This window comes from Pongo pygmaeus, chromosome 19 (genome assembly GCF_028885625.2).
Source record: "Pongo pygmaeus isolate AG05252 chromosome 19, NHGRI_mPonPyg2-v2.0_pri, whole genome shotgun sequence".
NCBI lineage: Eukaryota > Metazoa > Chordata > Mammalia > Primates > Hominidae > Pongo > Pongo pygmaeus.
In genome coordinates this window covers 77,338,200-77,408,107 of record NC_072392.2, presented here as the reverse complement: position 1 = coordinate 77,408,107, position 69,908 = coordinate 77,338,200, and the positions used below count along the sequence as shown (strand labels likewise).

The 69,908-nt window shown below is 52.1% G+C and overlaps 2 protein-coding genes and 1 pseudogene across 13 annotated transcripts in view; all 3 read left to right on the top strand.

The window, feature by feature from the left end:
- Nucleotides 1-32,090: 32,090 nt before the first annotated feature.
- SLC4A1 (solute carrier family 4 member 1 (Diego blood group)) lies at nt 32,091-46,593 on the top strand. Of its 7 annotated transcripts, none has more exons than XM_054459050.2 (19): nt 32,091-32,173; nt 32,299-32,389; nt 33,397-33,458; nt 34,217-34,397; nt 34,493-34,628; nt 35,100-35,223; nt 35,444-35,528; nt 35,681-35,862; nt 36,411-36,621; nt 36,854-37,066; nt 37,245-37,393; nt 37,508-37,702; nt 39,172-39,345; nt 39,720-39,809; nt 40,355-40,521; nt 41,644-41,897; nt 43,403-43,572; nt 43,659-43,832; nt 44,453-46,593. In XM_054459050.2, the coding sequence occupies exons 1-19, from the start codon at nt 32,159-32,161 to the stop codon at nt 44,531-44,533; spliced, it is 2,754 nt and encodes a 917-aa protein (XP_054315025.2). In that variant the 5' UTR covers nt 32,091-32,158; the 3' UTR covers nt 44,534-46,593. The 7 variants fall into 7 exon arrangements, with proteins under 7 accessions (XP_054315025.2, XP_054315024.2, XP_054315023.2 ...); XM_054459049.2 differs by having other exon boundaries at nt 32,118-32,173; nt 34,208-34,397; nt 44,453-45,502; XM_054459048.2 differs by having other exon boundaries at nt 32,118-32,173; nt 34,202-34,397; nt 44,453-45,502.
- A 16,198-nt stretch (nt 46,594-62,791) lies between these two features.
- LOC129017608 (SHC-transforming protein 1-like) lies at nt 62,792-67,174 on the top strand (annotated as a pseudogene).
- Nucleotides 65,700-69,908, top strand: part of UBTF (upstream binding transcription factor) — a 17,120-nt gene continuing 12,911 nt past the window's right edge. Inside the window, exon 1 of one of the 6 annotated variants that reach the window (XM_054456235.2) lies at nt 65,700-68,226. The gene's annotated coding sequence lies outside the window, so the exon portion shown is untranslated. Of the gene's footprint in view, nt 68,227-68,489; nt 68,705-69,707 lie in introns of those variants that run through there. The other 5 variants (XM_054456240.2, XM_054456234.2, XM_054456238.2 and 2 more) reach the window with 5 other exon arrangements.

Below are 69,908 nucleotides of genomic sequence, written 5' to 3'. Positions count from 1 at the left end.
CAACAGAGCGAGACTCAGTCTCAAAAAAAAAAAAAAAAAAAGCAGATTCCTTTCCCTGGGGACAGACAAAGGTGCACGTCCACAGTCTTACCCCAGGGCTATGTTAACTGTCCTGCTTTCTGTCATAATAGAGCAGAAACCTTGATCATCTTGGCGTTCCACACAACATCACACAATCCATTGTACTGATGACATTGAGCTAATGGAACCTGGTGAACAGAAAGTGGCAAGGCACGTGCTTGCCAGAGGTTGGAGGATAAATCCTACAAAGACTCAAGGATCTTTGCAAAATTTGTCAGAGTCCAGTGGGCTGGCACCACCATGTGTCTCCTATCCCTAGGAAAGATGCGCAAAGCCTGGCAGGCCCCTTCAGATATGGGAGATGGCACATGCCACACTTGGAAATACTGCTCCAACTAATTTTCAGGGAACTCAGAAGGATGCTGGTTTTGAGTGGGGCCCACAACAAGAGAGGTTTTTTTCAGTCCAGGCCAAAATGCAAAGTTCCCTGCCACTTGGGCTCATATAGCCTAGCAGATGCCATCTATCTGTGATTCATAGGATACTTTGGGGAGTCTCTGGCAAGCCCAGAAGGTTCTGGAGCAAGGCCATGCCATCTACAGCAGGGGACTGTTCCAGTTTTAAAAAATAATCTTCTGGCTGGGTGCAGCAGTTCACGCCTGTAATCCCAGCACTTTGGGAGATCAAGGGGGTGGCATATCACCTGAGGTCAGGAGTTTGAGACCAGCCTGGCCAACATGGTGAAACCCTGTCTCTACTAAAAATACAAAAATTAGTCAGGTGTGGTGGTGCACGCTTGTAGTCCCAGCTACTTGGGAGGCTGAGGCACGAGAATGGCGTGAACCCGGGAAGTGGAGGTTGCAGTGAGCCGAGATTGTGCCACTGCACTCCAGCCTGGGTAACAGAGCAAGACTCTGTCTCAAAAAAAAGTCTTCGGTTGTGCTGCAGAGACCTGACCATTGGACAAGTATGGTGATGTGATCAGAGCTGCCCATTGCGAAGCGGGAACTGTCAGATACACCAAGTTACACAGTTGAGCTGGCGCAGCAATAATCCATCCTACCATGGAAATGGTGCATTCCAGATGAGGACTACTCAGCCTAAAGGGCACAAGTAAGTTACATGAACAGGCAGCCAGACCCCCAGGGCACGTACCCCTGTTGCACCTATGCCTCTCCCTCAACTCACACCTTTGGTCTCATGGAGAGTTCTTTATCACCAGTTGACAGAGGAGGGAAAAAAGCCCCAGATCTAATTTACAGACAAATGGCTTCCTAGGTTGGTGTGGACTGAAAATGAACTGCAGCCACATCACAGCCGCAGTCAAGGGTGGCCCTGACAGGCAGTGGTGAGGGGAAACCCCCTTGATGACAGAGCTGCTGGCATTCGCACCTGCTCAGCGGCATAAGGTGGAAGGAAAAGGGCTCTGAGCTAAGGATATACACAGATGACTAGGTAGAGGCCAGAGTCTTGTCTGATAGGTCAGAGACCTAGAAGGAGCAAGGCTGGAAGATCTGAGACGGGTTTTTGTGAGGGGAGGGCAAATGGATGGATTTGCTTGAGTGAGCACAAAGTTTGCACTACGTCTTTATCGGTACCCCACAGTGAGCATCCTCTGCAGAAGGGGTACTAAGCAACCAAGCGGACAAGATAGCCTGGCCAGTAGATGTAATATTTTTATTTATTTATTTATTTTTGAGACAGGACCTCGCTCTCTTGCCCAGGAGTGCAATGGAGTGATCACGGTTCACTGCAGCCTTGACCTCCCTGGGCTCAGATGATCCTCCCACCTCAGCCTCCCAACTAGCTGGGACAACAGGCACACGCCACCATGTCTGGCTAATTGTGTGTGTGTGTGTGTGTGTGTGTGTGTGTGTGTGTGTGTGTGTGTGTGTGTGTGTAGAGACAGGGTTTTGCTATGTTGCCCAGGCTGGTCTCGAACTCCTGGGTTCAAGCGAGCTTCCTGCCTTGGGCTCCCAAAGTGCTGGGATTATAGGTATGAGCCACCGCACCCGGGAGACAGAGCTTGCAGTGAGCTGAGATTGCACCACTGCACTCCAGCCTGGGCGGCAGAGCAAGACTCTGTCTCAAAAAAAAAAAAAAAAAAAAGCTACAGTATCTACTTGGAACCAATGGTCATTATATGGTGCTGTGTCTGCTATAGCTAGAACACATGGTTCCAGGAACCTAGGAGTAGAAGTTGGAGTGATCCCCCTCACCATCATTCCCAGGAACCCACTGGGAAATATGTGTTTCTCACCCACACTACTTTTTTTTTTTTTTAATTTTGTAGAGACAAGGTCTCACTATGGTGCACAGGCTGGTTTTAAACTCCTGGTATCAAGCAATCCTCCTGCCTTGGCCTCCCAAAGTGCTGGGATCATAGGCATGAGCCACTGAGCCCTGCCTTTTTAAAAAAAAAAAAAAAAAGAGAGAAAGACAGCTGCTTGCTGTGTTGCCCAGGCTGAACTGCAGCGGCTATTTACCAGCAGGATCATCACACAAAACAGTCTTGAACTCCTGGGTTCAAGTGATCCTCCTGTCTCAGCCTCTGGAGTAGCTGGGACTACAGGTGTGCACCACGGTGTCCAGCTTCACCTCCTGCCACTTTATACTTTGGTAGACTAGTGATCATGATCGGTGATCCTGATTCCCAGGGGTAGGTGAAGGGAATGCTTCTACCAGGCCACTCAGTAAGGATTCCACTAAAACTGAAGCTATGGCTGCCTTATGATCATTTTGAGCTCCTTGGGCCAGTAGATCAGCAGACAAAATAAAAAGAAGCTACTCTCCTGGCAGGGTGATCAACCCTGATTATCATGAGGAGATAGGGTTGCTGCTATATAATGGGCGCAGGAAGTATAAATCTAGACCTCAGGGGATTGACTGGTCACCTCGTGTTGACTCCATGAGTGATGATAACTGAATGGGCAACTGCAGCAAAACCATGATCTGAATGGATATGGAAACCAGGGGCTCAGACCCTTCAGGAACACCGCTGAAGCAGCATCATTCACCATAGCCAAAAAGTGGAGACAACCCAAAAGTCCATCAACTGATGAATGGACCAACAAAATGTATTATATGCATACAATGGAATATTATTCAGCAATAAAAAGGAATGAAATACTAATACATGCTACAACATGGATGACCTTGAAAATACCATGGTAAGTGAAAGAAGCCAGTCACCAAAAAACCTATATTGTATGATTTTTTTTTTTTTTTTTTTTTTTTTTTTTATGATGGAGTTTTCTCTTGTTGCCCAGGCTGGAGTGCAGTGGCGCAGTCTCTGCTCACTGTAACCTCCGCCTCCCAGGTTCAAGCGATTCTCCTGCCTCAGCCTCCCAAGTAGCTGGGAGTACAGGCTCCTGTCACCATGCCCGGCTAATTTTTGTATTTTTAGTAGAGACGGGTTTCACCATGTTGGCCAGCCTGGTCTCGAACTCCTGACCGCAGGTGATCTGCTCACCTCGGCCTCCCAAAGTGCTGGGATTACAGGCATGAGCCACCGTGCCCAGCCTATATTGTATGATTTTATTTACATGAAATGTTTAGAATAGGCAAATCTATAGAGACGGAAACAATATTAATGGTTGCCTAGGGCTGGAGGGAGGAATGAGGAGTGATGGCTGATGGGCATGGAATTTCTTTTTGGAGTGATGGAAATACTCTAAACTTGGAATGTAGTGGTTGTAGAACTCGGGGAGTACTAAAAGCCACTGAATTGTGCACTTTAAATGGGTGAATTTTATGGCATGTGAATTATACTTCAATAAAGATGTTATAAAGGAAACTTATAACAGTATACTTCCATTTCTTCTGTCCCTGACTTTGAATATTGTTGTTAAACATTTTACTGTGGTTGGCATGTTCATGCATATTAATGAGATTGGCTGTTTTTTCAAATGCTTATTGAGCCAGGTGAGGTGATGTGAGCCTGTAGTCCCAGCTACGTGGGAGGCTGAAGCAGGAGAATTGCTTGAGGCCCGTCCTGGACTGTAGTGCGCTATGCAGATCGGGTGTCCACACTAAGTTCAGCATCGATATAGTGACCTCCTAGGAGTGGGGGACCACCAGGTTGCCTAAGGTGGAGTGAACCAGCCCAGGGTGGAAATGGAGGAGGTCAAAACTCCCATGCTGGTCAGTAGTGGGATCACACCTGTGAATAGCCACTGCACTCCAGCCTGGGCAACATAGAAAGACCCCGTCTCAGCCAGGCGCGGTGGCTCACGCCTGTAATCCCAGCACTTTGGAAGGCCAAGGCAGGCGGATCACGAGGTCAGGAGATTCAGAACATCCTGGCTAACACAGTGAAACCCCATCTCTACTAAAAATACAAAAAATTAGCCAGGCGTGGTGGTGGTGGGTGCCTGTAGTTCCAGCTACTCGGGAGGCTGAGGCAGGAGAATGGCGTGAACTTGGGAGGCAGAGTTTGCATTGAGCTGAGATCGAGCCACTGCACTCCAGCCTAGGCGACAGTGCGAGACTCCATCTCAAAAAAAAAAAAAGAAAGACCCTGTCTCTAAAAAAAAACAATAAAATTAGTCAAATTCTTATTGGTCAGTTGGATTTTCTCTACTATGAAGTTCCTCTTCAAAGTATTTTCATCATTTTCTATTGGACTGTTTTTTGTTTTGTTTTGTTTTTTAATTGCTTTGTAGTAGTTCTTTATATATTCTTTGTATATTCCAGATATTAATTTTTTTCGAGACGATCTCCCTCTGTCACCCAGGCTGGAGTGCAGCGGCACCATCATAGCTCACCGCAGCCTTGATTTCCTGGGCTCAAGCGATTCTTCTACCTAACCCTCCCAAATAGCTGGGACTACAGGCAAGCACCACCACATTCTGCTAATTTTTAAATTTTTTTGTAGAGACGGAGTCTTGCTATGTTGCCCAGGCTGGTCTCAAGGAATCCTCCTGCCTTGGCCTTCCAAAGTTGTTGGGATTACAGGTGTAAGCCATCACACTGGTCCAGATATTAATTTTTTGTCACTTAATATGTGTTATAAGTATCTTCTAACATTCTGTGGCTTACCAACACTTTAGTTATCTTTCTTTCTCTTTCTTCCTCTTTCTTTCTTTCCTTTCCTTTTTCTTTTCTTTTCTTCTTTTCTTTTCTTTAAGTGATAGAGTCTCATTCTGTTGCCCAGGCTGGTCTTCAAGTTTCGGGCTCAAGCTATCTTCCCACCTCAGCCTCTTGAGTAGCTGGAATTACAGGCATAAGCCACCATGCCCAGCCCAATAAGATATTTTGAGAGAGAGAGAGACCACATTCATATAACTTTTAATACAGTGTAATTGTTCCATCTTATTATTAGTTGTAATCTCTTACTGTGCCTAATTTATAAATTAAACTTTATCATAGGTATGTGTACATATGAAAAAACATATTTATAGGCCGGGCGCAGTGGCTCATGCTTGTAATCCCAGCACTTTGGAGGCCAAGTCAGAGTTCACCTGAGGTCAGGAGTTCAAGACCAGCCTGGCCAACATGATGAAACCCCATCTTAGCCAGGCATGGTGTCACATGCCTGTAATCCCAGCTACTGGGGAGGGGGGACTGAGGCAGGAGGATCGCTTGAACCCGGGAGGCGGAGGTTGCAGTGAGCTGAGATCGTGCCACTGCACTCTAGCCTGGGCAACAAAGTGAGACTCTGTCTCAAAAAAAAAAAAAAAAAAAAAAGCATAATATATATAGGGTTCCTTACTCTCCACGTACAGGGTTCCATACCATCCACAGTTTCAGGCAACTACTGGGGGTCTTGAAACATATTCTCTGAAGATAAGGGGGGACTACTATAGTGTTAATTTACTTTAAATTCTATAGTTGTTCTACCTTTAGCCATTGTGAACTGCATGGTATATATTTTCTCATCTTCTTACCATTACCTTTTAGCATACACGTTCAACAAACATTTGAGGCTGGGCATGGTGGTTCATGCCTATAATCCCAGCACTTTGGGAGACCGAGACAGGTGGATCACCTGAGGTCAGGAGTTCGAGATGTGGCCAACATGTGAAACCCCAACTCTACTAAAAATACTAAATTTAGCCGGGCATGGTGACGTGTGCCTGTAATCCCAGCTACTCTGGGGTCTGAGGCAGGAGAATTGCTTGAACCCAGGAGGTGGAGGTTGCAGTGAGCTGAGATCGTGCCACTGCACTCCAGCCTGGGTGACAAGACTGAAACTCCGTCTCAAAAAAAAAAAAGTTTGAGAACCTACTGTGTGCTGTGCCCTGGGCTAATAGTGGAAGAGAATAAAGAAGAGGAATGAAACGGGAAGCTAGACAGAAGAATTTGAACATCAGCATATGAACGTTAGTAGGAAGTGGCAAGCTCCCGCTTGGGCTTGAGAAGGCCATCCAGTTACAGGGAAGCCAATGGTTGGCCCTTTGGTGATTGGCCAGATAAGGCGGAAGTTTTGCAGTCACTCCTTGGTTTCTGGCATGAGCAATGGCTGGAAGGGGCGTAAGTGGCTGAGATAGGCCACCCTGGAGGAGGGCCAGGTTGTGAGAGTACACTATGAAAGTGCAGAGTGGAGGGAGAAGATAGCTCAGGAGGGACGGATCTGGGGGAGAACCGACATGGGGGGAGGTGATAGGAGGAAGACTAGCTAGCCAGGAAGATAAAGAAGAAACCACCAAACAGATAGGCGAGGACCTGGGGTGCAGATATTTCCAAGAAGGGACAGGCTGCGTGTGTCAAATGCTGCAGAGAAATCCAGCTGGGAGCCGGGCACAGTGGCTCACGCCTGTACTCCCAGCACTTTGGGAGGCAGAAGTGGGAGGATCATTTGAGCCCAGGAGTTCAAGAACAGCAACATAATGAGATCTCATCTCTACCAAAAAGAAAAAAAAGAAAAAATGAGACAGGAGGATTGCTTGAGCCCAGGAGGTCGAGGCTGCAATGAGCCGTTGATTGTGCCACTGCACTCCCACCTGGATGACAGAGTGAGACACTGTCTAAAAAAAAAAAAAAAATCCAGCCAGGGATCTGGAGTCACCCATTAGATGTGGCCATTAATAGGTTATTCATGGAAAGGGGAGATGGGGGAGAAGCTTGGCGGAGGAAGAGGAGAGCGTCACTCCGAGTTGAGCTGTGAAGGGGAGGAGAGCCATAGGGCCATGGTTCTAGGTAAAGGAGGATTGTCTGGTGGGTTTAACAGGACAGACTCAGGCTTTGGGGGAGGCATGAGTAGAGGGAGAGTGGGCTTCTTGGAGAGGGGTCGACTGAGGGAGGGAGACCTGAGGCCTGGGTATGTGTCGGTACCTGACGGAGGACTCAGGGTGGCAGGGAGTGGTATTGAACAGCCGGAGCCCCCAGGGGATGGGTGGAGCTGGAGGAGGGAAGGTGATTTATTAAATTCTTCAAGATCCAAGGATGTTTACTGAATGGAGAGAAAACCTCACTATTGCCAAAACTTGGTTTCATGTGCAGTTTATTAAGCTAATGGGTTTATCAAATAATTGATATCTCTTTAAACAATCAACATCTCTTTAATAGTCACCTGAGCAAAAGTTAACACTTAGGAGTTTGACAAATTAAATTTTTCCTAACATATTAAACATGAATTACCTAGACTGGCCACGGTGCTTCACACCTGTAATCCTAGCACTTTGGGAGGCTGAGGCGGGCAGATCACTTGAGGTCAGGAGTTCAAGACCAGCCTGGCCAACATGGTGAACCCCTGTCTCTACTAAGAATACGAAAATTAGCCAGGTATGGTGGTGCACACCTGTAATCCCAGCTACTCAGGAGGCTGAGGCATGAGAATCACTTGAACCCGGGAGGTAGATGTTGCAGTGAGCTGAGATTGTGCCACTGCACTCCAGCTTGGGTGACAGACTGAGACTTTGTCTCAAAAAATAATAATAAATAAAAGAATTCATGTTTATATTAAAAAAAACATGAATTACCTAAACAATGAAAATTAAAATACTATCGTGCATTTACTATGCATCAAGCACTGTTTGAAGTGCTTTGAACGTATTCTTCATTTAATTCTCACAACAACCCCACGAAGGACATTCAATTATTATCATCTGGTTCCCACTTTGCAGCTGAGGAAACTGAAGCCCTGAGAGGTGAAGTGACTTGCCCAAGGTCACACAGCTGGTGAATGTTAGCACTGGGATTTTTAACTCGGTCCCATGGGCCCTGGAGACGCTGCTTCAATTACACACCATAATGAAATTATGGATGATTTATCTGAACACTTTAAATGCCTTAAACAATTTTTTTTTTCTGAGACAGAGTCTCAATCTGTTGCCCAGGCTGGAGTGCAGTGGTATGATCTCGGCTCACTGCAACCTCTGCCTCCCAGGTTAAAGCAATTCTCCTGCCTCAGCCTCCCGAGTATCTGGGATTACCTGCATGTGCCACCATGCCTGGCTAATTTTTGTATTCTTAGTAGAGACGGGGGCGGGGGGGTTCACCATGTTGGCCAGGCTGGTCTCGAACTCTTGACCTTGTAATGTGCCCACCTCGGCTTCCCAAAATGCTGAGATTACAGTCATGAGCCATCGTGCCCGGTTTTTTGTTTGTTTGAGACGGGGTCTCACTATATCGCCCAGGCGGGAGTGCAGTGGCATGATCTCAGCTCACAGCAACCTCTGCCTCTAGGGTTCAAGCGATTCTTCTGCCTGTAATCTTGTAATCCCAGCTACTCAGGAGGCTGAGGCACGAGTAGCTGGGATTACAGGCACCCGCCACCACGCCCAGCTAATTTTTGTATTTTTAGTAGAGATGGGGTTTCACCATGTTGGCCAGGTTGGTCTCGAACTCCTGACCTCAGGCGATCCACCCACCTCGGCCTCCCAAAGTGCTGGGATTACAGGCGTGAGCCACTGCACCCGCCCGACAATTTTTTTTTTTTTTGAGACAGGGCCTCACTGTGTCACCCAGGTGGGAGTGCAGTGGCACAATCACGGCTCACTGCAGCCTCGACCTCCCCAGGCTCAAGCAATTCTCCCACCTCGACTTCCCCGGTAGCTGGGACCACACAGGTGCCCGCCACCACGCCCAGCTAATATTTTGTATTTTTTGTAGAGATGGGGTTTCGCCACGTTGGCCAGGCTGGTCTCAAATTCCTGGGCTCAAGTGATCTTCCCGTCTCGGCCTCCCAAAGTGTTGGGATTACAGGCATAAGCCACAGCCCCCGGCCACCCTAAACAATTGACAAAGCATACACCAATAAAATTATTTGAAACATACTAAATCTGGTTATCTGGCAAACTGAGGGCTTCTTTGTGATGGTAAACTTCCAAACTCTCTTTATTTTTGATTTAATTTTATTTTATTTTATTTTGAGACAGGATTTCCCTCTGTCGCCGGGCTGGAGTGCAGTGGTGTGATCTCAACTCACTGCAACCTCCGCCTCCTGGGTTCAAGCGATTCTCCTGCCTCAGCTTCCTGAATAGCTGGGACTACAGGTACAAGCCACCACAGCCAGCTAATTTGTGTATTTCTAGTAGAGACGGGGTTTCACATGTTGGCCAGGATGGTCTCGATCGCTTGACCTCATGATCTGCCTGCCTCAGCCTCCCAAAGTGCTGGGATTACAGGCGTGAGCCGCCACGCCAGGATACACCAGCTTATTTTTATATTTTTCGTAGAGATGGGTTTTCGCCGTGTTGGCCAGGCTGTTCTCGAACCCCTGACCTCAAGTGATTCATCCACCTTGGCCTCTCAAAGTGCTGGGATTACAGGAGTGAGACAGTGCACCTGGACCCAAACTCTCTTTAAAGTAGAGGTGTCTCTTCTGTCCTTGCTTGCTTTTTGCCTTCATCTCATGCCCCATCCCCCCATCCCGCTGATCCCGCAGAGGCCTGTCCATGATTACAAGCATGTTTTGACCCTCGAGCCCTCCTGTCTGTGTGGCCCTGATGCTTTCCTGGTTTATCTCAGGTTAGCCTAATTCTCTTTGTCTTGCTGATGCTCAAACTACCAGCAATGGACTTCTCAGCACTGCCTCTGACACCCTTGAAAGTTTTCTTGCTTCCTGGGATCAACCAGATTTTCAAGTCACATCCTGATTTTCTGTTTTTTGTATTGAGACAGGGTCTCACTCTGTTGCCCAGGCTGGAGTGCACTGGCACAATCACGGCTCACTTCTGCCTCAACCTCCCAGGCTCAAGAGATCCTCCGCTCTCTGCCTTCCAAGTAGCTGAGACTACAGCCACACACCATCATGCCCAGCTGATTTTTCTTTTTTTTGAGACAAAGTCTTGCTCTATCGCCAGGCTGGAGTGCAGTGGTGCGATCTCAGCTCACTGCAACCTCCACCTCCCAGGTTCAAGTGATTCTCCTGCCTCAGCCTCCCGAGTAGCTGGGACTACAGGCGTGTGCCACCACGCCCAGCTAATTTTTGTATTTTTAGTAGAGACAGGGTTTCACCACGTTGGCCAAGATGGTCTTGATCTCTTGACCTCGTGATCCCCCCACCTCGGCCTCCCAGAGTGCTGGGATTACAGGCTTGAGCCACTGCGCCTGGCCAAGTCCAGCTGATTTTTAAATTTTTTGTAGAGACAATGTCTCATTATGTTGCTCAGGCTGGTCTCGACCTCCTAGGCTCAAGCAGTCCTCCCACCTCAGCCTCCCAAAGTGCTGGGATTACAGGCCTGAGTCACTGCACCAGGACCTGACTTTCTTTTTCACACTCCAAGACAGAGAATCCATTATCATCCTAAGAATCTTATTTCCTTTGAGTGGAAAAGTATTAGAGATTAAAATCTGGATGTGGGGCCACATTTAGTGTGGTCAGTGGCCTCCAGTGGCGAAGAGTCCTGGTGTGAGCAAACACCCCCCACGGTGAGGTCCTGCAAATCCAGGGTCTGCTGGGCAGATGAGGCAGAAGACAGAGGTATTTATACATCACAGCTACTGGCAGTCCTTCGTGGCATCTACCCTCCAGGCCTTCCTGTCTGAGATGAAGAAGGAATGGCAGGAGCCACCAAACTGCCGGCTCATTTCATCATTGACACACCTGCTACCAGGCTTCCAGCACGTTTACCTCTCTGCTAAGTCACAGGAGGAAATCCCTACTAATTCCTGGGGTTTGCTGGCCAAAATGATGTGTAACTTGGTGCATGAGTGGCTCCTACAGGCTCTGGGCTGCTGCTTCTCTCTGCACAGACCCAGGATTAGGTGTGTTTACTCTCCCCTAGGCTTGGAGGCTTCCAGGTCCCTCAGCTTTGGTTTCAAACTTCTATATCCCCAGGTGCCTTGCACAGTGCCTGACACATGGGTGGTACAGAGTGGGTTCAAAATAAATGTTTGTAGATTGACTACCTGAATGAATAAATGAACCAACTTCCCCCATCTTCTCAAACTGGAGGCTAGGAAACTCCATTCTTCCTATTTCCAAAGGATAAACTGAGGCACAGACTGGAAACCGCGCCCCACCCCACGGCTGATGTCAGAACCAGTATGTTTCCTCCAAAGCAAGATGGGTTAATGTTGGGCCCCTCCCAAGTCTCTCAGCTGACAGCGCTGGGTTCTGAGATAGAAGCCTGGGCCCCATAGACACCAGTCTCTACTCCCCACCCAACCCCACCCAGGGCCCCTTCAACACCACGGGCCCAGAGCCAGTTGAAATTAACCAGTGCAGGGACAGGCCTGTGGCTCTGGGTCCTGATTGGCTGCTCCACGGTCTGTTCAAAAAGAAACAAGAGGTGGCAGGGCACGGGGGCTCACACCTGTAATTCCAGCACTTTGGGAAGCCTAGGCAGGTGGATCACTTGAGGTCAGGAGTTCGAGACCAGCCGGGACAACATGGCAAAAACCCTGCTCTACCAAACATACAAAAAATTAGCCAGACATCATGGCATATGCCTGTAATCCAAGCTACTTGGGATGTTGAGGCAGGAGAATCACTTGAACCCAGGAGGCAGAGCTTGCAGTGAGCGAGAACGTACCACTGCCCTCCAGCCTGGGTGACAGAGTGAAACTCCGTTTCAAAAAAAAAAAAAAAAAACTAAAAAAACCAAGAGGAGCTGGGGAGTGATGGCTCACTCTTGTAATCCCAGCACTTTGGGAGGCCGAAGTGAGAGGATCACTTGAGTCCGTTAGTTTCAGACCAGCTGATGCAATATTGGGAGACCCGGTCTCAACAACAACAATCAGCCCAGCATGGTGGTGTGTGGCTGTAGTCTCAGCTACTTGGCAGGCTGAGGTGGGAAGATCGCTTGAGCCCAGGAGTTTGAGGCTGCAGTGAGCTGTGATCGCACCACTGCACTCCAGCCTGGGTGACAGAGCCAGACCCTGTAACTAAAAACAAAATGAAAGAAACAAGGAGCCAGAGGAGGGGGAGCTTGGACTTGGGGGCTCCTTGTCCTTCTCCAGGCTCTCGGAGGGATAGCTGAGTCTGAGTGGAGTCAGCTGGGGTCCGCTTGACCTCCCACCACACAGGGAGACTGACGCACAGAGGAGGAATAGAAGTTTCTGGGGTTTTCCCTATGAGGTCTCCCCAGAGCTAAACCTTCCTGCTGGGATTAGGGGTGGGCTTCTCAAGTCCCCTACTTGGGAAAGTCCACAAAGGAGGAGAAGCCAGGGCCAGGGGTTTGGGGCCCAGAGAGGTTTTTGCTCCATCAGCCAGGACTTTGGGCATCTAACTCCCTGCCTGGAGCATCCTGAAGGTGGCAGAGGCCCCTGGTCTCAGGGCCCAGCACAGGGAAGGCTCCCACAGCAGCCCCCATGCGCACTGGGGTTTTCTCCTAAAAGTGATAGCTACTATTTATCAAGCTTAACTGTGTGCATGGAGCTGTGCTAAGAGCTACCTGTGCAACATCTTCCTACCAGCGCAACCTCTCTAGGAGACTGGGTGTTAAAGATGAAGAACTTTTTTTTTTTTAGAGACAGAGTCTCTCTCTGTCACCCAGGCTGGAGTGCAGTTGCAAGATCTCGGCTCACTGCAACCTCTGCCTCCCAGGTTCAAGCGATTCTCCTGCCTCAATCTCTCAAGTAGCTGGGTTTACAGGCAGCTGCCACCACACCCAGCTAATTTTTTGTATTTTTAGTAGAGATGGGGTTTCACCATGTTGGCCAGGATGGTCTCGAACTCCTGACCTCAGGTGATCCACCCACCTTGGTCTCCCAAAGTGCTGGGATTACAGGCGTGAGCCACTGCGCCTGGCCATAAGGATGAAGAACTTGACTTTAGAGACCTCTGGGAACTTATTCAAGGTCGCACAACTAGTAAGACACCAGACCCTCTCAAAGCCATTGGCTTAACTGCTCCCCTACCTGCCCTGCCAAACATACACACAGTGGGGCACACACCCATAGCCCTGGCCCTGTGACAGACCCTGCCATCAGCTGTCAGGTGGAGGCCCCAAACATCTGGCTTAGCAGATAGGAGAGACCAAGAAGGGCTGGAGCTGCTCCCCAAGGGAGGCTTGACCCTTTTCTGGGGGATCTATCTGTTTCCTCCTCCAGGACGAACACAGACAGAGTTTTTCCAGCGAGGAAGGGGCCCTCATGGGCTTGGATGGGAGGCCAGGACTGACAAGAGGAGCTACCTGCCCTGAGGAAGGTTGGGTCAGCCATCGAGAGGCACCAGGAACCAGGGGATTTGTAGGGGAGAAAAGACAGGGCCAAGCCAGAGGGAAGATGGGAGCTGATCGCCCACAATGCCATCCTCACCCCCTTGGGTACACCAGCCGCTGCCTTGTCATACAGACATACCCTAGGACACGCAGGCACGTTGGGCACAGATGCAAGAGAGACCCTCCCTTTACCTCCACCCACCCCCCTGCTCCCCCTTCCATTGCCCAGCCCAGGCCTAGCCAGGAGTGTGGGTGGTCCAGTCACTTGCTGCTGTTTTGGGTTAATGTGGATTCACAGCTGCAGTGATTCTTATTTTATTTATTTATTTATTTTCAGATGTAGTCTTGCTCTGCCGCCCAGGCTAGAGTGCAGTGGTGCCATCTCAGCTCACTGTAATTTCCGCCTCCTGGGTTTAAGCAATTCTCCTGCCTCAGCCTCCAGAGTAGCTGGGATTACAGGTGTGCGCCACCACGCCTGGCTAATTTGTTTGTATTTTTAGTAGAGACAGGCCATACTAAAATGTCCTCCACCATGGCCAGGTGGCCTCCACCATGTTGGCCAGGCTGGTTTCGAACTCCTGACTTCAAGTGACCCGCTCACCTCAGCCTCCCAAAGTGCCAGGATTACAGGTGTGAGCCACTGCACCTGGCCTGTGATTCATATTTTAACAGTGTTTGGTTGGCTTTAAATAAAGTGCATAGCAGGGGTGGTGAAACTCCTCCTTAATGCTGGGGTTCCTTTCACACAGCCAGTGTTGTCCAGGGGAGCTCAAGTGCACCCTTCTAGACACAGCGCCTCCCTACCCTGGCTCCAAGCATCAGGGGCCCTCTGACAGTCCCTGGGATGCTGCCTGGGGCCGACCCTCGACCTCTACCTTTACCCCACAGCAGAGGAGGTTGCTCTGTGGTTCCGGGTATTTCAAAGGGTCACGCCTTGCTGGGGGCTGGGGTGGTGCAGAGGCAGCTTCCCCAGCAGTGGCCACAGGCAGTCAGCCCCCATCACACCTTGTTCTGAGCCACTGTGTGCCTGCTGCCCTGAAAGCAGAGGGTGACTGAGTCACAGGTGGGTCCTCAGGACCTAGAAGAAGGGGAGGCATGCATGGCGGAGGTCCGACGGGCTTCAGGAGAGAGGAGAGGAAGACCAGTCGTCAAAGCCAGGTCCAAGTCGAAGAAGGAGTGGAAGCTGGACTGCAGAGAGGCCTGAGCTCAATTTTAAAGTGAACGAAGTTAAGGGAGTGCGCAGTGACAGGACCAGTAGGGCAGGCTGGGGATGGAGAGCAAGTTCACAGCAGGGGCCAGGTCAGAAGGAGGAATTTGGACTTTATCCTGAGGCCACATGGAACAGCTGGAAAGGTCAGAAGTGGGAGGGAGCCAGCAGCGCAGGGTCAGGGGAAGGAAGAGGGGGCCGCTGGCCATAGGTCCTCCTCCACAGGGCTCCCCAGCATAGACTCCCCCCAGACACAGGATAGGTACTCTCCCCACGCGGGTCTCATGCCCTGCAGGTTCTCTGCACCTGTATGCAGGCCCTTCCAGGCGCCCCCCTACGCCAGGCCTGCGTCCCGGCCACCTAAGCCTGAGTAGACAGAGCTGAGGTCTTCAGCCACCGACTCCAATGATGTAGTGAATCAGGGCTGGGAACCAAGGCCGTCCCCGCCCTACCCAGCCAGCCCTACAGGCCAAGGTCAGTCTTAGTCGGCTGTGGTTTCCGGTCTGCTGCCGCCCCGCCAGAGCCTGGCTCCCTCCAGCCGGTTTGACCTCGAAATCTCACCGACTGAGAAGAGCCATTTCCTGGAGAGTTTCCCCTCCCTACCCCCATCCCAAGCTTCAGTGTGCGAATCCCCAGTCCCAATCCAACTCTGCTGCTTATGAGCCGTGTGACCTCAGGGAATTTACTTCACCTCTCTGTACCCTACTTTCTTCAAGTTTTAGGAAGATTGAGTACAGGCTGACAGTAAAGACAGCACCCCTTATTGAGGATGGTCTTTGTGATGTGTGATTAAGTCTTTTGTATGGATGAGGAAGTTAAGGGTCAGATGTTGCTAGTTGGGGAGAGCCCAGATTTCAGCCTCTCATCCTGGGCTGGGGCTTTTTCCAAGACTAAACTCTCCTTATTTATTTATTTATTTATTTATTTATTTTGTTTATTATTTTTTTTTTTGGAGATGGAGTTTCACTCTCATCGCCCAGGCTGCAGTGCAATGGCTCAATCTTGGTTCACCGCAACCTCTGCCTCCCAGGTTTAAGCGATTCTCCTGCCTCAGTCTCCCGAGTAGCTGGGATTGCAGGTGCCTGCCACCAAGCCTAGCTAATTTTTGTATTTTAGTAGAGACAGGATTTTGCCATGTTGGCCAGGCTGGTCTCAAGCTCCTGACCTCAGGTGATCCCCTTGCCTTGGCCTCCCAAAGTGCTGGGATTACAGGTGTGAGTCACTGCATCTAGCCTCCATTTTTTTAATTTTAATTTTTGTGGGTACATAGTAGGTGTATATATTTATGGGGTACATATAAGGAGTACATGAGATGTTTTGACACAGGCATGCAATGTGAAATAAGCACATCACGGAGAATGGGGTATCCATCCCCTCAAGCATCTAAACGCTCTTTGATGACCCTTGTGTGAGCTGGCATTTTTGTTTTTGTTTTTGTTTTGAGACAAGGTCTTGCTCTGTCACCCAGGCCAGAGTGCAATGGCGTGATCATGGCTCACCGCACCCTCAACCTCCTGGGCCCAGGTGATCCTCCTGCCTCAGCCTCCTTAGTAGCTGGGACTACAGGTGTGCACCACCACACCTGGCTAATTTTTATATTTTTTTGTAGAAATGGGGTTTCACCATGTTGCCCAAGCTGATCTTAAACTCCTGGGCTCAAGCACTCCACCCACCTGGGCCTCCCAAAGTGCTGGGCTGGGATTACAGGCATGAGCCACCATGCCTGACCGTGTGAGCAGTTGTTGAACGAATAAAGGAATAGTAACTGCTGGTTGACTTGGTCATTTTGAACCCCTGGATCTCTGGAAACTTGTGAGCCATCTGAGGGCAGCTCTGTCCACCCGTGGGCTGATTTTCACCCCTGGAGACAGAGGCTAGACAGTGGGATTAGTAATGGTTAGAGGGTACCTAAAAGGATGGGAAGATGCAGGCCAGGATGGGAATTAGAGGTGACTTGGGAGGTCAGCACTACAGGGTACAGGAATGACGCTGTCAAATTTTCTCCATCAGTGGCTTCCACCCATCCTTCATGGCGTCTCTTCCTTGAAGCCTTCCCTGACCACTTCATTCTCTTGTTCAATAATTCCTGGGACATGAGAAGCTACAGCTCAGCCCCTGTGAGCTGAGTGTACCCGTGACTGCATGTGACACAGTCTGACCATTATGCAGCATCAAATCATTTCTAGAGAGCTTGCCAATACATTAGCTCACTTAACCCTCTTAACAGCCCTGGGACGGAGGAGTTACGTGTTTATCACCTTGGTTCTAAGGTCCAGAGAAGTTTGAATGTCTTGCTCACAGGAGCATTGGCTGAGACTCAAGTTTAGGCTCCCTGGTTCCAAATCACATACATTCTGTTCATTACAGCACTTTACCTGAGGTTGGGGCTGCCTCTGGGTTCTGGGTGCTTATTTACAACTCGAAGTTTCCTAGCAGCCAAGGTAAAAAGGGAAACCTGATGACTTAGATGGCCCTGCTTTGTCTGAAACAAAGAAACCTATCAGTTCATCTGGAGTTTCAGACCGTATCCGATACTTACTTCCAGCAGGATTGATTTCATGGATTCTGTGTGACATCCTCACCCATTGATTTGCAGGAAGGTATTATGTTGATCCCATCAGAGACTATAGGCATGATATTAGTGAGAACTTGGGGTGGAATTTTCCAGGGAAACTGCACTAAGAGAGTCCAGGTGATTGCCTCCTGCCTTCTTTTCTTTTCTTTTCTTTTTTGTTTTTTTTTAAATAGAGATGGGGGTCTCCCTATGTTGTCCAGGTTGGTCTCGAACTCCTGAGCTCAAGGAATCCTGCTGCCTCAGCCTCCCAAAGTGCTGGGAATTACAGACATGAGCCACCGCACCCAGCCAAGTTTCCTGGCATCTAACTTGATCCAGGGTGGAGCTGAGACATCAGGGGAGCCAAATGTGAAGAGGAAAGAGTTGAAAGAGTGCTGGAGCCACGGAGAGCAAGGTCCAAATCTTGGCCCTACTGCCAACTGTCCTTAGGCAAGTTATCTAATTTCTCTGAGTCTCATTTTCCCCCCTTGTAAGATGGGAACGAGAATGCATTCTCAGATCATTATTGTGAGGAGTCATTCAATCATTCATTCAGTAAAAATGTAGAGCCCGCCTTTGCCAGGCTCTGTGCCTAGGCACTGGAAACATGACGACAGACAAGGATGGCAAAGGACCTGCCCCCATGAAGCTTATGTTCTAGAGGCAGCAATAGATCATAATAAACAAATAATTAAATAAGAAACTGTCAGCCAGTCACGGTGGCTCATGCCTGTAATCCCAGCACTTTGGGAGGCCGAGGCAGGTGGATCACAAGATCAGGAGTTCGAGACCAGCCTGGCCAATATGGTGAAACCCCGTCTCTACTAAAAATACAAAAATTAGCCGGGCTTGGTGGGGGGTGCCTGTAGTCCCAGCTACTCAGGAGGCTGAGGCAGGAGAATTGCTTGAACCTGGGAGATGAAGGTTGCAGTGAGCCGAGATTGTGCCACTGCACTCCAGCCTGGGTGACAGAGCAAGACTCCATCTCAAAAAAAAAAAAAAGAAAAAAGAAAAGAAAAGAAAGCATCAGCTGACAGGGAAAAGATAATTTAGTAGGTGATATGATGATATGATTCTGGCTGAGATTGCTAGGGGCCTTCTAATTTCCATTCTCCTCTTCTTCCAGTGTAATAGAACACAGGACTTCCCAGAATAAAAGCTACATTTCCTAGGCTCCCTTGAAGCTAAATGTAGCCATGGAACTGAGTCTGGGCCAATGGGATGTAAGCAGAAGCAACCTCTGGGAAATACCCTTAAAGAAAGGGGAGACAGGCCGGGTGCAGTGGCTCACACCTATAATCCCAGCACTTTGGGAGGTCGAGGAAGGTGGAACACCTGAGGTCAGGAGTTCGAGACCAGCCTGACCAACATGGAGAAACCCCATCTCCACTAAAAATATAAAATTAGGCTGAGCGCAGTGGCTCACGCCCGTAATCCCAGCACTTTGGGAGGCTGAGGCAGGTAGATCTGGAGTTGGAGACCAGCCTGGCCAAAGTGGTGAAACCCCGTCTCTACTAAAAATACAAAAATTAGCTGGGCGTGGTGGCGTGTAGCCTGTGGTTCCAGCTACTCAGGAAGCTGAGGCAAGAGAATCGCTTGAACCCGGGAGGCAGAGGTTGCAGTGAGCTGAGATCGTGCCACTGCACTCCAGCCTGGGCGACAGAGCGAGACTCCATCTCAAAAAAAAAAAAAATTAGCTGGGCATGGAGGCGCATGGCTGTAGTCCCAGCTACTTGGGAGGCTGAGGCAGGAGAATCGCTTGAATCGGGAGGCAGAGGTTGCAGTGAGCCAAGATGGCGCCATTGCACTCCAGCCTGGGCAACAAGAGCGAAACTCCATCTCAAAAAATAATAAAATAAAGAAAGGGGACACATTCCTCTTTACCCCTTCCTCCTACTCGCAGAGCAAGATTCTGTCTCAAAAAAAAAAAAATAGAGACAGGGTCTTGCTATGTTGCCCAAGCTGGTCTCAAACTCCTGACCTCAAGTGATCCGCCTGCCTTGGCCTCCCAAAGTGCTGGGATTGCAGGTGTGAGCCACTGCGCCCAGCCAAGAAATAAACTTCTATCTTGCTTAAGCCACTAAAATTTTGAGTTTTCTCTTGCACACAGCCTGTCTTGATTTTCTTTGCCACAGTGAGAGTGGCTGGGGTTAATGTCCAATTGGGTGATGAAAGAAGGCCTTAGCAGGCCTTTTGCAGGGGTAATATTTGACCTGAGACTTGCCTGGTGAGAAGGAGCCAGCCATGGGGCGATCAGGGAGGAGCATCCCGACAGGATGGCACTCGTGCTTTCGAGGAACAGAGGAGGTGAGCAGAGGACAGGAGTTGCCTGGAGTAGGGAATGGGTGTGGGGAAGTCACAAAGGATTTTACACACAGGATGATATCCTCTGATTTATGGTCACTCTGACTGCTGTGTGGCAACCGCACCGTAGGGGGCCTAAGTGAAGCCAGGAGGCCAGGTGAGAGACTCCTGGGGTGTTGGAGGAGCATGATGAGGGGCCCGGCGGGTGGGCAGTGGAGATGGGGAGAAGAGGTTGGAAGCATGAAGCGAGATCCAGTAGAATGAGCTGTTATTGGATGTGGGGATTGGGAGTGAGGGAAAATTAAGAGTCAAGGAAGCAACTGGGTTCGGGGATTTGAGGAACCAAGTGGATGGAGAGGACTGGAGGAGGCTCAGGTTTTGTTTCTCTGCTTGCTTGTGTTTAGGGAAAGGATTCGAATAAAATAAGACTGTTAATGTATCACTTGTTTGACCTTTCTCAAATATTAGTTTTCTTTTCTTTTTGAGACATGGTCTGTCCCTGTCACCCAGGCTGGAAGGCAGTGGCACTATCTTGGTTCACTGCAACCTCCACCGCTCAGGTTCAAGCAATTCTCGTGCCTCAGCTTCTCGAGTAGCTGGGATTACAGATGTGTGCCACCATGCCTGGCTAATTTTTGTATTTTTAGTGGAGATAGGGTTTCACCATGTTGACCATGCTGGTCTCGAACTCCTGACCTCAAGTGATCTGCCCGCCTTGGCCTCCCAAAGTGCGGGGATTATAGGCATGAGCCACTGCATCCAGCCCAAATATTAGTTTTCTCACCTATACTTTTGGCAGTGGGGTAAGGGACAGAATTTTTTTTTTTTTTTTTTTTTAATAGAGACAGGGTTTCACTGTGTTGCCCAGGTTGGTCTCAAACCCTCGGTCTCAAGTGATCCTCCTGCCTCGGCCTCCCAAAGTGCTGGAATTACAGGCATGTGCCACTGCACCTGGCCAAGGGACGGATTTTTGTATTGATTTCATTCAAGTCAACAAACTCATATAAACTATCAACTACCGGCAGAGCCTTGGTCAGGTTTAAGGGCCTGAGTGAGGGTCCTTGTCCTTGGGAACATGATCTGTGGAGGAGACACACAGGACCATGGACCATCCCAGTAGGGAGCAGAGAGGCAATGACACAGGTGGGCACTGGGCTGGGACCTGTCAATCTCCAGGGGTTGGAAGGTTGGAGGGAGAGAAGGAATTCACAGAGCTGGGAATGCAAACAACAAACCTTGAAGGTCAAAGCTTTGGTCCAGCAAGTTTGGAAAGGAAAGGCATCTCAGGACAAGGGAACAGTGCATGGAAAGACCCAGAAGCCAAGCGAACAGAGAACATTCAGAGAAAGGTGAGTGTCAAGACTCAGAGAGCTCACAGCCTGCCTTGAGCCCCTCAAGCAGATCCTCCTCCCAGGACACCACCCCCAACACTGAACTCTCTGCAGAGCCAAGCTGACCCCACAGCTCTCCAAACCTGCCCTTTGTTTTTGTTTTTTAAATTATTTAATTTATTTATTATTATTTTTTGAGATAGGGTCTTCCTCTGTTCTACAGGCTGGAGTGCAGTGGTAGGATCTCAGCTCACTGCAACCTGGGCTCCGCCTCCTGGGCTCAAGTGATTGTCATGCCTCAGCCCTCTGAGGAGTTGGGATTACAGGCATGCGCCACCACACCCAGCAAATTTTTGTGTTTTTAGTAGAAACAGGGTTTCACCTTGTTGGCCAGGCTGCTCTCGATCTCCTGACCTCAAGTGATCTGCTTGCCTCAGCCTCCCAAAGTGCTGGGATTACAGGTGTGAGCCACCAAAATAGTTATTTATTTTCTTTATTGGAGACAGGGTCTCACTCAGTCACTCAGGCAGGAGTGCAGTGGTGCCATCATAGCTCACTGCAGTCTTGAACTCCTGGACTCCAGCGATCTTCCCATCTCAGCCTCCCAGGTAGCTAGGGCTACAGGCCTGTGTCACCACACTTGGCTAAAAAAGTAACATTTTTTTTTTTTTTACTTTTTGTAGAGATGGTGTCTTGCTATGTTGCTCAGACTGGTCTTGAACTCCTGGCCTCAAGGAATTCTCCCACCTTGGCCTCCCAAAGTGCCGATTACAGGCCTGAGCTATCACACTGGCTCAAACCTGCCCTTTGACCTCCCTCCTCCTCCCATTTGGAGAAACTGCCCCCATCCTTCAAAGTCCTGCTGGAACTCCCGCTTCCCCTCTTCCTCCTCCTCAGCTCTCAGGGGACCCTGCAGAACTCCCAGCGTGTATCTCTGGAAGGATGCTCAGGGTGAGTTATTTTTGCACAGATCTGGCCTGGCTGCCCCCAGACAGTAGAAACCGCCTTCCTTCCAGGACTCCCCAGGGCCCAGCCAAGGGTGCTGGTGATGAGGGTCACGGGGCACAGGGTTCTGAGGGTAGGGGGACTGGACTGGCTCAGCTCTGAGGGCCTTTCCAGTTCCAGCCCCATCCCCCAGCTCTCCTGCCTGATTCCCCGCACCTCCCCACTCCCTCACCAGGTGATAATGATGAGTGGTCCATTCCTAAGGTGTGTGCACCCTGCCCCACTTCCATCCAACCCCAGACGGCTCAGGGCTGCACCTCACAACTCCGGGCCCTCCACCAGCATGGTCTCCCTGGGGACATCTCACACTTCCCGCATTACTTGTCCCTCCGGACCTATCCCTTGTTTACATCCCTTATCCTCCCTCTGAGGTTTGTATACACTCCCCGCTGGACATGAACTCCTATCGCTGCGTGGCCCCTGCCCTGCTGCCTTGGCTCAGGCTGCCTGATACACGAGCCCCGTGGCTCCTTCTCCCGTTCACTACTCAGCCCCTTGCCTGCGTCTAGAGAAGACTGTTTTCAAGCTCTTTCCCACCTGTCATCCCATGTGGTCACAACAGTCCAGAGAGGAAAAGGAAGTCCAGAGAGAGGGTGTGGTCAGCTCAAGATCACACAGGGCTTCCAACCCGAGTAGGTCCTCTACAGCCCACATGGCCCAGCCGCGGGACACTTCCCTTTAATGCAAAATCCCAGGGGTCTGAGTCCCTAGTCTATGAGGGCACAGAAAACCGTATCTTCACCGAGCAATGTACATAGGTCCCTCCAGGCCACCTTGGCCAGACCACGTCCCCTCCTCCAGCCTCCTGGCTCCAGCCACCACACCTCCCTTCAGGGGCTCCCCCGTGCCATCTGGATGTCCACTCACCTTAGCTACCACCGCAAACCATGGCCTGCTCTGCCCCAAACATGGTCTCAGACCCTACCCTCCATCCGCATGGGGTAACAGAGGCAGGTGATCCAGTCCAGCAAGCTTTGCTGAGGACTTCAGGATAGCAGCTGAGAATTACCGGCTGGGCATGGAAGAAAAGATGTGAGGGTCTGCTCACATGGAATGGGTCTGCCCTCAGCAGTCACAGGCCAAGCTGACACCTCATTGCCAATCCCATTGCAAGAGACAGCTCCCTTAACCATCATCGAATCCCCGTCCTACCTAGTCTCAGCTTCTACTCCTTAGAGTAAGATAGAGCAAGCAGCTGGCCCTTCTAAGGCCACTACCCAGTCCTCACTTCTCACTTGAGGGCTGACTGCATCCAGGATGATTGAAAATGAGAAAGTAAGGCCAGGTGCAGTGGCTCACACCTGATATCCCAGCACTTTGGGAGGCCGAGGTGGGAGGATCACTTGAGGCCAGGAGTTTGAGACCAGCCTGGGCAACATAACAAGACCCTGTTTCTACAAAAAATACGAAACTCGCCAGGTGTAGTGGTGTGCGCCTGTAGTCCCTGCTACTCAGGAGGCTGAGGTAGGAGGATTACTTGAGCCAGGGAGGTGGAGGTTGCAGTGAGCCGAGATCACACCACTGCACTCCAGCCTGGGTGACAGAGTGCGATTCTGTATCAAAAAAAAAAAAAAAAAAAAAGAAAGAAAAAAAAGGAAAAAGAAAATGAGAAAGTCTTGTCCTTTCAGAAGAACTCCACCCTCTGCCCACAGAGTCTCCCTCTGGGACAACCCATCCCAACCTGTGATCTGAGCTGTGTGGTCTGAATTAACATCATACGGGGTTCGCCCTCAGCTCACTTCATTCCTGCTGACATCTGCCTGGGCTCCCGGCTTTCTCCCAAGGGAGCATAAATTTGAACGAGGACACATATGGACCTTGGGGAGGGGAATCTGATGGCTCCTCCCTTAATGCTCTAGGAAGTGGTAGAGCAGTAGTGACAAGAGGGACTCCAAGGAAAGAGCAGGATGGGCTGTGAGTGTGTGAAGGGCCACTCAGGGCACAGCTCAAGGCATCTTGGGGCTCTGCTCAAGCCCTCCAGGTGCCAATCTTTCTGACCATCTCTGTCCAGCCCAGGGCATAGTCAAAGGAAGGTAAGACTCCCTCGTGCCTTGCTTCCCCAGAGGCCAGCCTAGTACCAGGCGCATGGAGGCCTTCAGATGAATCAAACTGACCCAAGTCCAAATTGGGATAAAATGAGTGAGGGTTGCCCTCACCTCTTCCTGGAAAAGCATAAACAAGAGTAAATGTGGGCCAGGCAAGGTGGCTCACACCTGTAATCCCAGCACTTTGGCAGGCCAAGGTGGGCAGATTACTTGAAGTCGGGAGTTCGAGACCAGCCTGGCCAACATGGTGAAACTCTATTAAAAATACAAAAATTAGCTGGGTGTGGTGGTGGGCGTCTGTAATCCCAGCTACTCAAGAGGCTGAGGCAGGAGAATCACTTGAACCCGGGAGGTGGAGATTGCAGTGAGCTGAAATTGAGCCACTGCATTCCAGCCTGGGCGACAGAGTGAGACTCCATTTCAAAAAAAAAAAAAGAGGCCTGACGCAATGGCTCACACCTGTAATCCCAGAACTCTGGGAGGCAGACGAATCATCTGAGGTCAGGAGTTCGAGACCAGCCTGGCCAACATGGTGAAATCCCATCTCTACTAAAAATACAAAAAGTAGCCGGGCATGGTGGTGGGCGCCTATAATCCCAGCTACTTGGGAGGCTGAGGCAGGAGAATAGCTTAAACCCAGGAGGTGGAGGTTGCAGTGAGCCGAGATTGCGCCATTGCACTCTAGCCTGGGCAACAAGAGCGAATCTGCCTCAAAAAAAAAAAAAAAAAAAAGATTAAATGTGACATTGGGCAGAGTTAGAAAAGAAACATCTACATTCAGCCAGGGCAACAAGAATGATCTAGAACATGTGGTGTGAGTGGAAAGAACCAGCATCCAAGCTGCTGTGCCTCTGCCTGGCTGTCTGGTGGGGCTGCCAGGGGGTGATGCCTGCAGAACAGCCAAACAGCTGGCCAGATTTTCCCCCTAAGCCAGATGATGCCATTTGTTGTTCCACCCCCAGCCAGCTGTCCGTCCTTCCCGGGCCCCAGGAGAGGTGCCCCATTGCTGCCCCCTGCACTCAGCTGTCTCTGACTCCTAGGGCAGGCAGAGGGGCAAGGGGACTGGGCACACTGGCTGGGTCAGGGAGTCAAAGGCCTTCACTTGGCACTCACTGCCACAGGCCATAGGAAGCCAACCCAGTGTGGGCCCAGGGTTTGGGACAGGTCCCACCAGCTGGAGCAGGAGAAGGCACCTCCAGCCCCCTTTGGCCAGGGCCTCTCTCTGTTCCTGACCGGCACAAAGCCCTGGGTGGTGGCAGGGGCTCAGATCTGGCAGAACACCAGCTGTCCAGGCAGATTAGCAGGTCGGAGTGCCCACTCTGGCTTCACCAGCCCAGAGGCCTTGGGCAAGTCACTGCTCTCCTTTTGCCCTTTCTCTGTGAGAGGTGAATAAACATCGTAAACAGATGTTGTCGTCAGATGGGCTTAGAGAGCTTGGCAAGATAGCGCGTGTGAAGCCCAGGCATGGTGCGCTGCACAGGGCAGGTGCTGGTCCGTTGGGCATTCTTTTTCCTGGGAAAGCCTCTCTGTAGCTTTGTTTCCTCCTCTGTGAAGTGGGGGGTTTGTAGGAATCCAGCGTGACCACAAGATGAAGGCCTCAGCATAGTTCCTGGAACCGAGGTCCTCCATAAACAGGATTCTGCCTCAGGGCCTGCGTCCCTCCCCTTTTCTCTCTCCGCAGGACTCAGCCCTTGGCAGGCTTGTGGTGCAGACAGTGAATGATCTTGCAGTGGTGGGATTTGTCCACCTGTGTGTCCCTGTGTTTGAGTCTCTTCTGCTTGAGTCTGAACTTCAGGCTGGTGGCCACAGAACCCAACACTCTCACTTTATGGATGAGAAAACGGAAGCCCAGAGAGGGCCAGGGACTTGTCCAGGTTCCCTCAGCCAGTCCATGCCGGAGCTGTACTAGGACACCCTCCTCTCTGTGCCCAGAGCGATGGCCACAACACCCCTTTCTGTCTGCTTGAAAACCCCTCTTCATTCTTGCTGATCTGTACTCATCTTTCAGTCTCTGCCTCTTTAGCAACCAGAGCCTATGAAGAGGTGACCAGGCTCTGGTCACCCCCCGGAGCAGAGAAACTGGGGGTGTAGGGGTGGGAACAGAAGGGGAGGGGCATGGCAGGGGCCGAGAATGTGGCCCGGGGGCCTGAGCCAGGCTGCCTACAGAGGAGCCAGTATGCCCAGACATTAGGGCTTTGTGAGTTGAAGAGCTAGGTGTGGGAATGGTTGTTTTGTTGAGCTGACATTGTTTCAGGTTGACTAAATGTCAGTGTCTTAGTGTCCAGGAGCCGGCTCTTTAGAGCCAGCCAGGGTCTTGGGGAGAATGTGGCTGGGGCGTCCTAGTCTGGATCAAGGAGGGGAGGGGGCTGTCTGTGCCCCGTGAGCGCTGAGCAGTTCCTTGTGGAGAAGACTGCAGAGGAGGAGTGAGTCCTAGTGTGGATACCAAGAGAGATGAGAGGAGCAGGCACCCTTGCACCTTGGGGCCAGAGCAGAAGGGCCTGGCCAGAGTGGAGGATGGACAGAGGCAGGACAGGGACCTCTAGAGGCTGGTGCCTTCCTGCCAGGGCACTGGGAGCCCTGAGGACAGAGCGATCAAAGCTTCGTCCACAAAGGAAGAGCCAGGAGAACCCTGGGGACCAGGAGGGCCCCGGGAGGCCTTGGGGGCTGGCCAGGCGGGTGGGGTGGGCCAGACTCACAGCTGTCCAGATGTGGGTAAGAGATAACTCTGTTTACTGGGCACCCAGTGGGAGCGGGGCGGGGGGGTGGGAAGGGGCTCCCAGGGCCAGTGGGGCGGGCAGATTAGGAGGCGGGGGCATGAGTCAGGGGTTTGCGAGCTGCCCCTGGGGCGTTGGTGCTGACAGAACGAGTGGGAACGTAGCTGGTCGCAGAGGGCACCAGCGGCTGCAGGACTTCACCGAGGGACCCTGAGGCTCGTGAGCAGGTGGGCAGGGCAGAGAGGGGCTGGGGATGGTCCTTCGGTGCCTGCCCTGAGGGCTTCTACAGGTGCCCAGCCTGAATCTATGCCCAGGTGGGCCAGGCTCCTGACCTCCAAGGGGGTGCAGGTGGGTGGGGTGAGAATGTTACCATGCGTATGTTGCCCCTAAGGGAACAGGCCCATTGGCACCTGAAAAGAGGAGGGTGGCAGGAGGTCAATGGCAGCAGAGGTATGTGCGGCTCCGGTGTGTGTGTTGCGGGGGGGTATCTGATCCCCTCCAGGTATGGGCCCTTGTCAGCTTGTTGGATCCCACAGGCTCAGGTCTCATCCACCCAGACTCCTTCCTTCCTAATAGGGGTCCTCAGGCCACCCCCTCTCCCACCTAGGAGGCAGGATGTCAGCTGACACAGTATCCCCTTTGGGACACTTCCAGGGGACTACCTGGGGCACCTGGCTCCATGCCCAGTGTGGTCAGTATTGGAGGGAACTGCAGAGCCTCCTACCACATGAGAATCTCAAAACACTTAGCTCAGGCTAATTCCATGGGAACTGAGGGCAAATCAGAGGGGAAATGAAGATGGCAAGTCTGACCGTAACCCCAGCAGCAGGGATAATGACAGCAAACATTTTCATAGAGCTCCTTATATGCTAGGCACTGTTCTAAGCCCCTTACAGATGTAAATTTCCTTAATGCTTACAACAGGTCTATGAGATGGGCATCATTATTATCACCCCCATTTTACAGATGAGAAAACTGAGGCACAGAGAGTTGAAGTCACATGCCGTTAGTAAATGGCAGCGCTGGGCTTTGAACACAGGCAGTCTGACTGCAGAGTCCGTGATCTTAACAACTAACTCTAAACCAGCTAACAGTTGTTTTGTTGGAGGCAACTCAGGATAGAGCTTAGGGATGTGGCTGGAGTCGGGTAGTCCAGGCTGTAACCTGGCTCTGATACCTACCTGCTGGGTGGCTGAAGCAGGTAAATGTCTCTGAACCTCGGCTTTCGCATCTGTAGAATGCATTAATGACATTACTCTTCTTCCTCTTAGAATCCCCAAACCACTTCACAGAATGCTTTGGGGATTCTAAGAGTTAAGGCAGTACAGTTCTTTGTGCAGTTCGGGCTGATTACACAAAGGTGGTGCCATACCACTAGGAAGCTGTCCCTGTCATCTGGTCAATCCCCTCTCCCGCCGTGTCTTCCCAGCTGTGCTATACCTTCTAGGCTCAGATGTCCCGCTCACCCTTATCTGGCCTGGCCCTGGCCAGCTGGCTAGCTGGCCAGGTGTTTGGTGCACTTCCAAACTTGGGGCAGCGATCTGGGTCCAGGCCCTTATCAGTGCTAGGCAGCACAAGGCCTGCAGCTGGGGGGCGGCCGGGCTGGCGGGTGGCAATCCGGGTCATGGGTGCGCCCTGTAAGTCTCCAGCTGAGCTCAAGGCACCTGTTTTCCCCTCCTCTCTCTCACTGATGTCTCAGACCCTGGCGGGAAGGCACTCCCATTGTACAGATGGGGTGACTGAGGCCTACAGGCTGGAAGCTGCCCAAGGCCCTTCAGCCAGTCAGTGGCAGAGAGGCAGCCTGGACCTCTGGATTCTCCAGCTCTGAGGGCCCCTCTGACCATTCCACTCTTCAGATAGGCAACCAAGGCCACAGTCCCAGCCCCATGGGTGGGACTTTTAGTGCCTAAGGCTTAGACACCCTGGAGGCCACTCAGCATCTGAGGCCTAAGAAAGTGCATGGGCAAGTCCAGAGAAGGAAGAAAGTGAATAAAGATGGAAGAGAAAGAGAGAGGAACTTTGGGAGAAGCAGAGAGGGAGGAGGAAAAAGAGGGAGAGAAGAGGTGGGTCATCAGGGTCCTCAGGAGCAAAGCCAAGCCCTGCAGTAGGGACTACCTCATCCTCAGGTCCAGGACCCCTCCCCCGCAGCCCGTCACTTGCCCCACCTGCCAAGGCGGGGGCCTCTCCCATTCTCCAGTCTGGTGAGATCCAGTAATCCTCTCCCTAACCCCAGGACTGCAGGGTCACCCATTCCTCAGAAAGAAGGCTGTTTGCACATCCCTTTCTTTTTCTTTCTTTTTTTTTTTTGAGACAGAGTCTTGCTCTGTTGCCCAGGCTAGAGTGCAGTGGCGCAATCTCGGTTCACTGCAACCTCCACCCCCTGGTTCGAGGGATTCTCCTGCCTCAGCTTCCCGAGTAGCTGGGATTACAGGCATGCGCCACCACGCCTGGCTAATTTTTGTATTTTCAGTAGAGATGGGGTTTCACCATGTTGGCCAGACTCCCTGCCCCATGCCCTCACGTGGCATTTTCCCACCTTGCTCAGCCCACCTGTGCAGCTCCACCCAGCCATGCCTCACACCTGGGCTCCCAGCCCTTCACATCTCACCTGTGCTTGGCTGGGCAGGGTGGCTCACACCTGTAATCCCAGCACTTTGGGAGGCCGAGGTGGGTGGATCACGAGGTCAGGAGATTGAGACCATCCTGGCTAACACGGTGACACCCCGTCTCTACTAAAAATACAAAAAATTAGGTGGGCGTGGTGGCGGGCGCCTGTAGTCCCAGCTAGTCGGGAGGCTGAGGCAGGAGAATGGCGTGAACCCAGGAGGCGGAGCTTGCAGTGAGCCGAGATAGCGCCACTGCACTCCAGACTGGGGGAGAGAGCAAGACTGCATCTCAAAAAAAAAAAAAAACAAGAAAAACTCAGCTGTGTTTTTAGGCTAGCGCCAGTGACCCCTCCTCCGGTGACTCCACCACTGGGTGCTGCAAATGCGTCCTGCTCTTCCTCCTGCCATACAGATCCTTGGCACTCAGCACATTTGGCCCCTGGGGTCCACGTCACCTCGGAAGCACTGAGGCTGCCCTGTGTTCCCAGGTTGCCTCCCTGTCATGGCTAGGAGCTTCCCCAGAGTAGGGACGGGCCTTGTTCAGCTCAGCACCCCCTCCCACCAGCCCCCAGTGCTCAGCACCCCCTCCCACCAGCCCCCAGTGATCAGCAGCCCCTCCCCACAGCCCCCAGTGCTCAGCACCCACTCCCACAGTCCCCAGTGCTCGGCACCCCCTCCCACAGCCCCCAGTGCTTGGTACCCCTCCCCACAGCCCCCAGTGCTCGGCACCCCCTCCCCACAGCCTCCAGTGCTCAACACAATGCCAGGCACAGAGTGGGAACCTTTGTTGAACCGACCCAATTGCCTGTCACCTCAATGCCCTGTGCTGTAGTGGGCGAGGGGGGAAAAGAGGTACCTCCACACCCAGTCTGGGGCCACCTTAGGTGACCCCTGTCCTCCCCTTGGACCTGCCCTCACATTCCTGGGGAGGGCACACCTTCCTCTCTGCTAGGGACGCAACTGAGAAAACTGAGACCCTGAGCTCAGAGGCCTCTTGGCTGGGGCCTAGTCATCCTGGCTCCCCAGTCTCAGAGCCCCAACCCCGCAATAGGGAGCCATTCTTACAATCATTCAGTAAATGTTTATTGAGCACCTACTATGTGACAGCCACTCTGCTAGGAGTGGAGAATTTCGTGAGGATTGAGACGTACAGGGTCTTTGCACTCAGGTAGTTTCCCTTCCAAAAGCATCGTCAGACAATATGAACAGAAATCAATCAAGAAACCATGTATTGGTTTTTTTGTTTTGTTTTGTTTTGTTTTTCTTCTAAAGAGTCTCACTCTGTCACCTAGGCTGGAGTGCAGTGGTGCCATCTTGGCTCACTGCAACCTCTGCCTCCCAGGCTTAGGCGATCCTCCCACCTCAGCCTCTCAAGTAGCTGGGACTACAGGTATACGTCACCACACCCAGCTAATTTTTGTATTTTTGTAGACACGTGGTTTCACTATGTTGCCCAGTTGATCTCGGACTCCTGAGCTCAAGCAATCTGCCTGCCTCAGCCTCCCAAAATGTTAGGATTACAGGTGTGAGCCACCAAGCCCAACCAAGAAACCATTTAAAAATTAGTCAGGCATAGTGGTGTGTGCCTGTGGTCCCAGCTACTCTGGAGGCTGAGGTGGGAGGATCACTTAAGTCTAGGAGTTTGAGGCTGCTGTGAGCTGTAATCATGCCGCCGCATTCTAGCCTGGGTAACAGAGAGAGACCCTCTCTCAAAAAAATAAAAAAGAAGAAAGAAATCGGCAGCCCAGGCTGAGATAGTGAGACCCTGTTTCTACACACAGATTTTTTTTTTTTTTAATTAGCTGGGCACTGTGGCATGCCTATAATTCCAGTTACTCAGGAGGCTGAGTCAGGAGGATCCCCTGGGCCCAGGAGTTCAAGGCTGCAGTGAACTATGATCATGCCACTGCACTCTAAGCCTGGGTGACAGAGTGAGACTCTGTCTCAAAAAAGAAGAGAGAGAGAGAGAGGAAGGAAGGAAGGAAGGAAGGGAAGGAGGGAGGGAAAAGAAACCAGAAGATGACAGATTGGGTCAAGGTGGTGGCCAGGGAGGACCTCCGAAAAGGAGACATTTGAGCCGAGATGTGAGAAGGGCTGAGGTGTTGCGGGGAGGGTGTCTGGGATATGGACAGCTGGATGTGCAAAGGCCCTGGGACAGGAAAGGGCTTAGTGAGTTCTAGAAACCACAGGAGGCCAATAGGCTAGGTGGGGAGAGAGCAAGAGAGACGGAGTGCAAGATGGGGTCAGGGAGAGAAGCAGGACCACATCGTCCAGACCTGCGGACCACTCCCAAGGATGCTGCAGCCCATGCCCAGTGGGCGGCAGCTATTTCTGAGAGAAGAGCGTGTGTTTAGAGCCCCTCAGGGGAGCTAAGCCCCGCTGAAGAAGGGACCAGCAGGTCCTCTGGCATTAGCTGAGTCCCAGGGACGGGCAAGAAAAGAAGCCAGCTGAAGACTAGAGAATGAAGGAGGGAGATGGACCTGAGGGTCACCTGCCCGTCTTCCCCAAACATCCTTCGCTGGTGCCAGCCAGACTTACCTCTTCCCTGCACTGCCCCTCTCTCCCGGCCCCTGCTCACCTACCCTCACACCTGCAAATCCAGCTCTTTCTCCCGTTCCCTCCACACTTTCTTCCTCTGGCCCTACCGTCTCCAACACGTGGATCCCCTCCACTGACATGTGGCCCCCTCTGGAGGAGGACCAGGAGACCCTGGGATGCCCTGTGCCCCACTCAGCCTGTGCCCTCTGCTGCAGGGACCCGCGGTGCGGGTTATGCTGGGGGCTCAGATCACCGTAGACAACTGGACACTCAGGACCGCGCCATGGAGGAGCTGCAGGTGGGTGTTCCCTGGCATCAGCAGTGCTCCCACCTGGAGGCTCTGGGGACCTGGTCCTAGACTCCTATCTTCATTGCGGGTGGAAGAGCCCCTCACAGCCCAGCCTCAGCGGCCACTTCCCACAGGATGATTATGAAGATGTGATGGAGGAGAATCTGGAACAGGAGGAATATGAAGACCCAGGCATCCCCAAGCCCCAGATGGAGGAGCTGGCAGGTGAGCCCCTCTCCCTCCCTCAGCTGGGATGAGCTGCTGAGCCCTAGACAGGGACAGGAGGGGCACTTGTCGTCTCCCCTTCTCCACAGTCCTCCTCCCAAGCCCCACAGGCCGTTCTCCCCTCAATTCTGGCTGATTGAAGGATAAACAGAGCTTTGTTTGAAATGATCACAGGAGGTGGCTGGGAGAGCAGGGGCAGTCACCCATCCAGTGCCCCTGCAATGTGAGAAGGGCGGGCAGCCCGTTTGGGACAAGGGCGTGAGCCCACATGCCATCTGTGCCCATCCAATGCCAGCTTCCAGGCCAAAAAATGGGCTTGTTCTTGGGGAAAGAGGTCCTGAGAAATGAAGGGCTTGTGGGGACCCTCCTAGGTAGAAAGACACCAGGAACCACCCTGCCTTCCCTGGCCTGTCCAAGGTCTTAGGTGGGGAGCCCCAGGCAGGACCTGTTTACTGTCAACAGGACTTAAGTGCTGGAGATTGGGATTAAAGTTAAGAGGCCCCTCTTGGAAATGAGGGCTGGGGGTGGGAGGGGTGGGAATATAAGGGGCTGACCCACCCTGGTGCCTGAGCTCAGTGAGACACTGCGCTGACGCTGACAGGCTCATTGAGGCCGGTGGGAGGAGAGAAGGGAGTCCGGTCTCAGAGGTGGCAGTGGAGGGAGGAGGTCCTAGGAGGATCCTGAAAATTGCCACTCAGGGCTCTGCAGTCACCTTGGAGAGGTCCCTTCACTTCATCACTGCGGAGGGGCTAGGCCTCCCTGGCTGAATCCCAGGTGTCCTCGACAAGGCTCAGATAGGGAGCCCAAGGCTAGGCCCAGCACACAAGTGTGGGGAGTCTCATTCTGCTGAGTGGCCAGTGTGGGATGGGGCACCAGAGGCCCAGCCCAGGGGCACTGGGAAGGAGGGGGCATCTGCCCATGCCTGGGTCTCTGAGGCTCATGGTGGGCGGTGAAGAGCCTCAGGTGGGGGATGGGCAGGTCAATACTAACCGACCTCTGGTTTTCAGCTCACGACACCGAGGCAACAGCCACAGACTACCACACCACATCGCACCCGGGTACCCACGAGGTGAGGACCCTAGCCTCCCCCGTTCTTTCCCATGCTGCCTTTGGGACCCACCATCTGATCAGGGAAGAGAGGAGCAAGGGGATAGAGGCAGCTTCAGGCTGGGGGAGACACTGCAGCAGATAGAGGAGTGAGGATCCCAGGAAATAGATGGGAGGGACGCCCCACTGATGCGGAGGCCTGGGCCCCTTTCCAGGAGCACCCTGGGCAGAGATAACCTGATTGACAAGGGCTGAGTCCCCAGGCCCTCAGGCCCTGGCTGGGCTGTCGGGTGTCACTGGGGAAGCACATAATTAAAGACTTGTTCTCCTCTGCCCAGGCCCCTCAGGTCCCCACTGGGCACTGAACTGTCTAAGTGGTTAGGAATTTAGGGCAGCCCTCAGCTATGGCCCTTGGAGCAACCACCTGGCCCCAGGGACATGCTGAAGCACATCCACGAACAATCTTAGAGGCTGGAGACTGACCCAATGACTCCAAAGTCCCCTTTAGCTTCGGCCCGCCAGGCCTCTGCTTCCCACTTCTTTCCCTCCCCAGTGGCCTCCCCAGCATCCCTTTGGGTCAGGGTTCTCCAAATGCCTTCTGCAATGGGGTAAGGGCCTAGCCAGGAAGTCGGGAGATAGGGGAGCGGTGTGAGCCATATCTACGGACCCTTGAGCACAGGGATCCAAGCCTCACAAGCACAAGCCTCTCTCGAGAGCGGCTGAGCACCCACTATGCCCTGGACTATGCCTGATGGACTAACTCAGGCGCAGGGGCCACAGGTCTATGTGGAGCTGCAGGAGCTGGTGATGGACGAAAAGAACCAGGAGCTGAGATGGATGGAGGCGGCGCGCTGGGTGCGACTGGAGGAGAACCTGGGGGAGAACGGGGCCTGGGGCCGCCCGCACCTCTCTCACCTCACCTTCTGGAGCCTCCTAGAGCTGCATAAAGTCTTCACCAAGGGTGAGCCTCCAGGGCCCTTCTGGGCCTCCTGCAGATGAGGATTGTTGTGGGGTGCTGTGGCCCAGCCTGCCAGCTCACTCCTCCACTGCCTGCAGGTACTGTCCTCCTAGACCTGCAAGAGACCTCCCTGGCTGGAGTGGCCAACCAACTGCTAGACAGGTTTATCTTTGAAGACCAGATCCGGCCTCAGGACCGAGACGAGCTGCTCCGGGCCTTGCTGCTCAAACACAGGTGCCCCTGCCTGCCAGGGCCTGGATTCCATATCCAGTGGGCCCACTTCCCCAGCCCACTTGCCCCAGGTTCTCCCCCGGGATCCAGGTGGCCCTACCCTCACGAGGCAGGGGTCCACTTTCCTCCACTATGGCTCCCATCTCTGACACCTCGAAAGGGGTGGCCGTGTCCTATGCTCAGAGTTGGGGGCTGCTGGTCCCCAGGAGGGCAGACCTGCAAGGCCCTTTTCTCTAGCCACTCTTGATCCTGCCTCGTCATTCCAGAGGCCACCCACTTACATCTACAATGTCCTTGGAGAGGAGGCTCTGATTCTCCTTCCATCCCAGGGTCTCTCTGGTCTGGTCTGGGAAGTCCCAGATGTCTACCCTTGATGTCTACCCTAGTCCCTTGATGTTCGCCCTTGATCCCTCCCACCACTGATAGCTTGGCCTGAACAGCTTACCCAGCCCATGTCCCCTGTATGTCCTGCAGCCATGCCGGAGAGCTGGAGGCCCTGGGGGGTGTGAAGCCTGCAGTCCTGACACGCTCTGGGGATCCTTCACAGCCTCTGCTCCCCCAACACTCCTCACTGGAGACACAGCTCTTCTGTGAGCAGGTGAGTCAGTTACGGGGTCAGGGTCAGGGTGAGGCAAGGAGAGAGCTTCCTCAAACGCCAGCAGGGGTCCTGAAAAACCGACCACAAGCAGGGGACCAGAAGCACTCCTGTGCCGGGGCGTGCCAGGAGAGTTGGGAAGCGAGAATGGGAAGGGGAGGATGCTCAGGTCTCCCAGGTCAGACTGGCCCGAGGACTCCCATCACCACCCTCCTTCCCACAGGGAGATGGGGGCACAGAAGGGCACTTACCATCTGGAATTCTAGAAAAGATTCCCCCGGATTCAGAGGCCACGCTGGTGCTAGTGGGTAAGAACAGGCATCTCTACCCTCAGCCCTCCACACCCCTCGTGTCCTGGCTCAGCCTGTCTTTCCCTCAGCCTGGACCCCCGCAGCCCCATCTCTTCAGCACACCCACCGTGGGCTCCTCGGCCTGGCCTGATCTTCTCATCCCCTAACAGGCCGCGCCATCTTCCTGGAGGAGCCGGTGCTGGGCTTTGTGAGGCTGCAGGAGGCAGCGGAGCTGGAGGCGGTGGAGCTGCCGGTGCCTGTGCGCTTCTTCTTTGTGTTGCTGGGACCTGAGGCCCCCCACATCGATTACACCCAGCTTGGCCGGGCCGCTGCCACACTTATGTCAGAGAGGGTGAGGAAGGGCCGGAGAGGGCTGGGCTGGGGAAGCTTGGGACCTGGGTGGTGGCTGAGGCCTGCTCTCCAACCTGGCCTGGGTTACTTTAGGTTCACTGGTTTGACCCATTCAGCCTAATCCAGGTGCTGCAATCCTACCTGGCAAGGGCAGTCGGGGTGTGCAGTCTGGTTCAGCTCTGCCTGCTCTGGTCTGGTCTCGTCTGGTTGGCTTTGGCCTGGCTTAGTCTAGTCCAGCCCACTCTGACCTGGTTCCACCGGGTCAGGTCTGGCTTGGTCGGGCCTAGTCAGCTCTAGTTTCATCTAGTCTGCTTAACCCACCAGGTTAGCTTTAGTTCCTTCTCCTTTCCCTACCCAGGGCCCCTGTCTGTCTCCCCAGAGCCTTTTCTTAGTGGGGAGAGTAGGGGTGGGAACGGGCAGGAAAAGCAGTTCCTGGCAATGGGAGCTGCTGCCTGAGGGGGTTCTGGTCCCTGGAGGCCCTGGCTGTGGACTCCTGGGTCCTTTCCCTCCACAGGTCCGGGCAGCCCTGACCCTGTCTCCTGCCCCTAGGTGTTCCGCGTAGAGGCCTTCGTGGCTCAGAGCCGAGCGGAGCTGCTGCGCTCCCTGGAGGGCTTCCTGGACTGCAGCCTAGTGCTGCCTCCCACCGATGCCCCCTCTGAGCAGGCACTGCTCAGTCTGGTGCCTGTGCAGAGGGAGCTACTTCGAAGGCGCTATCAGCCCAGCCCTGCCAAGCCAGACTCCACCTTCTACAAGGGCCTAGGTACCTGCCCTTCCCAGCCAAGGCTTTCTGAGCCCCCACCGACCCCCAGACACCTCAGCGTAGCCTCTGTCTCCCATCACATGTTCCCCTCTCACCGCTCCCTTTGCCCACATCTTCCAGACTTCCTGGCCACCCCATTCCTATCAGACAGTCTCCCCTACACCCTCCAGTCCCCTTTCCCCTCACCTCCTCCAGCTACTCCCTCTGACCATGCTCTTATCCTCCACCACAGACTCAAATGGGGGCCTAGGGGGCCCCGGGGGCCCAGACGACCCTCTGCAGCAGACAGGCCAGTTCTTCGGGGGCCTGGTGCGTGACATCCGGCGCCGCTACCCCTATTACCTGAGTGACATCACAGATGCATTCAGCCCCCAGGTCCTGGCTGCTGTCATCTTCATCTACTTTGCTGCCCTGTCACCCGCCATCACCTTTGGCGGCCTCCTGGGTCAGTGCCAATACCTGTCTCCCTAACTCTTGCCTCTGACCCTCTGGCCTCTGTCTCAGCCCCAACTTCTGACTCTGTCTGACCCTCCAGACCCCTGCATCAGCCTGACTATGACTTGCTCTATGGGCCCCTGGAAATGATCTCCTGACCTTGATCCCACGGTGACCTCTACCCACAGGAGAAAAGACCCGGAACCAGATGGGAGTGTCGGAGCTGCTGATCTCCACTGCAGTGCAGGGCATTCTCTTCGCCCTGCTGGGAGCTCAGCCCCTGCTTGTGGTCGGCTTCTCAGGACCCCTGCTGGTGTTTGAGGAAGCCTTCTTCTCGGTAGTTCTGTCCTTGCCCCACTGACCCTGTCATGTCCCCCGCCCCACCTGCCTGATACACGGTGCCTTGCCCCAAGGCCCTTTGACTGACCGACTTCTTCTGACCACCCTGCAGTTCTGCGAGAGCAACGGTCTAGAGTACATCGTGGGCCGTGTGTGGATCGGCTTCTGGCTCATCCTGCTGGTGGTGTTGGTGGTGGCCTTCGAGGGTAGCTTCCTGGTCCGCTTCATCTCCCGCTATACCCAGGAGATCTTCTCCTTCCTCATTTCCCTCATCTTCATCTACGAGACCTTCTCCAAGCTGATCAAGGTGGGGGCCTATGGGAATGTTAATGCATACGGGAGGTTGTGTATAAGACTGAGACAGTGGCCGGGTGCGAGTTCTCAGGCCTGTAATCCCAGAACTCTGGGAGGCCGAAGCGGGTGGATCACCCGAGATCAGGAGTTCAAGACCAGCCTGGCCAACATAGTGAAACTCCGTCTCTATTAAAAATACAAAAATCAGCCAGGTGTGGTGGCATGCACCTGTAATCCCAGCTACTCAGGAGGCTGAAGCAGGAGAACTGCTTGAACCCGGGAGGTGGAGGTTGCAGCGAGCCGAGATTGTGCCACTACACTCCAGCCTGGGCAACAGAGCAAGACTCCATCTCAAAAAAAAAAAAAAAAGTCTGAGCCATTGTGTCCTCACACATGTGTCTGTGCAGCATTTGTGTGTCTTTGCTTTCACCTGTGTACATAACCATGTGACTGTGCATATGACTGTGACAACATATGTGTCTATGTCTGTGTAGTCACACATCTGTACACAGGACAGTGCAGCTGTGTTGACTGTGACCACATATGTGTTGGCACCTGCTGCCTGTGGCCAGCACTCTTGCTGAGGCATGAGAGGGTGCCTCTGTGTGCACATGTCCACGTCATGACCACACATGATGTGAGCAATGGGTAAGTATGGGCGTGACACTGAGCATGTGAAAGTACATGCACAGTGAGAGCTGGGGGGACTCTGGAGCCTCTGAAGTCCCCCACTTCCTCCCCTGTGCTTGTCCTCAAGAGCTGCAGGGCTTGTGGATGGAGTGCCCAGCCACCTTGGCTTGGCTCCCATCATCTTAAGCTCTGCTTGCCTTTGTACCTGCATTTTATATGGGAGGAAGGTGGGCCCTATGTGTTGTCCCCTGATTCTGTTGGATGGAGGGTCTTTCTGTGTCCAGGTCTTTTAACCCCTTGTTAGAAACTTCCCTGACCCTTGTTTCCTGACCTCCAGCCTTCTCATGTCTCCCAGGTCCTGGGTGTACATGTGTGCTCGCACACACACCCATTGCCTTCCATGGCCCTCCCTGCCTAAACCTAGGCTGTCTTCATTCCTGAAAACCAAGCTGTAGAATCCCATTTATCCTCTGTTTCCATGTCAATTGAGGAAGAAGATAGATGGATGGATGGATGAATAGATGGATAATGGATCGATGGATGGATGGATGGATGGATGATTGATGGATAATGAGTGGATGGATGATGGACGGATGAATGGATGGATAAATGGGTGGACAGATAGGTAGGTGGATGGATGGGCAGATGGATAATGAATGGATGGATGAATAATCAATGGATGATCAATGGATAATGGATAGATGAATGATGGATGGGTGGATAAATGGATGGATGATGAATTAATAGATGACTGGATGAATGGATAGTAGTGCTGGGTAGAGTTAGCTGGTAGTATTTTCCAGCCCAAGCCAAAGCTGGGAGAGAACAGGATGCCTTGGTTTTCTGCTGCAGATCTTCCAGGACCACCCACTACAGAAGACTTATGACCACAACGTGTTGATGGTGCCCAAACCTCAGGGCCCCCTGCCCAACACAGCCCTCCTCTCCCTTGTGCTCATGGCCGGTACCTTCTTCTTTGCCATGATGCTGCGCAAGTTCAAGAACAGCTCCTACTTCCCTGGCAAGGTCAGCATACCCTCCTCGCCTGTCCTTGCCAACACTGCCCCATCCCAGCCCAAAGCCCCCCGCTCCAAATTCCCCAGTGCCCTTAGCTTCCCTTCTTTTTCAGATTCCCATTCCCATGTCCAACCTCCCCTGGCCCTATCTTACCTGGGGTTTCACTCTATGGGAAAGCCCCTCCCACTTTCACGGCATGCCCAGCCTGAGAACTGCTGGGGGAAGAAGAAAGGAGGCAGACATAGCTGAGGTGCAGGACAGGGCATTAGATGCTGATGGATCCCCCGGAAGAGCAGGGCCCCGTGGGTGAATATACGGCAGGAGGAAGACAGGAGGTGGGGAGTGACTGGACACTGACCACTGGTCCTTTCACCTGCCCCCAGCTGCGTCGGGTCATCGGGGACTTCGGGGTCCCCATCTCCATCCTGATCATGGTCCTGGTGGATTTCTTCATTCAGGATACCTACACCCAGGTGACCCCTCCTCCCAGCCCTCAGACCATGATACCCCCCAGGTCCTCATTTCCACCCCCTCAGCATGCCCCTTCCCTAGAATAGCTTTCCCCAACCTGAAGCCAGCTGGGACTACCTCTACCCCATCCCTGCCTCCTCTGGGAGTCCCATGTGCTTCTCACAGCCCCAGAAGACCCCTGTGGCCAAAGCAAGGTGCTGGGCCAGGTTGCCACCTTCATTCCTTAACCCAGAGCAGTAGGAAGAAGTATTCTTTGGAGCCAGGCAGATCTAGGCATGAATCCCAGCTCTGCCATCAAATAGCTGTGTGATGTGGGGCAAGCTATAGAACCTCTCTGATTCTCTTTCCTCATCTATAAAGTGGGGAACGAGCAGATGGATGTAAAGGGATTAGTGTAATGATTAGGTACAGAGCAAGTGCTCAATATAAGTAAGTTCCCAAGTGCCGCCAACCTAACTGCCCGACCCCCAGGACCCTGGCTCCTCCTGCTCGCACCCTTCCCCATCCTCCTGCCCTTGGCATTCTTACCTGCTACCCCCTCCCACAGAAACTCTCGGTGCCCGATGGCTTCAAGGTGTCCAACTCCTCAGCCCGGAGCTGGGTCATCCACCCACTGGGCTTGCGTTCCCAGTTTCCCATCTGGATGATGTTTGCCTCTGCCCTGCCTGCTCTGCTGGTGTTCATCCTCATATTCCTGGAGTCTCAGATCACCACGTGAGAGACAGGGTGGGGGCTGGGCCTGGGAGGGTGGGAGGCAGGGACCTTTCCCTGGCATTCTTCCAGGCAGGTAAGAGACCCAGGACTGCAAGCTAGTCCCTGCGGGTGTGTGGCCCTCCTGACTAGCAGGAATAGTGAAAAGCCAGGGGCAGTTCCAGGTTTTGTGGGACCAGAAGTCGTATAATTTGGAGAGCTCTTTTTAAGAAAAAAAAAGTGGCTGGGCGCGGTGGCTCACGCCCGTAATCCCAATACTTTGGGAGGCCCAGGTGGGCAGATCACCTGAGGTCAGGAATTCGAGACCAGCTTGGCTAACATGGTGAAACCCTGTTTCTACTAAAATACAAAAAATTAGCCGGGCATGGTGGCACGAGCCTGTAATCTCAGCTACTCGGGAGGCTGAGGCAGGAGAATCGCTCGAACCCAGGAGGCGGAGGTTGCAGTGAGCCGAGATCTCACCATTGCACTCCAACTTGGGCAACGAAAGCGAAACTCCATCTCAAAAAAAAAAAAAAAAAAAAAAAAGCGCCAGGCAAGGTGGCTCACATCTGTAATCCTAGCACTTTGGGAGGCCAAGGCGGGGGGATCACGAGATCAGTAGTTTGAGACCAGCCTGACTAATATGGTGAAACCCCGTTTCTACTAAAAATACAAAAATTAGCCGAGTGTGGTGGCATGCGCCCATAGTCCCAGCTACTTGGGAGGCTGAAGCAGGAAAATCACTTGAACCCGGGAGGCAGAGGTTGCAGTGAGCCAAGATCGCACCACTGCACTCCAGCCTGGGTGACAGAGCAAGACTCTAGAATAAAAAAGAAAAAGAAAAAAATGCAAAATGACAACTATAAAATTAGGTGCTGGATCTTGGAGGGGCCTGTACAAGCAAAGCTCCCTGAAGCTGAAGCTTCATTGCCTGCGAATCAGCCTTGAATGTTGTGAAGACATTTCTGCTCTTAAGAGTTTGGATTCTCAAGATGGGGCGGGAAGGAGGGGAGCAAGGAACTCAAAGAGTAAGGGGCACAGAAGACAAAACTGAGCTACAAGGACACCAAGTATGGAGAAGGAAGGAGGGGGTGGAGGAGGCAGGGGACAACCCTGCTTACCCCTCGCCTTCCTGTACCGCAGGCTGATTGTCAGCAAACCCGAGCGCAAAATGGTCAAGGGCTCCGGCTTCCACCTGGACCTGCTGCTGGTAGTAGGCATGGGTGGGGTGGCCGCCCTTTTTGGGATGCCCTGGCTCAGTGCCACCACCGTGCGTTCCGTCACCCATGCCAACGCCCTCACTGTCATGGGCAAAGCCAGCACCCCAGGGGCTGCAGCCCAGATCCAGGAGGTCAAAGAGCAGCGGATCAGCGGACTCCTGGTCGCTGTGCTTGTGGGTGAGTGAAAGCTGGGTTGTGTCTCCACCATCCTCCTGCCCCCCACCCCCAGCCCCTTCCCCTTTCTGTTCGGACCCAGCACCTCCTCCAGCCTCCCTCATCCTGCACCACTTCCCCACATCTCCCCAGCATCCCCTACTCACACGAGGGGATCCTGGAGGAAAGGCCAAGGCACTGGGCTGGGCGTCTGAGCAGGGAGGAAGGAGGCTCCACTCCGAGGCCTTCTCCAGACCAGACCCCACCTTCTGACTTATCCAACAGAAGTCCAGTGAATTGTGGGTTCTAGCCCTGCCTTGCTGCTAACCCAGTATCCCTCCTTGTCTCTGGGTCTCAGTTTCCCTGTCTGCACAGTTGGAGGGTTCATTAGATGTCCCCAAGTTCTCTTCCAGCTCAGCTGTTCCATGACTGATACAAGGGGTGGTGCTCCAGGCATGCATAGTCCAGGGATGTAGGGGAGAAGAAAGAAGGGTCACTGGGGTCGATTTCAGTTCTGGAGCAGCCAAGAGTCGAGCTGGGTTCGGTGTGGGCAGTGCCATGGTTGCAGATGGCGAGGTCAGGGAAAATTCTTAAAGGAGGCAGTTGATGGCATTCTGGGCTGGGGTGAGGAGAAAGGTGTTCGTGTTTGACCTCTGTGGCCCTCATTAGGTTAAGGGAGTGGGCTTAAGTCAGGCAGGCAGGGCTTTGACTCCCTGCCAGCTGTGTGGCCTTAGGCAGGTTGTTTACCTCTCTGAGCCTGTTTTCTCATCTGTAAAATTGGGGTAATACCTATAAAAAGGACCGATAGAGGCCAGGGGTGGTGGCTCACGCCTGTAATCCCAGCACTTTGGGAGACTGAGGCAGGTGGGTCACCCTGTCCAACATGGTGAAACCACGTCTCTACTAAAATTACAGAATCATCTGGGCGTGGTGGCGCACGCCTATAATCCCAGCTACTTGGGAGGCTGAGACAGGAGAATTGCTTGAACCCAGGAGGCGGAGGCTGGAGTGAGCTGAGATTGCACCACTGCACTGGTGCAGCCTGGGCGACAGAGCGAGACTCCGTCTCAAAAAAAAAAAAAAAAAGACCCATAGGAATAGCTCCAGGCCAGGCATGGGATCTCAACACTTTGGGAGGCCAAGGCAGGAGAATCACTTGAGCCCAGGAATTCAAGACTAGCCTGGGCAACATAGTGAGACCTTGTCTCTACTAAAAATTAAAAAAAAAAAATGATCCAGGTGTGGTTGTATGTGCCTGTAGTTCCAGCAACTAGGGACGCTGAAGCGGGAGGATCACTTGGGATCAGGTCAAGTCTGTTGTGAGCTGGGATCACACTACTGTACTCTGGCCTGGGTGACAGAGCGAGACCCTGTCTCAAAAAAAAAAAAAAAAGGAAAGAAAAGAAAACAAAAAAAGAAATGGCTCCATATGGTGCCTGTGTTTTATTCCCAGCCCCAGATAGGGGCCTGACCCCCACTGGCGCCAGGCCTCGGGCAACCTGGGCTGAGAGTGTGCGGCTCCCCCACAGGCCTGTCCATCCTCATGGAGCCCATCCTGTCCCGCATCCCCCTGGCTGTACTGTTTGGCATCTTCCTCTACATGGGGGTCACATCGCTCAGCGGCATCCAGCTCTTTGACCGCATCTTGCTTCTGTTCAAGCCACCCAAGTATCACCCAGATGTGCCCTACGTCAAGCGGGTACAGGGCCCTTTTCTGGCTGCCCAGCCTGGGGTGGTAGAGGGTGCTGGGGTGTGATAGGCACTGACCCCAGCCTCCTCCTGCAGGTGAAGACCTGGCGCATGCACTTGTTCACGGGCATCCAGATCATCTGCCTGGCAGTGCTGTGGGTGGTGAAGTCCACGCCGGCCTCCCTGGCCCTGCCCTTTGTCCTCATCCTCACTGTGCCGCTGCGGCGCGTCCTGCTGCCGTGCATCTTCAGGAACCTGGAGCTTCAGTGTGTGAGTGGCTGCCTGGGCCTGGGGCACAAGAGCTGGGAGCATGCGAGGGGCGCGTCTCAGAACTAGGGCAGGCAGGACAGAGTCATGGGTAAAGTCTGGGGCTAGGGCTGGTGTCCAGCTTCTGGCCTGCTGTGTCCTAGCATATGATCTGGAGCACGGGGCCTTGTTTCTCTGTGTCTTCATTTGGCTCACCTGTAAAGGGGGGAACGATGGCACGGCTAGGGAGAGCGTCAAGAGGCAGACAGGGTGTGCTGCGCCTGAGCTGGACCCCTGAGCAGCAAGTCCTGCCGTCTTCCGAGTCATTTGGGACAGAGTCACTCCTCTAATAGAATTCTTCCACAGGGTGACTCAGGTCACTGTGGGGCTGCCCTGGTGAAGAGGTCCCCTGCTCACCCTCTGCAGGCCCTCCCCTGCCAGGGTCCACATCCCCAGGGTTGCCTCCCACTTTGACAACGACTCGTTTAGGCCAGTCCTAGCAGCTGGGGAGATAAAACAGGACTGGTCCAAGGTTCAAGACAGCCAGACCCTCTCCTAACTCCAGAGGTGCCTTTCGTGCCCGGGGAGGGCTCTTCTGGCCCCAGAGTCTCTCACCCTGTCTCTCTCCTGTCCGTCCCCTCCAGCTGGATGCTGACGATGCCAAGGCAACCTTTGATGAGGAGGAAGGTCGGGATGAATACGATGAAGTGGCCATGCCTGTGTGAGGGGCAGGCCCAGGCCCTAGACCCTCCCCCACCATTCCACATCCCCACCTTCCAAGGAAAAGCAGAAGTTCATAGGCACCTCATGGACTCCAGGATCCTCCTGGAGCAGCAGCTGAGGCCCCAGGGCTGTGGGTGGGGAAGGAAGGCGTGCCGAGGAGACCTTCCACAAAGGGTAGCCTGGCTTTTCTGGCTGGAGATGGCCGATGGGGCCCACATTAGGGGGTTTGCTCCACAGTCCCTCCTGTTGCCACACTTTCACTGGGGACCCTGTGCTGGAGGACTTAGATCTGAGCCCTCCCTCTTCCCAGCATAGGCAGGGGTAGAAGCAAAGGCAGGAGGTGGGTGAGCGGGTGGGGTGCTTGCTGTGTGACCCTGGGCAAGTCCCTTGACCTTTCCGGCCTATATTTCCTCTTCTGTAAAATGGGTATATTGATGATAATACCCACATTACAGGATGGTTACTGAGGACCAAAGATACATGTAAAATAGGGCTTTGTAAACTCCACAAGGACTGTTCTACAGCAGTCATCATTTGTCTTTGAACGTACCCAAGGTCACATAGCTGGGATTTGAACTGAGCCATGCAGCTGGGATTTGAACCAGGCCTTCTGGTTTCAAGGTCCGAGCTCTGTCCTCTGTCAGTCATGCGTCCACTTTCCCTTCCCCTGTGACTCCTCCCTTCCCCACTCTGCTCCCAGCCCCTACCTTGACACCCTCTTCTCTGGGCCCAGAGAGAGACGTCCTGGTGAGGGCAAGGTACAGGCAAGGATGATCCAGGGATTGGGCCTGGGACTCAGGCCTCCTAAATGTTTGGTTCCTCCCTCCAAACACTCATTAATTCACTCAGTCATTCATTCCACAAACATTTACTGAGGGCCCTGGAATCAGTGGACTCCGAGGGGACTGAGACAAGCCCTGCCCTGGGGTGGGGGACAAGGTACAGTTGATTCTACATTTGGATAGGGAGTAGGGGAGGGTAGGAAGGTAGGGGCGGGACAGTGAGGGGGTTTCTAATTTATTCATTGTGTATTTTCTAAGAGTTTTCAACATACTTTGGCTTCACACACACCTTCAGGACCCTCATTTGAGACCCATTATCCTCAACCCCATCTAAACTGAATCTTGGGGAGAACCCAGATCTGACCAATTGGGGTAGGAGACAGCAGGCTCTCCAAGAACATGGGCAAATTTATTTTTTTATAAAACAAAAAGATAAAAAGAGTTGCAAGACGTGGAAGTGGTGAGAGATGGAGGAAACAGAATCAGGAAGTGGTAGAAAAGAGAGGAGGTGGCCGGGCGCAGTGGCTCACGTTTGTAATCCCAGCACTTTGGGAGGCCAAGTTGGGCGGATCATTTGAGGTCAGGAGTTCGAGACCAGCCTGGCCAACATGGTGAAACCCCATTTCTACTAAAAATACAAAAATTAGCCAGGTGTCGTGGCAGGCACCTGTAATCCCAGCTACTCGGGAGGCTGAGGCAAGAGAATCACCTGAACCCAGGAGGCGGAGGTTGCAGTGAGCCAAGATTGCACCACTGCACTCCAGCCTGGGCAACAGAGCAAGACCCTGTCTCAAAAAAAAAAAAAAAAAAAAAAAAAAAAACAGAAGGAAACATCAGCCTTGGGGGCCACAGACTCAACATGTGTGTGTGGTGGGGTTCCAGCCCAACATAGAGTATCATTATTTATACCTCCCAGGCTAGCTCAGTCCATGGGAGGCTCTCCAGGTGTCCCTGAAAGCTGACACCCACCTTTCACCACTTCACCATGCTACAGTTCAGTTTCCTCAACTGCAAAATGGGGATGATAATGGTACCTACCTTGCAGGGTTGTTATAAGGATTAAAGGAGACAGTGCAAGAAAAGGCCTTGGTTGGTGAAGAGCCCAACCTCGGAGGGGAGCTGCTGGGATCCTTATCTTGACTGGGATGTCCCTGTCTCCCCCTCCCCTTGCTCCTTGAACATGGCCAAGGAAAGTGAAAAACAAAAATTATTCACTCTGCTAGCACCCTCCCCCTTGATGCCTGGGAATAGGTTTTGCCAATAAACGTATCTGTGTTGGAGTGGCTGCCTTGCCTGAATTCCCGTTCCCAGAGTCGGGGGTCCCACGGGTCTTGGCTGAACTAGGTGGGCATGGTGTGTGTGGCACGGGCCTGGCACAGGGCTGCATCTATGCGGCAAGGGGAGCCAGGCTGAGGTGTGACCCTGAGCCCTAGGGTGGGAGGCCAGCACCCAGAGAGTGGGTAGGGAGCAAGAGATGAGATTATGCTCTGAGACTCCTTCCTCTCCTGAATAAGCAAGACCTGTGGGGGTGGGAGGAGGGACTGTAAGGGGACCTTGCCCCCTGCCCCTTGTACTTGTGAGCCCCCAATTCCCTTTAGATCAGTGGACCCCTTACCGGGAAGCTGGACAGCACCTTTGACAGAGATGACCAGAGAAGAAAACAGAGGCCCAGACAGGGCACGTGGCCACACAGGCACAGCGTCTCCTGGCCAGCTTTCTGCTTACCCTCATCCTGGTCGCCTTTGGAGGTTCTGTCTCCTACCCTCAACCACTTCCAGCAATTCGAGGGTGCTGCTGGGCTAGGTGTCCCCCACCCCGGGAGAAGAGGGTTCCGGGACTGGACATCTGCCCTCCCCAGACTTCCAATGAGAGGTCAGTGCAGGGCTGGGCCGCCTGGCTTCCTGCCCTAGATCTATATTTACTGCCTATCCCCAGCTGACCCCTCCCAGGCTGGCCAGAGCAGCTGCCAAAGGGCCAGAGAGCTAACTCTGCCAGGGGAGAGCCGTCCCAGCGTCCACCTCCCACAAATAGCAGCTGCAGATCCCCACAGCGCTGGCCCTGTCCCCAGGGCTTGCCAGACCCCTCATTCCCCACCTCCATGTACCCAGAAGTCAGGCTATGAGACAAGCCTGAAGAAAGCTCAGGCCTCAGGCATCCCCAGTCCTCTTCCACAGGCTGGCTGTGCAGCCTGGGACAAGCCAGTCCCCTCTCTGGGCCTCTGTTTTCTGCTGGGCTAATTCTTCCTGGCAGATCCTTTCCATCGCCTGGAAAAGGATCCTTTCCATCCTTTTCCAGCTCATCATATCTGGACTTAGAGGAATAAATGCTGCCTCAATCTGGGGGACCACTTCCTGCCCCTGCCAAGGGTTAAGCCCCTCTCCATGTTTTTAATTGCAATTCTGAAACATTACCTGGAGCTTGGGCAGCAGGGGAGGCTGGGACCCTGGCCAGAATCCTTAGGGCACTGCTACTCAGTGGGACTCTGGGACCAGCAGCAGTGCCATTTCTAGGGAGCTCGCCAGTAATCTAGGAGCTCAGGCCCTGCCCCAGAGTTGAGAAATAAGAATCTGCATTTTAACCAGATCCCCAGGTGATGTCCAGCACGGGAAGCTGGGCCTTAAGAACAGAGAGCCAGGGAGCAGAGCGAGGGTGTGCAGACCTCAGGTTTCTGCTGGTCTATCCCACTCCTCCCACCCTTAGAGAAGATTCGGAGGCCTTCGTGAGTGGGTAGAGGGGGCCTGGGGTAGGGGCAGGGTATCAGGGCAAAGAGAGAGTGGCTGGACCACAGCCTGCCTAATTCCCCTTGTTGCACCCCAGACCCCAAACAGCTTGGGCCAGGAAGGCATTAGGGAAATGCGGGGGACACAGGAATCCCCCCAGACTGACTTCCTGCCTGGCCGGAGGCCTCGCACTACCCCAACTTCCTGTACCTCACATGATCCCCCATCCCCCAACACACACACACACACACACACACACACACACACACACACACACACACACACAGTCTCTGGGTTTTTTGGGGAGTTTTTTTGTTTTGTTTTGTTTTTGAGATGGAGTTTCGCTCTTGTGGCCCAGGTTGGAGTGCAGCGGCACGATCTCGGCTCACTGCAACCTCCACCTCCCGGGTTCAAGAGATTCTCCTGCCTCAGCCTCCCGAGTAGCTGGGATTACAGGCGCGAGCCACCACCCTGGTTAATTTTTGTATTTTTAGTGGAGACGGGGTTTCACCATGTTGGCCAGGCTGGTCCGGAACTCCTGACCTCACGTGATCCACCCGCCTGGGCCTTACAGGCGTGAGCCACCTGGGATTACAGGCGTGAGCCACCGCACCTGGCCAGTCTCTGTGTTTTAACTCCTGCTTGCCCATTCAACTCTTTTGTGAAAACCATGTCAACGAGAATGAACTATTGTAATGAGGTCAACATTTGTGTGTGAACACAAAGGAACCCCACCCTGATAAGGAAGTAATTCAACAGACTCAAAAAGCTCTGGGCCTGAAGATAATTCATAGGACTATCTATGTGAGCAGAAAGCTAGAAAGAGCCTAAATACTCAGAAATAGGACAGCAGTTAGTAAATTACAGTAAATTACCCTCCATCAATATAATGGACCACTAGGCAGACCTTAATAAGAATAATTATGAGGAAGCTATTGGATCAACTTAATGGCATCACATGACCCTGGGCCTTTGAGGCCAAGGTGTTTGGAACACCAGCTTTGTGATTTGTTTCTTCATTTTGTTTTGTATAGATGAGGTCTCATTATGTTGCCTAGGCTGGTTTTGAATTCCTGGCCTCAAGCAATCAGCCCACCTCGGCCTCCCAAAGTGCCAGCTTTGTGATTTATTAATAGTAGGAGTTGGATGAATAACCTGATCTCTGAGGTTAAAGGCATCTGTAAAATAGAGATAATGATACTCACCTCACCATGTTGTTAAGAGGATAAAATGATATCATATATCCAGAAGTCCCGGCCCAGTGCTGGCATTTTCATAGGTAAAAACTCATAGTGATGTGTTCCTCATGGTGACAGCCACATAGAAATATACAGTAGGGTGCACAGGAGTGAGGGTTCGAGGCTTAGACAGAAAAAGTTAAAATGCCACCATGGTAGAGTTATAGGAGATATCATTTTATTTTTCTCCTTCTTGTGGACTTTAGGTGCAGAGGGTTAAATTAGTCATCCTCCTGAGGTCAGGGCAGGTTATCATCAACTGTTCTTGTTTCCGTTCCTTCTTCCTTTTCTCATTTCTTCTTTTCTTCCTCCTTCTTTTTTTTTTTTTTTTTTTTTTTTTTTGAGACGGAGTGTCGCTCTGCTGCCCAGGCTGGAGTGCAGTGGCACGATCTCAGCTCACTGCAAGCTCCACTTCCCGGATTCACGCCATTCTCCTGCCTTAGCCTCCCAAGTAGCTGGGACTACAGGCACCTGCCACCACACCCGGCTAATTTTTTGTATTTTTAGTAGAGACGGGGTTTTACCGTATTAGCCAGATGGTCTTGATCTCCTGACCTCGTGATCTGCCCACCTCGGCCTCCCAAAGTGCTGGGATTACAGGCGTTAGCCACCATGCCCGGTCTTTTTTTTTTTTTTGAGACAGAGTCTTGCTCTATCACCCAGGCTGGAGTGCAGTGGCATGATCTTAGCTTACTGCAACCTCTGCCTCCTGGGTTTAAGTGATTCTCCTGCCTCAGCCTCCTGAGAAACTGGGATCACAGGCACCCGCCACCATGCCAGGCTAATTTTTTCATTTTTTAGTACAGATGGGTTTTCACCATGTTGCCTAGGCTGGTCTCGAACTCCTGACTGACCCCAAGTGATCCTCCTGCCTCGTTCTCCCAAAGTGCCTGGATTACAGGCGTGAGCCACCACACCCGGCCTGCTCCTTCTCTTTTGTCCTCATTCCCTACTCCTATTTTCTTCCCCCTCCACAGCAACCATTCTAACTTGTTTAATTTGTTTCTTTTTATATGAATGGGTTCTTGAAAATATGCGTCATTGTTGTTGTTTTAAATTTTATTATGAAAATTTTTATACACAAAAGTAGAGAATTAATCCCAATATACTCATTTGTCAAATTCAGAAATTATCAGCTGGGCATGGTGGCTAATGTCTGTAATCCCAGCACTGTGGGAGGTTGAGGAGGGAGGATCCCTTGAGCCCAGGAGTTCAAGGCTGCAGTGAGCTAAGATCATGCCACTGCATGCCAGCCTGCACAACAGAGCCAAACTTATTCTCTTAAAAAATAATACTAAAATAGGTCGGGCGCGGTGGCTCACACTGTAATCCCAGCACTTTGGGAGGCCGAGGCGGGAGGATCACTTGAGGTCAGGAATTCAAGACCAGCCTGGCCAAAATGGCAAAACCCCGTCTCTACTAAAGAATACAAAAATTAGGCTGGGCACGGTGGCTCACACCTGTAATCCCAGCACTTTGGGAGGCCGAGGCGGGCGGATCACGAGGTTAAGAGATCAAGACCATCTGGCCAGCATGGTGAAACCCCATCTCTACTAAAAATACAAAAATTAGCTGGGTGTGGTGGCGCGTGCCTGTAGTCCCAGCTACTCGGGAGGCTGAGGCAGGAGAATCGCTTGAACCCAGGAGGCAGAGGTTGCAGTGAACCGAGATCATGCCATTGCACTCTAGCCTGGGCAACAGAGCAAGACTCCGTCTCAAAAAAAAAAAAAAAATTAGTTGGGTGTGGTTGCATGCACCTGTAATCCCAGCTACTCGGGAGGCTGAGGCAGGAGAATCCCTTGAACCCAGGAAGCAGCGGCTGCAGTGAGCCGAGATGGCACCACTGCACTCCATCCTGGGTGACACAGCGAGACTCTGTCAAAAATAACAATAATAATAATAATGATAAAATAAAAACAAAAAATATCAAAATTGTGCCTTGAAATCTTGCTTAAATCTTTGCCGAAAATACATTTGCTTTATCTTCCTCTTTTTTCCCTTTGCTGAAATACTTTAAATCCCATACTTGATGCCATTTCACCCCTACATTCTTTTTTTTTTTTTTTTTGAGACAGTCTCGCTCTGTTGCCCAGGCTGGAGTGCAGTGGCATGATATCGACTCACTGCAAGCTCTGCCTCCCAGGTTCACACCATTCTCCTGCCTCAGCCTCCCGAGTAGCTGGGACTACAGGCGCTCGCCACCAGGCCCAACTAATTTTTTGTATTTTTACTAGAGACGGGGTTTCACCGTGTTAGCCAGGATGGTCTGGATCTCCTGACCTTGTGATCCACCCACCTCGGCCTCCCAAAGGGCTGGGATTACAGGCGTGAGCCACAGCACCCGGCCTCACCCCTATATTCTTTAGCTATGCATCCTCCCATCATTGAACCTAACCACAATGCTATCACACCCAACAAAATTAGCAGTAATACCTTCATATCATACCTAATCCATAACCAACATTTCTAAATTGTCTCAAACTGTACCTTTACACTTGGTTTGTCACGTGTGTGTATTTCTATACATAATCAGCATTATGTTCTAGATCTTGATCTGTTGGTTCCTCTTTTCTTTTCTTCGTTTCTTTTTCTTTTCTTTTCTTTCTTTTTTTTTTTTGAGATGGGATCTCACTCTTACCCAGGCTGGAGTACAGTGACACAATCACAGCTCATTGCAGCCTCCACCTCCCAGGCTCAAGGGATCCTCCCGCCTCAGCCTCCCTGGTAGCTGGGACCACAGCCACGTGCCACCATGCCCAACTAAAATTTTTTTGTAGAGATAGGGTCTTGCCATGTTGCCCGGGTTGCTCTCCAACTCCTTGGCTCAAGCGATCCTCCCACCTCAGCCTCCCAAAGTGCTGGGGATTACAGGCATGAGCCACCACGCCTGGTCTTTCTTTTTTTACAAAGCCACCAGTTCCCCTCCCATGATAACTCACTAATCCATTAATCCATTAATTCATTAATCCATGAATGGATTAGTCCATTCATGAAGGCAGAGCCTTCAGGACCCAATCATCTCTTAAGAGCCCTACCTCTTGGCTGGCGCAATGGCTCATACCTGTAATCCAGAACTTTGGGAGGCTGAGGTGGGCGGATCATCTGAGGTTGGAAGTTCAAGACCAGCCTGACCGACATGGAGAAACCCCGTCTCTACTAAAAATACAAAATTAGGCCAGGCGCGGAGGCCCACGCTTGTAATCCCAGCACTTTGGGAGGCCAAGGCGGGCGGATCACGACGTCAGGAGATTGAGACCATCCTGGCTAACACTGTGAAAGCCCGTCTCTACTAAAAATACAAAAAATTAGCAGGGCGTGGTGGCAGGCGCCTGTAGTCCCAGCTACTCGGGAGGCTGAGGCAAGAGAATGGCGTGAACCTGGGAAGCGGAGCTTTCAGTGAGCCGAGATCGCGCCAGTGCACTCCAGCCTGGGTGACAAAAAAAAATATATATATATATATACACACATATATATACATATATACACACATATACACATATATACACACATATACACATATATACATATATACACATATATACATATATACACATATATATACATATATACACATATATACATATATACACATATACACATATATATACATATATACACATATATACATATATACACATATATACATATATACACATATATACATATATACACATATATATACATATATACACATATATACATATATACACACATATATACATATATACACACATATATGTGTGTATATATATATATATATATTTTTTTTTTTTTTTGCTGGGCGTGGTGGTGCATGCCTGTAATCCCAGTTATTCGGGAGGCTGAGGCAGGAGAATCACTTGAACCGGGGAGGCGGAGGTTGCGGTGGGCCAAGATGGCGCCACTGCACTCCAGCCTGGGCAACAAGAGCGAAACTCCCTCCCCAACCAAAATAAAAAGCCCTACCTCTCTCCGGTCGCGGTGGCTCACGCCTGTAATCCCAGCGCTTTGGGAGGCCGAGGCAGGCAGATCACGAGGTCAGGAACTCGAGACCAGCCTGGCCAATATGGTGAAACCCCGTCTCTACTAAAAATACAAAAATTAGCTGGGTGTGATGGCGGGCGCCTGTAGTCCCAGCTACTCAGGAGGCTGAGGCAGGAGAATCACTTGAACCCGGGAGGCAGAAGGTTGCAGTGAGCCAAGATCACACCACTGCACTCGAGCCTGGGCAACAAGAGCAAAACTCCTTCTCAAAAAAAAAAAAAAAATCTCATATATGGAGTCCTGTCTCTGTCTTCTCCATTGTGTTTCTTCAGACTATTTCACGGCTCTTTTTTATTATTAAAGTTTTAGAGAATGCCTTAATATCTGGTAGACCAAGTCCTCCTTGTATTAGGATAGGGTAGATTATCTCGTGGCAATAACCCCAAATCTCAGTGGCTTAATCCATGAATCTTTATCTCCCACTTACACAAGATCCACTGCATTTCTCCATGGCAGCTTCCTTCATGCGGGGTTCATGAATCCAAGCTGATTATATCTGTGGCGAAACTGAAATATATGACTTCCAGGTCACTTTGGCAGAAGAAGAAAGGGCTGGAGGATGCACACAAGCTCTTAAATGCCTGAGCTGGGCAATGACAAAGTCACTGTGCTTACAGCCCATTGACCAGAACTAGTTATGTGGCCCTGCCTAACTTCAAAGAGGCCCCAAAACAGGAAGAAGTCAGGGATATTCAAAGCAGACTAAAATGTCTCCAACCAAATGCCTCTTAATTCTTTTTCATAAAGATAATTTAGCTATAATGAGGGCCTTTATTCTTACTCTTATTGTAGTCTTCCAAAAAATTCAATTGGAAATTTGATTGAGATTGCTTGAATGTTTTTAATGTTGTTGGCACATCTTTTTTTTTTTTTTTTTTTTAATTTGAAACAGAGTTTCGCTCTGTCGCCCAGACTGGAGTGCAGTGGTGCGATCTCAGCTCACTGCAACCTCCATCTCCCGGGTTCAAGCAATTCTCATGCCTCAGCCTCCCAAGTAGCTGGGACTACAGGCGACCACCACCATACCCGGCTAATTTTTGTATTTTTTTAGTAGAGACAGGCTTTCACCATGTTGGCCAGGCTGGTCACGAACACCTGACCTCAAGTGATCCACCCACCCTGGCCTCCCAAAGTGCTGGGATTACAGGCATGAGCCACTGTGCCTGGTCTTATTTTAATGAGAAAGACCATCTACCCTAACAAGTCAAGTCCAAAGGCTGAGGCTGGAATGCTACCTCTTCCTTTATCCTTTATGTCCCTGAAGGCTCCCACTACTGGGCTCCCAAGCCCTAGGTTTATATTTATTCTTTTTTTTTTTTTTTTTTGAAAGGATCTCACTCTGTCGCTCTCTTGCCCAGGCCGGAATGCAATGATGTGATCTCAGCTCATTGCAACCTCTACCTCCCAGGCTAAAGGGATCCTCCCACTTCAGCCTCCTGAGTAGCTGGGACTATAGGCACACACCACCACGCCTGGCTAAATTTTGTATTTTTTTATAGAGATGGAGTCTCGCCATGTCGCCCAGGCAGATCTCAAACTCCTGAGCTCAAGCGATCCTCCTACCTCAGCCTCCCAAAGTTCTGGAACTACAGGAGTGAGCCACCATGCAGGCCTATAATTATTCTTACAGTTGTGCAGCACTCTCTATTTTGATTTTTGTTGCTTATGCACGTCTAATCTCTCCCAGCTGAGTGGAAGATCCCAGAAGCAGGGACTTTAGGTTGAGCATTTCTTTCCTCCTCCCACCTACACCCAACCCCCCTGTTCCTAGCACAGTTTATGGGAAGACTGCACCCTAAGTCCAATATTGAGGCCAGGGTGGGGTTGGAAACTTGGGAGAGCTCTTGAAGGGTAAGAACCAGGGATAGGAAGCCCACTCCTCTTTGTTGGAGAGAGGCAGAGCCTGAAACTTGGAAACTCTCTGTGGTGCCCTGTGGCCACGCAGGGCATCACATCACATGGTCAGGGGGCTGAGCTTGCTAACATGGTAATTCAGGTTTATCTTCTTCTTATAAAGCTATCAGTTCCCCTCTAACCATTAATTATGAATGAATTAATCCATTCATGAGGGCAGCCCTCAAGATCCCTATCATCTCTCGCTCTGTCACCCAGGCTGGAGTGCAGTGGCGCTATCTCAGCTCACTGCAACCTCCGCCTCCTGGGTTCAAGCAATTCTCCTGCTTCAGCCTCCTGAGTAGCTGGGACTACAGGCGCCCACCACCACGCCCAGCTAATTTTTGTATTTTTAGTAGAGACGGGGTTTCACCATATTGGCCAGGCTGGTCTGGAACTCCTGACCTTGTGATCCTCCCGCCTCGGCCTCCCAAAGTGCTGGGATTACAGCCGTGAGCCACTGCACCCGGCTCCTATCATCTCTTAAAGGTCTCATCTTTCTCTTTTTTTTTGTTTTTTTTTGAGATGGAGTTTGGCTCTTGTCACCCAGGCTGGAGTGCAATAGCATGATGGCATGGTCTCGGCTCACCGCAACCTGTGCCTTCCGGGTTCAAGCGATTCTCCTACCTCAGCCTCCCAAGTAGCTGGGAATACAGGTGCCCGCCACCATGCCGGGTTAATTCTTGTATTTTTAGTAGAGATACAGTTTCACCATGTTGGCCAGGCTGGCAAACTCCTGACCTCAGGTGATCTGCCCGCCTGGACCTCCCAAAGTGCTGGGATTACAGGCATGAGCCACTGTGCCTGGCCAGCCTCACCTTTCTCTTTTGCTCTCAGTCTTCTAGGTCCCTTCCCTCTTTGGGCCCTATCAAGTTGTTAAGAGTTGTTGGGTGGGGGATGGTGTCACTCCGGGACTGGGTAATAAACCCTTTTCTCCTCTGATCACTGCTAACAAGATGTGTCATATTTGAGAGGTTTGTTTCTGTCTCTTTGTAAATGAGGGGTCTGGGTTCTCAGTTTTGCTGACCATATGGAACAGTTCTAGGGCTGTGTGACAGGATGTGACCCAGGGCTGGCAGGCTGCAGGGACATGAGCTGTGGAAATTGAGAGGGCAGAGAGAAGAATGGGCTGAAGAAATAGCTTTTAGTATTTATTGAGCACATACTATGTGCCAGGCACAGTTCCAGGTGCTTTCCGTATTCTTACTCTTTTCCTCCTCACAATAACCGTGTGATGTTGGCTCTAGCCCCATTTTACTGATAAGGAAACTGAAGCACAGAGAAGATAAGGAACTCACCCTAGGTCATACGGCTTCTAAGAGACAGGGTGGGATTCAGATGCATGGCTGTTTGACCAAGAGCCTGGTGTCCTTCTACACCTCTATGCCATCAAGCTTATGTAGTCCAGAGACAGAAGGCTTGTGGAGAAGAGGAACTAGACTTTGGACACTGGATAGAATTCAAGTTAGGGGCATGCACGGTGGCTCACACCTGTAATCCCAGCACTTTGGGAGGCTGAGGTGGGCAGATCACCTGAGGTCAGGAGCTTGAGACCAGTCTGACCAACATGGTGAAACCCTGTCTCTACTAAATATACAAAAAATAGCCAGGTGTGGGGGCGTGCACCTGTAATCCCAGCTACTTGGGAGGCTGAGGCAAGACAATCGCTTGAACCCGGGAGGTGGAGATTGCAGTGAGCCAAGATGAGATCGTGCCACTGCGCTCCAGCCTGGGCGACAAGAGCAAAACTCCGTCTCAAAAAAAAGGAATTCAATTTGTTCTCAAGGGTCAGGGAGAATGGAGGGTGGGGTACCTTCCAGGTAGGTAGGGGAGTGGTTTGGCCAAGGGCAGGGAGGTGGGAATGGTGTATGGACAGCACAGGGACGTCTTCACTGCAGAAGTGAGTCCTTCTAGAACAGGTTCATATAAGATGGAAAAAGCAAGGTCAGGTTTGAAGAATCCTAACTGCCAAGAAGGGTTTGGACTTGATTCAGGAGGCATTAAGGAGTCTTGCAAGTTCTTGGGCTGGGAAGTGACATGATTAAAGTGATTCACCTGGAAGTGAATTCATACAGGAGGAATTCGCTGTAAGGAGGCAAACTGGGAATCTGTGCACGTCAGTGAGTCAGTAGCAGAGGCAGGTGGACATAGCCCATGCTCTCATAGGACCTGCAGTCAGCCTGGGGGCCCGACGTTCAGCAAGCATGAGCACTGGCTGGCCGTGGTGCTCACGCCTGTAATCCCAGCACCTTGGGAGGGGCTGAGGTGGGCAGATGCCTTGAGCCCAGGAGTTTGAGACCAGCCTGGGCAACGTGGCAAAACCCTGTCTCCAAAAATAAAAATAAAAAATAAAAAAAAATTTGGCGTGGTGGCACGCGCCTATAGTCTCAGTATTCGAGAGGCTGCGGTGGGAGGATCACTTGAGCCCAGGAGGTCAAGGCTTCAGTGAGCCATGATCGCGCCACTGCACTTCAGCCTGGGTGACAGAGTGAGACCTTGTCTCAAAAACAAAACAAAAGAAAACACTAGTATTGTGCAGGGAGCGGAAGGAGCAGAGGGAACTGGAGTAAGGCAGGGCTTCTTGGAGGCAGAGACATTTGATCTGACTCCCGAGGGACAAGCAGTAACTGTCCCAGTGATGAGAGAGGTGGAATATCTTGAAGGAATAGAGTCTATGAAATGGAATATATCTGAGAAGTAGCCTGAAGAGAAATGGGTGAAATTTGCTCAGCAAAGTGAAGTGACATGATGGAAAGCCTGCTGGGTTGGCAGACCACATGGTGACCTCAGAAGGTTTTCTTTCCCATGTACCTGGGCCCAAAGCCAGCTGACAGGAGGTAAGGAAGGAAGGGCTGGGTGAGGAAGCAGAAGCAGGAGGTGTGGGTTATGGTCTGAGGGCCCAGCAGGAGTGCCCAGCTGACTTTTTCCCAAGATGGACCAGAAAATGCTTTGCAGGCTAGGGGGACATATTCACACTCACACACATCAAATCATCTCTCTCCTTCCGTTAAAACATATCTTTGTATTTTCAGATTTCAAAAATAATACATGTATAAAACACTTAAATTACAGAATGATTTAACATAGAGAATAAAAATCTCTAGTAATTTGGCCAAGTGTGGTGGCTCATGCCTGTAATCCCAGTAGTTTGGGAGGCTGAGGCAGGAGGATCACTTGAGGTCAGGAGTTCAAGACCAGCCTGGGCAACATGGTGAGACTTTGTGTCTACTAAAAATTTAAAAATTAGCCAGGTGTGGTGGTGTTCACCTGTAGTCCCAGCTACTCGAGAGGCTAAGGTGGGAGGATCACTTGAGCCCAGGACTTTGAGGCTGCAGTGAGCTATGATGGTACCACTGCTCTCCAGCAGAGTAAGACAGAGTGGGAGGCTGTCTCTAAAAACACAAAACAAAAAACAAAAAAAACTTCCAGTAACGACTGTTAATAATTTAGAGTATATTCCTCCAGATTTATTATATGTGAACACTAATTTACATATATATTTTTCTTTCTTTCTTTCTTTTTTTTTTTTTTTTGAGACAGGGTCTCGCTCTGTCTCCCAGGCTGGAGTGCAGTGGCACGATCTTGGCTCACTGCAACCTCCACCTCCTGGGCTCAAGTGATTTTCCTACCTCAGCCTCCCTAGTAGCTGGGACTACAGGCATGTTTCACTACGCCCAGCTAATTTTTTGTATTTTTGGGTAGAGGTAGGGTTTCATCATGTTGCCCAGGCTGGTCTTGAACTCTTGGACTCAAGTGATTTCACCTGCCTCAGGCTCCCAAAGTGCTGGGATTACAGGTGTGAGCCACCGCGCCCAGCCTACCTTACATATATTTTAAAATAGAGCATGTCTATATGTGTATGTGCATTTTTTTTTTTAATTTTAGACAGCGTCCCGCTCTGTCGCCTAGGCTGGAGTACAGTGGCTCAATCATGGCTCACTGCAGCCTCAACTTCCCAGGCTCAAGTAATCCTCCTACCTCAGCCTCTGGAGTAGCTAGGATGACAGGCACCCACCACCACACCCAGCCAATTAAAAAATAAAATTTTGTAGAGACAAGGTCTTCCTATGTTGCGTAGGCTGGTCTCAAACTCCCGGGCCCAAGCGATCCTCCCACCTCGACCTCCCAAAGTGCTGGGATTATAGGCATGAGTCATTCCATCTGGCCCTTATATAATTTTTTAAACAAAACTTTAAAATACATGAAGTTAAAACTAATGGAACTGAAAGGAGAAATAGATAAATCTACCATTATGGCAGGAAACTACCACTACTCTCTCAATAATCGATAGAACTAGTGGACAGAAAATCATGAAGGATACAGAACACCTAAATAGCACTAGCAACCAGCTTGACCTAATTTATCGTTAGGGGACACAACACCCAACTACAGCAGAATACATATTCTTTTCAAATGCCCATGGATCATTCACCTTAAAATAGACAACATTCTGGGCCACAAACACAAACCTTAACAAATTTAAAAGAATGGAAATCACAGAAAACATAGCCTATGTTCATAACATTATTAAATTATAAATCAATAACAGAAAGACATCTAGCAAATCCCTAAATATTTGTTTTTGTTTGTTTGTTTTGAGATGGAGTCTCTTTCTGTCGCCCAGGCTGGAGTACAGTGGCTCACTGCAACCTCCGCCTCCCGGGCTCAAGCAATTCTCCTGCCTCAGCCTCCCGAGTAGCTGGGATTACAGGTGTGTGCCACTATGACCAGATAATTTTTGTATTTTTAATAGAGACGACGAGGTTTTACCATGTTGGCCAGGCTGCTCTCAAACTCCTGACCTCAAATGAGCTGCTCGCCTTGGCCTCTCAAAGTGTTGGGATTACAAGCATGAGCCACAGCGCCAGGCCACAAATTCCTAAGTATTTGGAAAAGTAAAACAATGCACTTCTAAATAACCCATAGACCAAAGCTAAAGTCGTAAGTGAAATTGAGAAATATTTTGAACTAAAGGAAGATGAAAACATATCAAAATTTGTGAGATGCAATGAAGTAGTGCTTAGAGGGAAACAGAGCATTAAATACCTAGATTAAAAAATAAGAGGCCAGGCGAGGTGGCTCACACCTGTAATCTCAGCACTTTGGGAGGCTAAGGCAGGCGGATCATTTGAGGTCAACAAAGTGAGACTCCATCTCAAAAAAAAGAAAAAAAGAAAATAAGAAATATCTCAAATCAATAATCTAAACTCCTGCTATAAGAAACTAGAAAAAAAGAGCAAATTAAACCCAAAGCAGACAAAAGGAAGGAAATAATAAAGATAGAATAGAAATCAATGAAATTGGCCAGGCTTGGTGGCTCAGGTCTGTAATCCCAGCACTTTGGGAGGCCGAGGCAGGTGGGTCACTTGAGGTCAGGAGTTCAAGATCAGCCCGGCCAACATGGTGAAACCCCATCTCTAATAAAAATACAAAAATTAGCCAGGCATGGTGGTGCACACCTATAGTCCTGGCTACTCAGGAGGCTGAGATGGCAGAACCGCTTGAACCTGAGAGACAGAGTTTACAGTGAGCCGAGATACCACCACTGCACTCTAGCCTGGGTAACTGAGTGAGTCACTCAGAAAAAAAAAAAAAATCAATGAAATTAAGAACAAACAGTAGAGGAAATCAATGAAACGAAAAGCTAGTTCTCTGAAAAAAAAAAATCAGTAAAATTGATAAACCTTTGGTCAGACTGACCAAGAAAAACAGAGAAGAGACACAAATTATAAATAACAGAAATGGAAGACATCACTACAGACCCTAAAAACATTAAAAGAATAACAAAGGAATACTACAAACATAAATACCCATACATTTGACAACTTAAATGAAATGGTAAAATTCCTATTGGCAGGGCGTGGTGGCTCACTCCTGTAATCCCAGCACTTTGGGAGGCTGAGGCAGGCGGATCACTTGAGGCCAGGAGTTTGAGACCAGCCTGGCCAACATGGTGAGACCCTGTTTCTACTACAACTACAAAAATTAGCCGGCGTGGTGGTGCGCCCTGTAATCCCAGCTACTTGGGAGGCTGAGGCAGGAGAATTGCTTGAGTCTGGGAAGCAGAGGTTGCAGTGAGCTGAGATGGCGCTACTACACTCCAGCCTGGGCAACAAGAGCGAAACTCCGCCTCAAAAAATAATAATAATAATTAATTAAATAAATTTAAAAGTAAAATAAAATTCCTATACATCGGGATAAAAAAAAATCCTATCATCTGTGCTGTGTGGGAATTTTTTTTCTTTTGAGGCAGGTTCTCACTCTGTCACCCACGCTGGAGTGCAGTGGAGCAATCATGGCTCACTGCAGCCTCAACCTCCTGGGTTCCAGTGATCCTCCTGCCTCAGCCTTCTGAGTAGCTGGGATCACAGGCATGAGGGCACTATCCCTGGCTAATTTTTGTATTTTTTGTAGAGAGAGGGTCTTGCTATGTTGCCCAGACTGGTCTCAAACTCCTGGGCTCAAGCAATCCTGCCGCCTTGGCCTTCCAAAGTGCTGGGATTATAGGCATGCGCTACCACACCCAGCTCATATATAGTTTTTTAAACAGAGTGAAAGACACAAATAGCCAAATTCACTCAAAACGAAATAGAGTATTTCAACTGGGCAAGGTGGCTCACGCCTATAATCCCAACACTTTGGAGTTGGGATTATGAGCCCAGGGGTTCAAAATCAGCCTGGGCAACATAGCAAGACTTCATCTCTAAAAAAAAAGAACAGGAAGAAGAGTTTCCAGTCTAACATGTAAAGAGCTTGGAAATCACCTCTACATTCAAACAAGTAAAAAGCTGAACAAACTGAAAAATCAACTCTTCTTAGATCCATCAAAGAAGTGGGGTCACACAGCAAATTGCTACGCCCTAAATTGGTGAGACAGTCAGATAAAATCACAATTTCTCTTTTTCTTAGACAGGCTCTTGCTCTGTCTGGCGTACAGTGGCACAATGATAGCTCACTGCAGCCTCAAATACCTGGGCTCAAGCGATTCTTCCATCTCAGCCTCTCTAATGGTTGGGACTACAAGCACGAGCTACCACAACCAGTTAATTTTTCAATTTTTGGTAGAGATGAGGTCTCCCTATGTTGTCCAGGCTGGTCTCGAACTACTGGGCTCAAGCAATACTCCTGCCTCAGCCTCCCAAAGCGCTGGGATTACAGGCAGGAGCCACCATGCCCAGCCTGAGAATCACAGTTGATGGGAGCAGAAACTCACAAGCAGTAACCTCCACAGGAACCAGTGCCAGGGTAGACAAACCTGAAGTGTAATTGACAAATTGCTGTAGGTTCAATGTGAGCAACTCAGAAAGTTAAAAACTGCAGGGGGCAGGGGCAGGGGTTAGTGAGGCGGGAAGTGAGCGTAATAAAGTTTCTCTAGGGAGGCAGGGCCAGGGGAGAAAGTTGGAGTGGCGACCTAAGCAGGCAGTGGTGTGATCTGGAATCAAATCGGCCTGCAGTGCGGTGCAGAGACTGCATGAGGCCCTGCTTTGCTCTTCCTCTTGGCCCTGCTCTGCGTCTGCTGGGACCACTTCCTTCCCGTCCTCACTTTGCTAGCTCCAATCCACAGCTGTTGTAGCAGAGGATGCTAATGGCCCAGGCTCACTTCCATGGGCTACATGGAGGTCCTGCAATCAATGCACGCCCTCGACTTCAACACCCAACTCAGGTCACTCAGGGAGGCAGGCCATCAGTCTGGTGTGTGATGCTCTGCTGGGTGTGAAGGGGGTGACAAGGAAGAGAAAGCCCTGTAGCTGCCTGCTCAGCTCTATCCTGGGAAGGAGTAACCTGAAATTTGCTGGTATTCCAATCACTTTCACCGTCTCCACCAGCAGCCTCAACCTCATGGCCGCAGACTGCAAACAGGACACAGCTGAGGATGTTGCCTACGTTGCCAAAGACCCTGTGAATCAGAGAGCCTGCCACATTCTGGAGTGTCCCAAAGGCCCTCTGAGGATGTCATCAGCACCATTGGCCAGGCCTTCGAGTTGTGCTTCAAACAATACCTCACGAACCCACCCCAACTGGTCACCCCCATGACAGGATGGCTGGCTTTGATGGATCAGCTTGGGATGAGGAGGAGGAGGAAGAGCCACCTGACCGTTATAACGGGAAGGAACCCGTTATAACGTCCCCGGGAAGGAACCTCCTCTTGGGGAGTTGGTAGACATGAGGCTTCGGGAAGAAGTCAGAGGCTGCTTGACCGACTCCACCCAGTCTCTGGACCCCCAGCCACTTGGGAGCTACACTGCCTGTGGGACAGCCTGCTGGGGGAGATCCAGAAGTCCACAAATAGATGCCACCTCCACCACCCTGTCCAGCAGGCAGAGAGCTCTTCAGTGATCCCTATGTCAACGTCCAGAACCTAGACAAGGCCCGGCAAGCAGAAGGTGGTGCTGGGCCCCCCATCCTGCCATCAATCGCAGTGCACCCTGGGACCTCTTTGACATGAAGCCCTTTAAAGATGCTCTTTGGGTGCCTCCCCTTCCCCAGTGGTGTCCATGGCTGAGCAGCTCCAAGGGGAGCCCTGGTTCCATGGGAAGCCGAGCCAGCGACAGGCTGAGGCATTGCTGCAGCTCCACGGCGACTTCCTGGTGCGGGAGAGCACAACCAAGGCCAGTATGGGCTTACTGGCTTGCAGGGTGGGCTGCCTAAGCACCTGCTATTGGTGGACCCTGAAGGAGTGGTTTGGACAAAGGATCACTGCTGTGAGAGTGTCAGTCCCAGCACTTTGGGAGACCAAGCCGGGCAGATCACGAGGTCAGGAGATCGAGACCATCCTGGCTAACACGGTAAAACCCCGTCTCTACTAAAAATTAAAATTAAAAAAAAAATTAGCCGGGCGTGGTGGCAGGCGCCTGTAGTCCCAGCTACTCAGGAGGCTGAGGCAGGAGAATGGTGTGAATCCGGGAGGCAGAGCTGGCAGTGAGCCAAGACCGTGTCACTGCACTCCAGCCTAGGTGACAGAGTGAGACTCCACCTCAAAAAAAAAAAAAAAAAAACTTGCTAAATGCTAGAAATATTTGATATTTTGATCTGGGTGCAGGTTACATGGTATACACATATGTAATATGATACTAAATATACATACCTAAAAGTTCATCAAGCTGTATACTTACGCTGGGTTGGGTGGCTCATGCCTGTAATCCCAGCACTTTAGGAGGCTGATGCAGGCAGATCACCTGAGGTGAGGAGTTCGAGACCAGCCTGGCCAACACGGCGAAACCCCATCTTTACTGAAAATACAAAAGTTAGCTGGGCATTGTGGTGGGCGCCTGTAATCCCAGCTACTCAGGAGGCTGAGGCAGGAGAATCGCCTGAACCCCGGAGGCGGAGGTTGCAGTGAGCTGAAATCGTGCCACTGCACTCCAGCCTGGGCAACAGAGCTAGACTCAATCTTAAAAAATAAATAAATAAAAATACAAAAAAATTAGCTGGGCATGGTGGCGCATGCCTGTAATCCCAGCTACTCGGTAGGCTGAGGCAGAATTGCTTGAACCAGGGAGGTGGAGGTTGCAGTGAGCCAAGATCGTGCCATTGTACTCCAGTCTGGGTGACAAGAGCAAAGCTCCGTCTCAAAAAAAAAAAAAAGTTGTATACTTAAAGTGTGTGTACTTTACTATCTCTAACTTACACAGCAATAAAAAAATAACAAGGGACAGGCCGGGCGCAGTGGCTCACGCCTGTAATCCCAGCACTTTGGGAGGCCAAGGTGGGCGGATCACCTGAGTTTGGGAGTTGGAGACCAGCCTGACCAACGTGGAGAAACCCCATCTCTACTAAAATTACAAAATTAGCTGGGCATGGTGGTGCATGCCTGTAATCCCAGCTACTTGGGAGGCTGAGACAGGAGAATCACTTGAACCCAGGAGGCGGAGGTTGCGGTGAGCCAAGATCGCGCCATTGCACTCCAGCCTGGTCAAGAGCGAAACTCTGTCCCCCCCAAAAAAAAAAAAAAGTAACAAGGGACAATAACATTCTTGGCCCAAAAACGTGTGTCTTTATACCATCTTAAATAAAAATTTAAAAACAGAACATTTCCAATACACATTAAAATATATAAATCTGAAAATATTGGTATACCATCTAAAATTACTCCCTGTAGACCGGTAATTTAAGGACCACACTTTGGTTAACGCATTCCAAGCACTCTGGGGGTTTTATATAAGCTGGTGCTTGGATGCTGGCAACCTGGGGAAATGCTGAGGCCAAGTGGAAATTGTGTAGCTAGAATCCTGCTTTGTCACCAGCCTGGGCTGGGGTTATTAAATGCCAGCACTCTGCTTCAAGGCACATGCCAGAAGGCTGGAGGGTGGGGAGGGAGATGAACTGGGAAAGGGGGCAAAGAAAAAGGGCCAAGGGCAGATCCCTCATACTCTGGCCCTTAGCCCAAGTCTTGGACTCCTGACCTCACCACAGATGAAATAGATGTAAAACAAGCCAATTCGTTTCCAAGTGGGAAGGGTGCCAGCCATAGTTTTTGCTGCCCAAGGAATCAATAAATACTCATTCTTATGATTCATGTTCATCCTGTTTTATTCCAAAGCACTTTACCGAAAAGTCCCTTGGCCCAGCCAAAAAGTTCAGGGCCAGGAGCCAGGACACCTGGACTCCAGATCTGCATGTGGAAGATTTGGAACATTGTTGGTGGGGGGGTCTCAAGTTCTCTCACTGTAATGTGGCAAGTGCCATCTGTGGAGGACTTTACAATTTTACATACATCATCTCATTTGACCTTCTGATCCCTGGTGAGAGAAGCAAAGTAAACAAGATTGCTATTCTAACTTCACAGATACGAAACTGGGACCAGGGAAGGTTAATAAGACACTCAGATTCACACACTACTAAGAAGGTGGGGAAGTTGGGACTTTTGATTCCAAACCCTTTGCTCTTTCCTAGTCAAAACAATAAAGACAGTTCTATGCCTCACTTTTCCTTTTTTTTTTTTTTTTGACATAATGGGGGCGTGTGTGTTTGTAGAGGTAGGGTCTTGCTATGTTGTCTAAGCTGATCTCAAACTCCTGGGCTTAATCACTTAAGACCTCCTGTCTTGGTCTCCCAAAGTGCTGGGATTACAGGTGTTAGCCAGTGCGCCTAGCCCACCATGCCTCACTTTTAGCGCAGTATGATCTTACACAAATTGCCCTGTGTATATTCCAAGGGACGATCTGGGTTTGTAGGGCCAGAAACACGTGCAGTTCTGGGGTAGCAGGGAGGTGGTCGGTGGCTGTTTTGACAAAAAAATACCAAATGATGAAAACAAAATTAAGTTCAGGGCCTTGGGGAGGTCCTGCAAGTTAGGGGCCTAGAAGCTGAAATTTCATTAACATCTACTAGTGGTAAATCCGCTTCTCCTACATGCCAGTGCCCTCTGGGGGGGGGGAAAAAAAAACAGGACACATCAGATCTTGACAGGGCTTCCTCCCTGTTTGCGAAACGTGACAGAAGTGGGATGTGGAAGTCCTGGGAAAGCAATCTCATTTCTCCCAGGAGACAAGAGGAATTACAGCAGCAGCGAGGCAGGCCGAGTGAAGGAGAAGGCTGCGTGCCAGGGGAGAGTCGAAAGGGGCTGGGTGACCCAGCTGGCCGAGATGCGGACAGTAGAGCGTCGGTGTGGGAGACTGGCAGCCTGAGAGCCAGGAGCAATGGCGCTGCCCCAGGAGCGGTGGCTGAAGGCTAGGCCCGTTGGAAGCAGGCTTCCTTCAGATGGTCTTCTGGCTCCCTGCGTCCTGTCCTGATAACCTTTCCTCTGAAAAGGGGAGGCAAAGACAGTCAACCACAGCCGTGGCAGTGGGAGAGTGGGTGGTGGACCCTGTCCAGGCCTTTCATCCCCGGCCTGCAGGACAGTGAACCGAAGGACGTCGTGTCGGAGGCTGCCCCGCTGCCGCCCGGGGCAGCGAGAACCGGGTGCTGGGCTCCCCTCGCGGCTGCCCGCCGCCGCCGGGGGGCAGCGCCTGCGGCCTGCTTTCCCAGGGCTGGCCGAGGCTTTTTGACAAGCTGATTGCGTGGCGGGGATTGGCTGGTCCGGGCGTGACGCCGGTAACAACAAAGGTGGAGTTGGAAGAAATTAGATTAAAGGAGAGGAAAAAAATTAAAGGGGGAGCTGGCATAGGACAGGAGGTAGAGACCGAGGGGGACATGCGCCAAGCGGTGTCTCCCGGTTCCAACTCCCCCCACACCCGCCTCGACCCTAGAAGATCCCTCGCGCAAACCCACTGGGATTTTGCTCTTTCCCCTACCCCGGCCCAGTGACCGACGCCGGGGTAGGAAGGATAGCTGCTGCTTCTTGAAAAATCCCCGCAACTCCCACCCCGACAGCCCTCCCTACGACCCAGGGGGAGAACTTTTTGCTCGGACTCCTCGGATCCTAAACCCAGCGAAGCAAGGGACATTGAGAAGCTTGTCCTAAAACCCGGAAGGCCCTCGCGGAGCATGGAGATCGGATAAGGCGGGGTGCTCCCCCGGTTTTCCGATGTGTTGCAAATCTAAGAGCTTCTTTCTCTCTCTCTTTTTTTTTTTTTTCTGTAACTACCCCCCCTCCCTTTTGCTTCAGGGTTGCAAAAGCAAAGAGCAATAAAAAAAAAAAAAAAAAAAAAAAAAAAAACCGCGCTCACACTCAGACACACACCAGTGGCGACAGGGGAGAGTTGGAAAGACGCAGGAGAGAAGCAGGAGGCAGGAGGCAGCGGGGATGGAGCAATGGGAGCGGGAAGCAGGCAGGTTTCCTTGCAAATCCCCCTCCGGCCTCACGCCGTCTCGCCGGCCCCGGCAGGGGAGCGAGGACCCCGGCGAACAGATGGAGGAGTGGAGCTCGCTCTAGGCAGCTGGGCTTGGCCGGAGAATGGAGGAGCCACCAAGCGACCGGCTGATTGGAAGAGAAACGCAGAGCGATGGAGGCGGGGGTAGGAGGACGATTTCTCTGCGGGGACTGGCGGCGGCGTACACGCCCGGGTCGGGCGCTGCAGAGCTTGGCTGGCTTTCAACCCGCGCTCGCCGGCTCCAGCCCCGCGCGCCCCCACCCTTAGCCCTCCCGGCGGCTCCGCAGGTGAGTGCGAGCTGGGGGCAGAAAGATCCAAAAGTCTCAACATGCCCGCCCTGCAAAAAAGAAAAAAAAGAAAAAGAAAAAAAAAAGAAGAAAACCATTTTTCTTTAAAGAAAAAAAAAATTTTTTTGTGCAACCCCTAGAGCAGTGGGAGGGAAGGGGTGAGGCTGAGCCGCCCGGAGGAGGCGGAGGGGCCAGGCGAGGCCGGGGTGGCCCGGGAGGCGGCGGCGCCGAGGCGGCTCTGACGGGCAAGCGCTCGGAGCGGCGCTGCGCTGCGCCGAGGCGGGCGGGCGGGCGGGCGGAGCGGGGCGGGCGGAGCGCGGCGCGTGGGGCTCGCCATTAGCCGTCGCTCCGCTTCGCCATCTCGGGCTTTGTCTAGCGACTCGCTGCCCCGGCGTCGGCTGCAGCGGAGCTGCGGCTCGACTGTTCGGCCCGCCGTGCTCCCAGGTGCCCCCGGCCTGCGCTCCCATCCACACGCTCGGTAAGTGAGCCCGGGCGCCGCGGATTTCGGGGGAAAGGGGTTGCTACAAGTGGCGGCGGCGCCGATCTCCATGCGCCCGGGCAGGCCTGGGGAGCCATGCCGAGTTGGATTGAACCGGCTCCCACAGCGGCCTCTCCGCCGGAGCCCGTCGTTCCCTTGCCGTTTCCGGGGTGTAAAGAGCAACGGGGATTTTTTTTTTTTTTTTAATGCAGAGGTTTTAGTTTTTGGGGTTTAAGTTTCGTATGTGCCGTTCGGCAATGAGAGGACCGCGAGGTAGGCACCGAAGCTGGACGCCGCGATCGGCGTGCGTGCGCCCCAAACCAGTGGCCGCGCTCCGGGGGATGAGGGTGGGCGCGGACCGCTCGCTCCGGGAGGCGGGAGAGAGCTGGTCTGGAAGCCCTAGTCTGAGCTGGGAGGACTTGGGAGAGAGCTCCGGAGCAGGGCTGTGGGCGCCTCCCGAGCCTTCCCGGACGCCGGGGGCCCCTCCGGGCACCCTCTCCGCGGCCGCGCCTCGGCCCTCCCTCCCGCGCCGGCGAAGCCTGCTAGTTCCCCCGCGGGTCTGGCGAGGTCGCTCTCGGCGCCCGCCCGCCCGCCTCGGCTCCGAGCCCCGCCGCCATCCGGACGGCTGCGTGTCTCCCTGCCCCGGCCCCCCCCCCTTCCCCGGCGGCGGCAGCAGCAGCAGCAGCAGCCGCCGCCGCCGCCGCCGCCACCAGCACCACCACCACCACCACCACCCCCCTCCCCTCCTTCCTTCCCTCCGCCTCGGCCGCCCGGGTCCCCCCAGCTCCCGCCCCTCCTCCCAGCTGCCCCCCGCGGAGCCCGCCCGGGCAGGCTGTGGGAGGGAGCGGAGCCGGCGAGGCGGGCGGGCTGGCGCTCGCTCCCCGGGGGTCGGTGTGCGCTCTACGGGGAAGGACGCGCTCGCTGCCCCGCTTCTCCCGCCCCCCCTCCCGCTCCTCCTCCTCCCTTCTCCCTCCTCCTCCCCGCTCCGGCGGCTGAGGCTGCGGCGGCGGCGGGGGGTGTGCGAGCTGAGGCCGGGGCCGGCGGCGGGCGGGCTGCCTGCAGGCGGAGGGCGCTGTGCTTTGTGCTTTTCGCCGCGAGGAGCAGCAGGCAGCAGCCACAGCCGCCGCCGCCGCCACAGCAGCAGCAGCCGCCGCCCCAGCGCCGCCGCCTCGCCCGGAGGAGGAGCCGCTGCCGCCGCGGGAGG

Bases quoted from the DNA above. Each gene is read 5' to 3' on its own strand.
- SLC4A1 (XM_054459048.2), top strand. The intron at 35,224-35,443 runs GTGAGTCAGTTA...TCCTTCCCACAG, and splicing joins CACAGCTCTTCTGTGAGCAG to GGAGATGGGGGCACAGAAGG. The intron at 35,863-36,410 runs GTGAGGAAGGGC...TCCTGCCCCTAG, and splicing joins CCACACTTATGTCAGAGAGG to GTGTTCCGCGTAGAGGCCTT.